Source organism: Lygodium microphyllum, chromosome 9, assembly GCF_053477565.2.
Source record: "Lygodium microphyllum isolate KBCC chromosome 9, Lygodium_microphyllum_v1.1.10, whole genome shotgun sequence".
NCBI classification, from domain to species: domain Eukaryota; kingdom Viridiplantae; phylum Streptophyta; class Polypodiopsida; order Schizaeales; family Lygodiaceae; genus Lygodium; species Lygodium microphyllum.
This window is the reverse complement of record NC_141143.1, coordinates 157,159,523-157,223,207: the sequence shown is the minus strand read 5'-3', so window position 1 is coordinate 157,223,207 and position 63,685 is coordinate 157,159,523. Positions and strand designations below refer to the sequence as shown.

Genomic DNA, 63,685 nt, shown 5'->3' with positions numbered 1-63,685 from the left:
AAGTTGAGAACTTAAGCAGTTGCCATGCATCCCTTTATCTTTGTTCTCAACATCTTCCCTTCTTAGTTGGCCTTTAAGCTAGCTATACAAGATGTGTCCTATTAATAGGAGCTATTGGAGATGCACTAGAGAGAAGCCGCAAGAGCTTCTCATTGGGTTGTTATCTATTATGTGGTCACACCTTTGAGGCAACCATGAGTTGCTATATAGAAAGGGTAGTGTGTGCTTATAAGCTACTATGTGAGTTTCTACCATGTGAGGGTGTTGTTCTACTCGGGTTTCAAGAAAATTTTAGCTAAGATAATCGTGTTTTTAAAGCCAACTTGTAGTTGTGTTCAGGATGCATATCTAGGCCACTACTAGTATATATTTTTCCAACCATCATTAGTAAAAACAAGCACCATTAATTAGTAGTTGCAGGAGATGAATTTTTGGTAGTAAGACAGGCTAGCAACAACTCATATTTTTTAGCCATTGTTAGCATCAATAGGTGCCACTAATCACGAGTTATAGTAGGTGTGTTTTGAAATGTAAATCACATAGTGGAGTGCTACCCAATTTCTTGTAGGTTGTTTGATGGAAACCTTTGATAAGTTGAGAGAATGTATCATATGCTAATCATATTGCATTTGGAGGTAGACTTATGCAAATTGTTACTCCACATATGGAGTGGTCCATGTCATATGATGCAAGTAGGAAAGGTGGTGTTTGGTTGGGTAATGACTGTGCATGTGATATTGTTAAAGAGTAGGAGATGTATTTATCTCTTGTAAACAGTTTCTTTCTTTGTTCTTAAGAATATAAGGCATCCACATCTTAATAAGAGCTTGATCAATGTTGAATAGTTGGATGACTACCAAGTTATTTTTTGCAATCATTTGTAGAGGGTTTACAAAGAGTCTCTTGTTTTTCTAAAGGGCTCGAGTCTAGTACTTTTTATTCTTTGCATGTTTCTAGTGTCAAAGATCATGCCATAGCTGTGATAAAGTAGTCATTTGTACCTCTTTGGCATCACCATTATGTTAGATGTGTATAACGAACACAAATCCTTTCTAGCTTGCAATATATTCCTTCCTTTAAATTTTCAAATCTTTCTATATGTGAGCATTGCATGTATGGCAATAAAAATATGTTGTTGATTCTGGACATGCTAACAAGTTTTCCTATCTTCTTCCAGTTAAGACAAACTACAAGGCTTCAAACATTACAAGATTGTTTATCAAAGAGGCCTTCAAGCTTCATGAAAAGTTTACCAAGAAGGATCAAGATTCCCTATTCAGTTCTGCATTTTGGAAGAGCTTATTTAAGGCTATTGAAACCCTAGTTGTAGTTTAGTATGGCTTACCACCCGTATACTGATGAGATACTGATGGTCAAACAAAATGAGTCAATCAAGTCATCGAAGACATACTAAGAGCATATTGTTGTTGGAAATCTAAGTGATGGATGAAATGCCTACCCTTAGTAGAATTTTGCTACAATCCATAGTATCAATAACTAAGAAGAGATGTTTAACTTAATGAATAAGATATTAAATTATGGCTTTAACACCAAGACTTCTCTATTGAGAGAAAGAGCTTGTGTACTTAAAACAAAGGCTATGTATCCTAGCTACTCAAGAGTTAAAGAAGAAGATACTGCGGGAGGCACATGATTCCATATTTTCAAGACAACCTTGCTATATCAAGTTACTCAACACACTTAGAAAGAGCAAACGTTAGGAGAAGCTAAGAGTTGATGTACTTAAATATGTCACTAAATGCCTAAATTGTCAAAGAGTGAAAGCAAGGCATGTCAAGATGCCAAGAAAGCTTCAATCACTTGATGTTCCTCAAATAAAGTGGAAATTCATTAGCATGGGTTTTGTGGTAGGATTTTCCTTGGTCTAAGAAGGATATAACTCTGTCATGGCAATTGTGAATGTGCTAACCAAGGATGCCCACCTTCTTCTTGTGAAGACAAACTATAAGAATTCAGACATTCCAAGGTTATTTTTTAAGGAGATCTTCAAGCTTTATGGTTCACAAGAAAAGACATTTAGTGATCAAGATTCCCTATTTAGTTCTCTATTTTAGAAGAGCTTATTTAAGACTATTGGAACCCCACCTATACTTCAATATAGATTACCATCCCAAATTGATGGTCAAATAGAACGAGTCAATCAAATCATATAAGAGCATATTGCTACAAGAAACCTAAGTGGTCGATGCAATATCTAGACTTAGTAGAATTTACCTACAATCCAAAATGTCAATAGCCAAAAAAAGATGTTCAACTTAAAGAACACAATCCTAAAGTATGGCTTAAATACCAAGACTTCTTTGTTGAGGGAGAGCTTGTGTACATAAAAAAAAGACCGTACATCCAGCCAATCAAGAGTTCAAGAAGAACACACTTTGGGAGGCACACAATATCCCATGTTTAAGACACCTTGGTTATGCCAAGACACTCAACATAGTTAGAAAAAAGATGGTGTTGACTAATTGTTGTCCATCACTCGAATAAATCAGAAGGTGTCTAAGCAAAATACACTTGACCATGGTTGTCAATGCTACCTTATACTGAACTTCACAACTAGAAGTAGCCACAAGGGTTACTTCTTACTCAATCACATGGGTTGCCAAACATAAACGAAAAATCATTTATGGAAACAAAGTATAATGACAATTAGCCAATCAAAATCCAAAAAAACAGCTAGATCTATCAAGAAAGATCCTTCTTGGGATAAAATAATGTAAGGTTCCTTGCTCCACTCAAATAGTAAAAGATGCATTTCATTGCTTGCCCATGCTTGGTGCCTAGACTATGCATAAACCTACTCATTTGTGAGATAGCAAACTCAATGTCAAACTCATAACCCATACATTAAGCACCCAAAGACTTGTTGATAGAGAAAGACATAAAAGCAATCTTTGGCTTAATGAAGGCTCATTCAAACTTATCTCCATTAGAAGTAGTAATAGGCTTGTAGCTTGCTTGTAGTCCTTAAGATCAAATCATTGGAACAATGTCTCAGCATCCTTTCTTGGTACAAAGCAATGCCTCCATCGTGCTTGAATAGAATGTCCAAAGAATAATGCAAAAAGCCCAAATTTGGCATATCAAAAGCCAAATTCAAATTTACATTAGAATTAGCAATACGTATCTCATTAAGATCAACGAGTAGCATGTTGTTAGTATAAACCACAATGATTAAAGGTGCATTATATCCACATGTTTGAGATATGAGGTGCTCTTAATTGAACTATTATGAAAATCACATGTAGTCAAGAATGGATAAATTATCTCATACCAAGCCCAAGGTACTTGCTTCAAATGATACAATATTGTTAATCTACGTATTTTTCTTTCTTAAACTTTTTAAATAAAACTATGAGATTGAAATGCATATACTCCCTCACAAAAATCACTATAAAAAATGTATTTTTAATACCAAATGAATATACTTCCAATGATTTTGACCTACTAGTGTACATGAATTGTCATCATATGGCAAGCATGAGCAAATGTCTCATCAAAGCTACCTAAACAAAACCATTTGTTATGTCTAGCCTTATAGCAATCAATACTACTATCTAACTTACGTATTAATTTGTAAACCTACTTAGTACCAATTTCTTTTTGCTAGGAGGCAAGTCATATAAGAACCAACTGTCATTCTTAATAATAGCATTGTACCTAGACTGCATAGTGGCCATCCAATTTTTGAATTTTGTGGCTCTTTAAAACAAAGAGGCTCACCTTCATCACATATTACTTTGTGCCTAATAATCTAATGTATAAACAAAGTATGAGAGCTAGAAGGACTATGACCTATTGCCCAAACACATTTATTTAGCCTAAGAGATATATGTTAGTGAGAGGCATTTATTTGGCCTAAGAGGCGTATGTTCATGAGAGGCATCTGTTGAGTCTAAGAGACATATATCCATGAGAGGCATTTGACCTGAGAGGTGTATATCTGTAAGAGGCATACTATTTACCCTAAAAGGCATATGCCTATGTGAGAGGTTTAGCTTGAGGGGTTCATGTCCATGAGAGGCATATTATGCTTGCCCCCATGAGAGGCAAATTTGGATGAGAGGTGTATTTAATATCCCATGAGAGGCGTATTCATTGGCTTGGGGATATTATTAGTTAAGTTTGACTATTTATTGTTGTGAAATTAACCAATGTTTGATCATTTATATTTTCATGTTATAGAAAATGATTTGTTTATAACGATTCTCACATTAACTTAATATATATTGTTAGACTCAATTGGTGTTTAAAGATAAGTGAATATATGTCTACGATAATGTTGGGCTTAGCATCAACCTATTCTAGATTATTCACATTTATTTATGGATGCCAACATATTTATTTACTTGATACAGTATGCCAATGGATGCGTTTATTTCTATGGTGTGGCCTACATTATTGGTAATTGTCAATTGCAAATCATGATACCATTATCATAGGACAATTATTTATTTGGTGATAGAGTTATATTATTATTCAAGTGAAAAAGTTCAAGAACCTTAGTGCAAGTAACCAAGCAAAACGCTTCAATTATTTTTGTAAAGAGGGATAACTTTGGGCACAATCATAACCAAATCACTAATTACATACATTGAGAGCCTTCTCACAGCATGTGGGGAGATTGTACATACCCAATGATGGTGTCGTACATGCTCTCTTACTTTTTACTATGTCTCTTGTGAATTTCTTGTATATAGAAGCTTAAGTTGTGGTGAGAGGATAACCTTGGGGATCAAGATTTTGCCTATTGGATAATACTACCACACAAAAGTTCATGGATCAAGACTACAATTTCTCTTCACCTCCCTTTTAACTTGGTGCTATCACGAAAGAATAGGCTTCTCTTTAGTTATTTTAGCTTGGTTCCTAACACAATAAGGAGGCTAATACATAAGGCATTGATACTTTATTCTATATATAAAGTTTTAAATATATTAAAAAATCTCATATAGAAGGGTTGTGAGCTATTTTCACCATCACCATCATCCATATATATAAGGGAGGAGAAGCCTTATAAACAAGCTACTAAGGCTTGCATGTTACTGTAGTCTCTTGCCAAAGAAGCATGAAAGGGAAGGGGAGGAGAGGGGTATGTCATTGTTCATCATTCTTTTCCACCATCATTATAGCCTATAGGCTACATTTCAAGCCCACAAATTCAGTGTGATGAGACTCTAGTAGCCTATCTGGATGATGTAGTTGTAGGAACCAATGAGGCTTTACTTTTTTAAAGTTCTACTAGTATACATATTTATTTGAAAAAAGAGAGAAATTTGTTGTTAATGGCTTCCCTTAATGTTAACTAAGGTCCATTTTAAAGCTTAAAATTTTGTTCATGTGTAGAGAGAACTCAAAGGAACTCAAAGGGATAGTGATTGAGGAATCACATTGAGATCAATATTTGGGCTATCAATACAAGCAATAACTTTCACAACAAACTATTCCCTTGGGAGATTAGACTCCATACTCACCTATACTACCCAAAGATTTTGATTCTTCACCACCATCATCTACCATGGAGCAAAGTGTTGATCTTTCACTGATGTCGATAGAAGATAAATACAAGGAGCACATACGACTATAGGAGTAACTCACTACACTCAAGAGATTGTGCAGTGAAGATTTCAATCAAATTACCTTGCTATGTGGTTGCTACATTTGATATCCAACCTCAACATAAGGAGGCGAGGATTAGTAAGACGATATAAACATAGGAAAAATAAGAGAGAGTTCATGGCACCAACATTGGGTACAATCTTCTCCATGCATTGATAGGGCTCTCCTTAATGCATGTATTTAATGTTTTGATTATGCTCATGCCCAAATTATCCCTCTTTACAAAAATAATGCAAGATTTTTTCTTGCTTATTTAAACTAAGGTTATTGATCCTTTTTGCATCAGTAATATAATTCTATATCTAAATAAATATCCATGCCAATACTAATGGCATTATGCCTAATGACATCTGTAAATAAATGTGAATAACCTTAAATTGGCTAATGCTTGGCCTAATACCATTGTAGACATATCCTCACATGTCTCTACACATCAACCGAGACTAATAATAAAAAAATTAGCATGACAATCATGATAAACAAAGCATTTTCTATTATACTAAAATATAAATGATCCAACATCGATTTTCACCAAAATAAATAGTCAAACTTGACTGATAATATCCCCCAACCAATGCATTTCCTCTCTTGGGCATTTGCTTCTCATGGGATATTAAATACACCTCTCATGGAAAAGAAAAATGTGCCTCTCATGGATATAATCCTCTGAAGCTAAACACTTCTCACAAGCACATGTCTCTCACATGGACACATGCCTCTCAAGCTATACGCCTCTCATGGGTGTATGCCTCTCAATTTAAATAGATCCCTCTTGCGGACATATGGCTCTCATGCCAAATAAAGGTTTCTCATGAGCATGTTTCTTTGAAGCTAAATAAATGCCTCCTAGAAATCTATGCAAATAAATATCTCTCATAGCTTCTCTCTTCATAGTCTCTTTCATAGCCAGTTTAGAACAATCCTTAATGGCATAATCTCTTATCCTATAGTAGCAACTTGACAAATATTTTAATCTCAATTTTATTCTTATCCCTATGAACCTTATTTGTCAATAATATGTGTATATTTTAGCTTGCGAGTAGAATATGAACCATTTTTTGTACCTTTGTGACTAGCCACAAAAGCTTGATATGTGACATATGTAAGGGACCTATTTTGCCAATATTAGTCTTCTTATAATAAAACAAAAGCAAACTCCTCAAATGACAAAGCATTAGGATTGTCTTTCGTCATCAAAAAATTGCTATATGCATTGGGATTATCTTTCATCATTGAACAAATGGTAGATGCAAAACTATGATATGCATTAAGAAGTCATTAAGAATAGTCTTCACATGTAAATTGTTTGGCAAAATCTCATTGTATTACAATGAAAAATGACAAAGCATCGGGGTTTCCCATCATCATCAAATGAATATTTGATGTGAAACCCACATTACAAGTTAACATAAATTCTCATCAGATCTATCCCAATTGGAAAACATGAAGTGATAGGTGTCAATAACTATGCTCGAGCCAAATGTGGATTTAGGGTTGCAAGAATGCACTTACACAAATTAGAGAAGAAAAAGCTTGAGAGCATACAATACAAGGTGTATCAAGAAGTATAAATATACAAGATTTACAAGAACTAAGTTTGTTCTAGAAAGCCGAGGGGGTGGAACTGAGGAAATAAAGGTGCATTGGTAGTCAAAATATGGGAACATTGATTGTTGATTATTCTATTTGTACTTTTCATGTATTATTGTTGTTTGAGTGCTTGTGAGAGAAAAGACAACAAATTTGGCAAAAGCATTATATCTATGAAGACTATGAAGAGGACGCTTTTATAAATATGGACTCGATATGATGTTTCAAGTTAAACCCATCAGAGAATCAATGAAGGTGTGATACTTTGTTCTGGAAAGCTCTTGGGAGCCATAAATACATGTGCTATATAAAGGGCTTATTTAAAAATTGAATGGAAAGGGGTGTGTTTTATTTAGGAAAAATTCATAGATAAGGGTATTTATGAATATGCCTTGAATGCACGTGATGTAGAGTGTATAGATATAGTCAACCCCCAAGTAAAGTTCTTATGGTTGTTTCTAGATATTTTTCCATGATTTTGCTTATGAAAGAGATGAATGTGGCGGTTGTAGGTGATACAATTTTGTGTGATATGTTTCCATTTTTATTGGTGTTCTCTAGAGAACTCCACCAAATGGCAAGTAAACCACTAGAGTAACAAGTGGCTATCCATGTCACCTATAATGATGCACATACCTCATGTATTTTTAATGTTTTCATCATTAATAATACCATTCCAACCTCATAGAGTTTAGCACTCACTAGTGGGTGGTTAGATACGATCCTCCATTGGCATAGTAGGAGATGCTTAAGCACAAATGGTCTATCATATATAATCCACTTTTTCCTCCAAGCATCAAGGTTCATGTTTTATTTTTATAAAAATAAGAGCTACTATGCAAGAATTTTCATAATATGCATGAATGCAACAATAGTGCAAGGATTCATAATTCTTACTAGTTTTCATGTGGTGTTAAGGTCCAAGGACTCATGTCTTAAGAACATTTCATTGCTCTCCTCCCACTCTATTATGTCATGGGGAGTTAGGAGCCATGGAGCCTTCATTGTTGATGCTTTAGCTTAGATTCATAGTACTACCAGAGAAACATATTAAATTTATACATGGGGCCTTGAGTCATCAACTTAACATCTAACACATCATTAAACTACCATGCCATCCTTGCATGCTTCAACATTGCCCCAATGTTTCACATTCATCACTTACAATCACAAGCTCTCATTGTTCAAGGGGATTCATGACTCCTTACCAGTCAATTATAAGTTATTAAATACGAGTCTTGTGTCCTTGGATGCTCACAATTTATCTCAATAGGGTAATTCATGCAACATGGTCCATGCTACATGGACCATGGTACATTTACTTTGGCATTTTGTTTCCATGTTGTGACTTGTTGTTTGGATTATTATGGTTGTTATTAGCAGTATGGAAATAAAAAATATGTTAACCACTCCAACTCTGACTTTCTTGTTCCTCTTACTTTCCATTCGATAAACTTTTGTAGGCCTTCAACACATATCAACTCTTTTTTCTTCATGTTCGGTTAGGTCTCACTAGCTTAGTTTAAAGGGAAATCTCTTAGATCTTAATTCTCATTTTTGCCTACTAATAGTCTTGTGCTTATCCTCTTTCAAAAAGGCTTGATAGTTCTAGTAGATCTTGGTCCTTATTACCTCTCACCACTTTAACAACATTATGCATAGCCACTTTTAGAAAGGCTTGAGACTTCTAGATAGCTTAGATCCCAGCTCTAGTTGAGGAAAAATGAATATTGAAAAATCTATCTAGATTTTGGAGATACATTATTAGATGTACTCAAACATGAACACATTAGAATCAATATGACACCAACACACCCTAACTCTTGATCATTAGGCATATGCTTAGACAACACTGTGTTATTGTTCACCTTAAAGCTATTATTTATGAAAAAGCAAAGGATTTGAGTAGAAGCATATATCCTATCCAATCTAGCATTTCTAATATGAAGGCCCTTTAGGTTATTGGACCAGATAAAGCCATTGTGAGAGTTAATAACAATAAAATTGAGACAAGCATTTCTTTATTTACCCAAGATGATGGAACTCATTCCCTTGAACCTCTATTCTACTTCTTAAACCATGTTAAAGTCACCCATGCAAATAATGGGGCATCTTAGAACTAGAAAGGACTCCCACATGTGAGTTCTAGTCCTAACAAGACTAGAATGTTAAGAGACTCCACTATTACCTCTTACATTGTAGGTTGATAGACTACCCACCTAGTCTCTAGGTCAATAGAGGTTTTGAGACCAAGATTAATGGATCTATTCTCAAATATTAGGGCTTTACATCCAGGGTTATGAGTAGTGAATATCCACTTCAAATAATAAGAGATACTCTTAATATATTTAAATAGTTAGATCCATTTTTGATTTCTTGTAACCTAATGACATCATGATTAAGATTGTCAAGAAACTTCTAATCCTTAATTATCTTAGTTCTCAAACAATTGGTTAGCCCTTTGATATACTTATAATAAATTAACTTAATAAACTACATCATTTGTGCTATCCCTCTCGCCACTCTAGTGTAGTGCCTTCAAGGCTTGCTTTGTTGAGTACCTTGCATCCATCGTAAAATGTTTAGCATGAGCATACAAAATTAAAAATTAAAACTATATTCATGCTACTTAATAACAACTCAGTACCTACACAAAATCCATAGCCAAGCAAGTTGTGTATAGTCTAGGCTAGAATTCCACAAACTTTAAATCCTCTTTCATCACCTTGTTTTGACATGTCAACCACGCCTATGTATCTCCACAACTCTTGGCAATCATCGATAAGAAGTGCCAAATATATGTTAACATCTCTAGCTTGGTGTTTTCTTGGAATTATGAGAAACAATTATAGGTCTTAAAGTAAATAAAAGGTGGCAAGTTGTAGTTACTGGCCAAGTAGACAATATACTTGAGCACATGGATAATTGATTTACGCTATCCAAGGCAACACCCATCTCAATTTGTTGTGGACCTTGTTCAAGCTCTAACAATTTTGAATTGATATGCTTCAAGGCAAGACAATCCATGGGAATGCGCATAATCCCATCTATACTTACATCCTTTGCTCCCCAATCCATAAATCTTGCTAAGTCTGGGTTTTGAAATATGTGTTGTATATAGGATGCCAATGGAAAATGCCAAAGTACTTTGCGAGGACTCTTTCCACTCATATCTTTATAATGAGGTGTTTCACATTTTGGGCACCTCTTTTCATTCTTATAATTGCCTCTGTACAAAATACAATCCTTGGGACATGGGTGTATTGTGTTATAGTCGAGAGTCCAAGCTTGGTTAGTATCTTTTTCATCTCTTGATGTAGGAAGGACATTGTTTGTGGTGGGGGTAAAATTTTTTTTGAGATAGTAACATGCAACATTTGAAACAAACACCACATTTAGATTTAAGTATTAAGAAATTTAAAAATATCTCAATTAATATTGACAATCAAGAAGTCACTTACTTTATTATTGCTAAAACAAATACATTACTCCAAGCATAATGATTTTGGAGGTTAGGAATAAGCAAACACATGTTTAGAAGTGTCAATTTTGAGCCTTTGTAGATTTGATTAAGCAATTCACCCTAAGAAAAAAGTATTTATCATGTGTGCCACTTTCTCTGTACCAATCATTAATAAAATCATCCATGCCATCATCATCATCATCATCATCATCATCATCATCATCATCATCATCATCATCATCATCATCATCATCATCATCATCATCATCATCATCATCATCGATGTCATCATCCTTGTTGTCAAGTTGCAAGTCAGATAGTTTCTTCAATTTGGCATAATTGCTTGAATCACTCCTCCAAAAGAGTTGCATGCATTCAATTGACATATGAGAGATGCCATGAGAGGGTAGATGTACATTGTTCTCTACATCATAATATCGAAGCTATCACATTGGCATGATTATGAGCATTCAAGATGTAAGAAACAAACATACCTAGCTATAAGAATCCAAAACAATAAACATAAGAGTAAAGTATACTAATCATAGACTAATCTTAGTATGTAAGAGCATAAACACCCCAAGAAGACTCATGTGAATGACATTCACGTCATGACCTTCGATGTAAGCCTCGACACCTATCACACCAACATGGAATATGTTCCTCTTCATAGTAAGATGAAGTTGCAAGTGGCTCTTCTCCATGTCTCATCATGGTAGTACGACCTCCATGGCTATGATACGGAGGTGATGGTGCACGAGAGGAGTCTAAATTTGTACAAATAAAGAAGTTAAACTTTGATACACTTTTCTTAAGATTGCTGTTAAAAAACCCTCAATACTCTCATCACATTGTGTCGAATCTTATTCTCACTACTAGTACTAGAACATACAAGTGTGATCAATAAAAAAATAACATACTACATTATTTCTTCTTATATGCATACAAATAGCAAGCGTGCCATGATTCTTGAAAATAAGAGATTTGAGGGATTCCATGAGGAGTCCTGGATCTTATTTTGATGAGAGATGTGACTATGAGTGACATTCTCACAGTAGAAAGTATGCCTTTTGTCATTGCAATAATTTACTATGCAATCTAAATCTAGTATCAAATTACTATTATATGCATTCATATTTAATGTAACTTTCATGTCATTTTAATTTCGCTTAAATTTATTAAGGAGGCAGGATAGTCTAGGGCGGTGAGTGGTCACATACTCTGCTTGGGTTGCATGGCGAGACGTGGCTTTATAGCCACTTTTGTAAGTCTATGCTTACAAATTCTCATAGTATAAAGATACTAGCTATAGAATTGATAGAATGGAAAAAGAGTATAACTTTGGATCTGTTCTTATATAGATCAAAGACTATAGACATGCCCCCATTCCAACTGAGATCTAGATGGCCACATACCTAGAATACAGAGCGACACAAATGACACTTTTACCAACATGCCCTTTTGTGAGTATTTTTTGTAATGTTTAGATATCTTTTCAAGCTAAATTGATTTGAAAATAACTTTTTAATCATCAACTAATCTAACTTTGCTCTTATTAATGCAAGAGATTCATGGGGAGAGAGATCTTGATGTGTTTGCTAGAGAGGAGGAGCAAGGTAGACAAATAGACAAGGAGCGAACTTGAGCCAATATATCCTCACAGCAACTACCTCTCTTGATGATTCACATGACATAGTGATGATGATGATGATGATGACAGTGGAAGCAGCTAGCCCTTAGTGGCTTTTGTTGATATTTCGTATATACAACCATACAACTTGCTTTTAGATTATATAAATCTTATTTTGTACATGTTGACATTGTATACATACGCATTTATATTCACATATTCACTCTATTTCACATGTTCTTGTCTCTTCGAGTTTATTTTGTGCAAGTTTGATATTCAAAATGATGACTATTAATTAAGTAGAAAGAAACACCAGAGCATGGAAGAGAGAGCTTTATTCTATGAATTTGTCATCTTTTTCTTTTTGAAAAATTGAGCGTTGCTTATGTGACATCTTAAACAGTATGCATAATTTAATTGACGTAAAGAGCATATCTAAAAATATCTCTTATGTGACATGGTCATAATGACATCGATAGCGACGTCCAATGAGTTGTTTAAGTAATGCAAATTGACATAACTATACTCATGGATTGTAGTAGTGATGGTATAAAAGCCCTTTAGTTAAGGATCAAATATTGTTCATTAATGGCATAGCTTAATTATTTTTAATTAATGACATAATTAAATAATAATCTCTCAAGGCCATGGAATTGGCCTCATGGTTTAATGCAATTCTTAAGGATGTTGGGCACATTGAGCAAATTTACGATGGTAGGATAGGATTTTATGAAATCGTTTTTAGTAATAGGGATGCTACATAGAAAGTTCTTAGCTAAGGGATCTACTGAGCATACTCAACCATAGTCTTGAAAGCTACCTTGTACCTGGCCAGCTTTACTACTAGAAGTGGCCACAATGGGCTACTGCTTGCTCAACCATGGCATGCATGAGCTACCAAACGTGAAGCAAGAACCACTTGTGGATACGTAAATGTTTTAGCAATAGGTAAGTCAAAATTTGAAAAAGCATGAGAATCTAGCAGTAATGATCCCTCGGGATAAGATAGCCCAAGGAAGCGAGTACCACTCAAACTGTAGCAAAAGATATGTTCTATTATTTACCAATGCTTAATGCTTAGGATATGCATAAACCCGCTTATCTATGAGACTGCAAATTGAATGTCAAGCCTCATAATGCACACATAAATCAAGCATCCAATAGCTTGCAAATAGAGAAAAACATTAAAGTAGCCTCCAATACCATGAAGGCTCAACTTCAAACCTATCTCTATAGGAGTAGCAATAGGCTTGCAGTCCTTAAGACCAAATCTTTGTAGTAAGGTTTCAACATACTTTGTTTGACACAAAGCAATATCTCCATCACTCTACTTGAATTGAATGCCCAAATAATGATACAATAGGCCCAATTTTGACATGTCAAAAGTTGACTTCAACTCAACCTTAAAATCACTAATGTATGTCTCATTAGGAATAGTGAGCAATATGTCATTGACATAAACCACAATGATTGGAGGCACATATGAGGTGCTTTTAGTTGGACTATTCAAAACACTATGTTTAGTTAAGTATACATGTATCTTCCATACCAAGCTTGGGGTGCTTGCTTTGGACTATATAAAGCTTTTTCAATCAGAACACTTTGTTTTCTTTCCCTTTCTACAAAAAGTCATGAGGCGAAAGAATATATACTTCCTCCATTAAATCACCATTTAGAAATTGAGTTTTGATGTCAAATGATGTACATTTTAACCATTATGAGCTATTTGTGTAGAAATACTACAAATAATTGTCAGACTACAATTGGGAGCAAAGGTCTTGTTAAAATTGATGCCCTTTTGTTGATCATAACCCCTTGTCACAAGTTTAGCTCTTTGTAGTGATTAACACTACTATTTTGGCTTGTGCTTAAATCGAATTGTAAACTCCACTTGGTATCAGTTAGCTTCTTGCCAAGAGGCAAATCACATAAGAACCAAGTATTATTTTTGATGATAGTATCATGCTCAGATTGCATAGCAATCATCCAATTCTTTGAATTTTGTATCTTTCCAAAAGACAAAGCATCATCTTCATCAGTAGAACCAATAATTGCATAACAATGTGATGCATAACATGCAACACTATATCCTAAACAAGGAGCATGAATGAGTATGACTAGCCAATGTTGCATCCAACTGTTTATCTCATAATGTTTGTGCCACCTATTTTTGCATAGCCCTAGACTAATCAATCTTTGCTCTCTCATCAAGAAGTACATAATTTATATTATCATGAGAAATAGGTTGATTTATGTTATCATAAGAAACCTACATAGACTAAAAAAGTTGTATGGGAAAGTAAAAGCTAAGCGACATCTTCCAAAAATAAAATATTATAGTTAATCAAGATACACTTACTTTATGGGTGGCATAACTTATAATTTTTGTCTTCATTACTTTACCCAACAAAAATCCATCTTACAACCTTGTTATCTAACTTTTTGCATTGTTGCAATGGTATCAAAGCATAAGCCAAGCAACCAAAAAATATGCAAATGGCTCACTTATAGCTTTTTACCATGTCAAATCATATATGGAATGATAGACTACAAAGCCTTAGTGCGACACCTTTGTTAACTACATAGGCCCCACATAAGAACCTCAAGCTAGAAACTATGTGGGAAAGCTTGACTCTTAACCATGCCTCCATTAGTGATCGATCTATTTTTTCTCTTAAATATATTTTATTGTGGTGTATATGGTATCATACATTGGTGTTTTATCTCATATTTAACTAGATATACATTAAATTCTTCGAACATATATTTCCCTTGTCGATCTAAATGGAGAGCGCCTGCTCTACATTTTGACAAATTTTCAACCATACTAACAAATTACTTGAATCACAAAAACACTTTGGACTTGGCTTTTAAAAAATATACCTATGCATACATGGACTAGACTTCAATGAAAGTCACGCTGTATATTTAGTTGCCAAGAGCTATTGTTTCCATTGGACCACACCACTATGTATAAGCTATAGTTTTTGCAAAAATCTCTCATTGAACCATCTTCTAAAAAAGAAGCACCCTAGAGTTTACCCAATATGTAGCCTTCACAAATATCTTTTTCATGCCCCTCAAGAGTAGGTAATGAAGACATCATATTAGATTTGAGTAGGTGGAACGAACAAGAAAAATATAGATGACCAAAATGTGCCACATACCAAAATCTTGCATCTAAAATTGCGTATGAACCATCAATGGCACATGCCATGTCTTCCACACATTATCCATAGTTATTGAGCTCTTACAACCCATGACATAGTGAATCAAATGCAACAATCATATCCTCCTAAGAGAGATCATGAATTGTGTATCTGTCATCCACAAACTTCATTATCAAGCCAATCTTGGTGAGTGCAAAAACTAACAACAAATCTTTTTTAATCTTAAGTACATACAGAGCATCCCCATAAGTATGAAATTACTATGATTAATAATAGTTAGTATAATTTTTCTAACTCCTTTTATAGGATAAGAGGGGTTATTGGTACATGTCACAGTACTGCCCTTAGGAATAGTCTCAAAAGAAGCAAAAAATTATATGTACTATAAAAAGTCATGAGGCTAAAAAATATATACTTCCTCATTTAAATCACCATTTAGAAATTGAGTTTTGATGTCAAATGATGTAGATTTTAACCATTATGAGCTACTTGTGTACATATACTACAAATAATTGTCATACTACAAGTGGGAGCAAAGGTCTTGTTAAAATCGATGCCCTTTTGTTGATCATAACCCCTTGTCACAAGTTTAGCTCTCTGTAGTGATTAACACTATTATTTTGGCTTGTGCTTAAATCGAATTGTAAACTCCACTTGGTATTAGTTAGCTTCTTGCCAAGAGACAAATCACATAAGAACCAAGTATTATTTTTGATGATAGTATCATGCTCAGATCGCATAGCAACCATCCAATTGTTTGAATTTTGTATCTTTCCAAAAGACAAAGCCTCATCTTCATCAGTAGAAGCAATAATTGCATAACATGCACTATGAGACCCTAAATAAGCAACGTAAATGAGTATGACTAGCCAATGTTGCATCCAACCTATTATCAGAAAATGTTTGCACCAGCTATTTTTGCATAGCCCCAGACTAATCAATCTTTGCTCTCTCATCAAGAAGTACATAATTTATATTATCATGAGAAATAGGTTGATTTATGTTATCATAAGAAACCTACATAGACTAAAAAAGTTGTATGGGAAAGTAAAAGCTGAGCGACATCTTCCAAAAATACAATATTACAGTTAATCAAGATACACTTACTTTATGGGTGGCATAACTTATAATCTTTGTCTTCATTACTTTACCCAACAAAAATCCATCTTACAACCTTGTTATCTAACTTTTTGCATTGTTGCAATGGTATCAAAGCATAAGCCAAGCAACCAAAAAATATGCAAATGGATCACATATAGCTTTTTACCATGTCAAATCATATATGGAATGATAGACTACAAAGCCCCAGTGGGACACTTTTGTTAACTACATAGGCCCCACATAAGAACCTCAAGCTAGAAACTATGTGGGAAAGCTTGACTCTTAATCATGCCTCCATGAGTGATCGATCTATTTTTTCTCTTAAATATATTTTATTGTGGTGTATACGGTATCATACATTGGTGTTTTATCTCATAGTTAACTAGATATACATTAAATTCTTCAAACATATATTTCCCTTGTCGATCTAAATGGAGAGGGCCCACTCTACATTTGACAAATTTTCAACCATACTAACAAATTACTTGAAGCACAAAAACACTTTGGACTTGGCTTTTGAAAAATATACCTATGCATACATGGACTAGTCTTCAATGAAAGTCACGATGTATATTTAATTGCCAAGAGCTATTGTTTCCATTGGACCACATCGCTATGTATAAGCTGTAGTTTTTGCAAAAATCTCTCATTGAACCATCTTCTAAAAAAAAAGCACCCTACGGTTTACCCAATATGTAGCCTTCACAAATATATTTTTCATGCCCCTCAAGAGTAGGTAATGAAGACATCATATTAGATTTTAGTGGGTGGAAGGAAAAAGAAAAATATAGATGACCAAAACATGCCACATACCAAAATTTTGCATCTAAAATTGTGTATGAACCATGTGCCATGTCTTCCACACATTATCCATAGTTATTGAGCTCTTACAACCCATGACATAGTGAATCAAATGCAACAATCATATCCTCCTAAGAGAGATCATGAATTGTGTATCTTTCATCCACAAACTTCATTATCAAGCCAATCTAATTGGTGAGTGCAAAAACTAACAACAAATCCTTTTTAATCTTAAGTACATACAAAGCATCCATAAGTATGAAAATACTATGATTAATAATAGTTAGTATAATTTTCCTAACTCCTTTTATAGGATAAGAGGGGTTATTGGTACATGTCACAGTACTGCCCTTAGGAATGGGCTCAAAAGAAGCTAATAGATTATGTACATAAATAATATGCTTTGTGCTACCATTGTCAAATTACCATATATCTAATTCCATAATAGACGTGCAAGAATCATGTAAAGAAGGGTCATAACTTCATTGTACACTAAATATCCTTTTTATATTCTACACAAAATTTGCAAATTTTAACTTAGAAGGAGAGGCATCTTCAAACATCCATAGTAGCTATTTCTTCTTAGTCTATTTTGTAGCCAATTCAAGACAATCCTTAATGATATGATATTTTTCCCTTACAATACCTGCAAAACATTCAACACTCTCTTTTCTTCTTATCATTATCAATCTTCTTTGTCCAAGCACCTTATCAATCTTCTTCGTTTAAGTAGACAATATTTGCATATCTCTACTTGCTAATAGAAAATCAAGGTTTTCTTTATCTTTCTAACTAGCCACAAAAGCTTGGTTTGCAACACACATGATGAACCTATTTTGCCTAGAATTTTCTTCTTGTCGTAAAATAAAAATGAATTCACCAAATGACAAAGCATTCAGATTGCTTTTCATCATCACACAAATAGTAGATGCAAAACTTGGACAAGAATTAGGAATACTATTGCGAATAGTTTGCACAAGTGAATTGTCTCGCAAAATCTTATATGTAGCAATCAACTGCTCTTTAAGGTCTTTGATCTTACAGATCCATGGAGTCACCTTCATCCATACGTTCACTCTCTAACTACTTATGTAGATAAGTAACACATGTCTTATTTCTTCCTCGATACAAACATCCAAGACTATCTTATGTATCCTTAGTTGTCTTACATGAATGAATATGTGGGATCATGGTATATTTAGCAACCAATGCAATCAAAGTATGAGCCACTGCATCTCTATCATCTCGATGAATTTACTTAAGAGTAGGTGATGGTGGTACTCTAGCATCAATTAGAACAAACTAGAACCTATAACATCCTCAACAACACCTCCTTTTGTTACTTATGTTGTTCTTGTAGCTTTTAGAATACCACCAAGATGTCTTTCGATTCGATACACAATGTTCCAAAGCCCCTTTCAATACATGATACATGATATAAACCCACAATGGATAGTTGGTTTCATCCAACTTATCCTCAACAGCCAGCATATGGAATGTATGATTGTTGCCAACCATGGGCTATTAACTATACTTGATGCAAAACTTTCATGTATAGGAAAAAATATGCACAAAATCAATATGTGCTATATAGCACAATATAAAGGAGATTGTAAGGGCTCTTACCGTATAGAATTAACAAATATCTAACATTCTACACAAAATGACAAAATAGCATATGCAATATTACTAATAAAGTGCAAATAGAGGTTGAAATGAATCCGAATCACACCGTACCCATAGAGCTCTCTTGTAGTATTTATCAACTTCTAAATGGCAGTCAAATCTTGTTTCGATTTTAGGAAATCGGGTGAAGGGTGTTGACAACTCTGCCCAAGAGGTTGAAGTTCATTCTTATGCCAATTTTTGGATTTAGGGTTGCAGGAAAGCAAGTGTGCAGCTTGGAGAGGGAGAAACTTATGAGAGCACAAAAAGTATACTAAGAAGTATCAATAGAGAGTATTTACAAGACTAAGTATACCCTAAAAGTGAACATGCATATAGACAAGATCGGGGGGAAAAAACCTCTGCAAGAGGGGAAAAAGTTTGTCAATAGTCCTAAGTGTATCCACACACATTACTATCGAAACAAGTTAGCAAAGCAAATTTGTGGGAGTCAAAACCCATTGCAATGTATGGGGCAAGTATTTAAGAGAATGTCCTAAGCTTAAAAAATATGAGTCGGAGATCGATGAGGAGTAAAAGAAATCTTAGGAGTGGTGGCTTGAGCTAACAACTCTCTATAAGAACTAAAGAAGAAGATGATGAAGGTTGGTGTGCAATTGAGAATAGAGCAGATAAGCAATGATCAATGGCTAAGCAAGAGCTATATGTGCCAAAAAGCCAGTCATTAACCTACCTCAAATCACAAATTTTAAGAATACGGTATTAATTTCTAAGAAATATTAAGGCACTACAAGGCTTAAAGTTAAAATGACAAACAAATTATTGCTTGTGATTAAATACTCAACACACACCATTAGTTTGAATGTTAGCTAGGCTTGTTGTGTTTGATGAACTACTCAGTTGCTTTGGCAACGATATGTAAAATCATGTAGATATGGTGGTTTTGTTTTGGTGATTATAATAGTTTACATTTCTTTTATGATGCATATATCGATGACCCTTGTTAATCCAAGAGGTCAACAATGTGAGATCGTAAAAACCAACTTTTGAATGCATGATTTTAGCTTAAAGTCTCACATTACATGTTTCTAACAGGCAATACTATGAGGAAATAAAAAAATTTATTACAATATTGCGGGGAAGTTAAAAACATATTACAAGAAGGTCAAAGGGCTGATACAAGGAAGCTATATAATCACATGTATCGTAGTCCTTGTGACGAAATCAAATCTACAAATTAGTCATAAACATTAGCATCCCTTTGTTTGTTAATGTGCAATTCGAATTAATAATTTATGTGGCACTCTTCTTTCCCTCGTAACACATAAACTTGGAAGGTTTTCAAAGACGATGAAAACTTGGTGTGTTATGCTAATCAACGTTAAGTTCCTTCGAAATGGCTCGCCAGCATTGTAAGTAGTAGACCTAGTGAGCTACCAAACTATGGAAAATAACATGCATGCACAATGGTGTTGAACAACCGAAAGGTAAAAGTTTGCTTGAGCCTGCAACTAGAATATACAACATTAAGACCCTTACCAGCTTGTTGTAAGATCATTAGTGACATCCTTGTAATTGGCAGTCGTCGACAATCTCGAGTTCTCTAAATTCCATAGCGCCAATCGACTGTTTTTTCGCCGGATGGGCTAGCTGCAATAGAGAAAACAATGCAGTTGGTGCTGGGAAATCGATTGTTTCAGCTTCTGTAAAATGGACTGCGCACCTCGTGTCAAAAATCTTAGCGTTGTAATACACCAAGTAAACTCGGCAAACGACATGTATGAAAAGAGAAAAGAGTATTCCTAAGTGACGTCAAAAATCAAGAAGACTGTCATGCGAGGGCGTACATCTTCGAGAAGAAGAGAAAATATCAGACATTTGCAGCAAGCTAGGCTACTAGTTACCTGCGTTCCAAAATGCTGGCTGGATGAATGTACGTTTTATTAGGTATCAGGTGTGATTCCTGCGGTGCCAGCTGCACTACCGCGCCCATTGCTGAGTACGTGCAGGAGCTGGTTGCTCATGCATACCCTGTAGCTCATCATCGTTTTGATCATATGTAGCTTCTTGCTGTTGCATGTAATTTGCCTGCTGAAAACGTCGACCAGCGACTTGTAACTCGTTTGATTCTTGGCGACCAGTGACGTATGTCATCTGCCACGTCTGTTGTATTTTTGCCAAGGTCAGTGCAACAATAATTTACTCCCCACCTAAGTGAATTATGTAAATACGTTATTAACTCTACTCTAATCGCAATTACACTCCGTAAGAATATTATGCGGCGGCAAACGAAATAGAATTCTACCTGGTTCGACGTAGTAGCTGCATAAGTACTATTGCCAGGGTCAGATACTATATTGGGGCTAGTCGACGGATTCATGCTAGTATTATAGTATCGATCATCCTCATCCCCAGCTGCAGCTACTGCATATTCGTTATGACCAGGGAGTGCCGGAAGCTGTATTCGATTTTGCATAATAGCTCCATAAGCTTTGGTATCAGCCCTGGTCAAATTAGGAGGCTTTTTCCCACCACCCGAAGACGACGATGGCTTGGATTGATGAGGCAGCGAGCTGGGCGCCGAGAGATCCCTAATAGCTGTACCGAGGGCCTTTGACGTATCGGCCCGGATCAGATTCGGAGGAGAGGCTTTCATAGTGTTGCCCTTATATTTTATACTATCAATTATAACATTGGCTGGGGACTGCGTATAATTAGTGGAAGGCTGGCTGGAACTGGACATGAGATTGAGCTGCTGGCCAGTGTTATCTGTTGGCACGATCTGCATAACTACTGCTGCGCCAGGAGGCCGTGAAGCTGGAGCGGCGCCGCTGGCGGCGATCCCGATATTCCCAATCGAGAACGTCATCTCTTCCAGCGCACTGTCCAAGCATTGGAGAGGGACCGATCTTCTTCTTGTTTGCACGTTCTTACAATTCGTCTTTTGCGTCGCCCATTGATCAGCACCTGCTTCAATATTGTCACCAGCAGTCTCGTTCTTATCAACGCCACCTGCAGAGCAAACGTGCGTTCTTGGTCAGTTGTCAAGTGGTACAGGATATTACTAGGTATTCGCAATGCTGCTTCATCCATTTTTCACACAAGAGTCTGGGAGAGAATACACAACGTACTAACATGATACATAAAAGAATTGGACCTTGTGTGTTGGTATCATCGATACAGCTGTCGGGTTCGGACACGATATAAGGAGGACGATGTTGCTGGTCGTCGTAAAACTGCATATTAGGATAATTGTTGTACATGGCATTAACATTGGCCGGAGGGGATTTCGATGGACCTGATGTTGCTGCTGCAGGAGGCAATACTGGGCCTGCAGCTAGCTGCATCATCGGTGGCCCTGCAGCTCGTTGCATGGACGTTGGCGGCCAATCATCGTCGTGTGCGTATCTCATGTAATTATTGTCGTTATGAGGATTAGGCCGAGTCCTGAACTTCTGCTGCTGCTGCTGTATCATGTAATTAGGGTCTGGCTCAATGTAATTACTGACTCCTTCGCCCGATACCTGTCGACGACGATGATGACGATGGCCTCGCCGTCGACCTCTCGGCGACGAGTAATTAGCCGCATCGTTGCTGCTTCTGCTGCCGCCGGAATCCGAGCTGTCGCCAGAGCTGTGATACGACTTCGTCTCTCCATTGGCCGATGCTTCAATCGTTTTGACCCACGATGACAATCCTTCCTGATTCAGGTCATATCGTATCATGCAGCCATATTGCAAAATCCTCCAAGAGTTATATTCTCGCGGCCATGTTACTGCATTATACAGAGTCGATTGTGGCGTGTGGCCAGCTAAATTAACTAGAGGCGTACGTTAATAAGGGATATGCTTATTCCTGATTACCATGGAGGCAGCGCTGAAGGCCAGATCCTTGGTATTTGGAACCATAATTTCGAGCACCAGCTGGCTCCTGCTTAGCTGTTTATCATAGATTCATAATCGTTCCAATGAAGCCAAACCTTCTACTATTCACTGCTTGAAATATTCACAAACGTCTGTTACTAACTGACTCAGGAAATACCTGGACACGGGCATTGACTAGAGTGGTCACGTATCGAACGTGCTTCCCGACTATATTTGGAGTCTAGAACCCATCCATGCGTTCAGATCCAAAGTGCAATAATGAGCATTTGGATACTCGTGATAATACGACAGGACCAAACTTGTCATCATGTATACATATGTCTGTGTGTGAGGATTGAACTTATGATATTTACCATGAACAGCAGAAGCTTCCCTGGAACCACAACGATATACCGTTCGTCCTTCTTGTAGGCTGTCTTAGCTTTACGAAGGAGGACTCCGTGCTTCATGATGCGTTTATCCTGCTCATGCACATCCTCCGAATTGTATATTGTAAGTTGGTAGACAGGCTACTAATTATTTGTTTCGTCTGCGTCAATGGTCGTTTCTTTTCCGCATGAGAGCAACAAATTCTTTCTTCCAAAACAATCAAATAATACTTACAACACCAATGAGCCCTTTTTGCTTGCCTAGTTCGGCGGTCTTGTCCGCGGACAAGTTGTTCCCGATACACTGATGAAAGAAGAGACGGGTGCTTAATTGTAGGCTAGGCATATATATAATGATGCTGCAACAGCTGCTTGAAAGGCATTATACCTCTAGAAGATGCAAGATGGTGTTCTTCTCCTCCGCGTTTTGTGCCAAAATCTCCCACTGCTCCGCCCTTGTCATTCATTGAACATGCATGAAAAGAATATCTGATAAGTCTCTCTGAGCTTGGATGATCCTAGTGTATTCAGCCTAGTACGCCGACGTTGTAAATCCAGCTGCTGCCGCCCGCTTTTTTACTTACTCGAATCTAACAGAAAGTAGCGTGTCGTCCTCATTCTCACCTCCACTCACAGTCCTTCTGTAGGTTGGGAAGGTTGCTGACTGGAAGGAATCAGCGTATGATTACATTTGCAGCAAGCGCCGCGGCGCCGGTACATGAAATCAGTCGAGAATGTCAGTTGGCATATTGATTCATGATGTATCTGAACCGATGATCGAGCTAGTATAAGGGCAACACATTGCACATGCAGGTTTTATTGAGGCGCATGATCTCACAGTAACAATCCGGTCCTTATCTTGAAGAAACATCGTTTCCATCACAAAGTCAAACTCTAGGATCGCTCGTTTCCATTCGCCCTTCTGTCCAATCATGATAATAATAGGATGCAGTCATGTATATGCTTTTAGAATTAGTGTCTTCTACGAACTAAGCGAAGCCCATAAAACATCATATGTCACAAGAAGTTCTGGAGAAATTCCCACATTGTGAATTATGATAACATTGCGAGCTTCTAGCTAAGTGCAGTTGGGGGCATGGCCAATGTATTTTTTAAGTACATGAAATAACGGGCTTACTCGCCTTTCTGCCTGCCAGGCTGGTGGCCAGTCCGATCAAGCCAAATCCACCCTGATTGGCGTAGCCTCTGCTGTCTGCATGATTGCTGTAGGCTACTTGAAACGAGAAAAGATGGGCATATGAAAGCCTAACTGAAGATCGATGACTACTACTACTACTGGCCATATTAACGAACTCTTACGTCGAATTACGGCGCGGGCGTGTGGCGCAAATAATGGGTGCAGCAAAGGATCGATCGGCACAGAAACTGTGCAGAAATAATAAGCGGTCCAACTCATGGATTGATCGTTAATCTAGCAGTATGATCGTGGGTGGCACGTGCACTGGTGATCGTCACCCACATTTTCGAATATCGACCTGGGCACTGCTCTGAAATACCGAACCATCACGACCTTTTGAAGAACTCACGTCATTCATTCATGACGTACTAAGAAGGCTTATATAATACGGTGAGACCAACTAGGTCTTCAAGACAAATCTCACGTTCGTCGCCATGACTTCAAACTGAAGTACTCTTCTCATCAACGATCATATTAAAACGATCAATGGCAGGAGGTATGAGAAACTTCTCATGCATGCATGCTCTTCTATTTATCCAATATGTTGTGGTGGGAAACGTACTCACACAAGTCGCACATGCATGCCATAACTCTCTTCACCTCACCATTCATAAGCACGGTAGTAGTGGTCATCTCCATTGAGTTTGTCGTCGTTGTGGAAGGTCCATAGCAATATATTGACGCTCAAAACGACGAAAATGTTCATTAAAAAAATTACCCCGTCGTCACTAAACACGTCGATATTAACGTCTTCATGAAACCGTTGCTATTAGCAATCGTATTTGCATTAGTATGTGCATCGCAAAACCGACATAAATACCGAACCTAATAGCGGATGGTTTGTGACGCTAATAGCGATGGATGCAGTAAAATTGCAATGCTAATAGCGATGGTTATAGAGAAAAAAATAATTGTGATAGGGTAGCTAGCACTATATGTTGTATTTATATTCTACAAATGGATTACATGTTAAGTGTGCAATGGTCATCAAAATGAGTGCAAAATATACTTGAACCCACAAGACTAATCATACATAGAATAAATACAAGATCGTTGACGAAAACTCATAGAATCATGAAAAGATACAAAAAGGATGATAATAACATAGTATATAGAAGATGCATGTATAAATCATAGTACCAAAAAGGAAGAGAATGTGCGCTTCAAACGAATCCAAGCGCAAGCTATAGATCCTCGCCATCTGAAAGCTCGTCTCGACACAAAGGAGCATCGAACAAAGTTTGCAAAAAAAAAAAAAAAACTACACATCAATCCACCATATAAAATACATTTTAATAAAAATAGTAACTACGGACAAGAAAGATGAGTGACTTATTGGGCCGTTGTATGCATACAGTCTATCGATCAATGCAGTGAGACCGTGTCTCTCTGCATATCAAGTCTCTAAGCCGGTGTGATCACGATTTGTAATGGAGTGGTGCAAAGACACTACAACAAAAATGCTCCATAGATGCGCTTGTAGGTGCAATATTTGAATTGTGTTTAAAAATGTCGGGCGCGTTTATTACCGCGTCTACTAGCGCGTCTAAAATTTTGCGTCTACAAGCGCGCTTATAGTGAAAACTACATGCACATATAGACGCGCATATACACCCAAAGATAGATGCTCCTATAGACGCACTTATAGATGCGCATATACACGCACATATATACGCGCAAATACATGCTCATATACATGCACATATACACGCGTATATACACGTGCATATACATGCGCACATAGATGCGATTGTAGACGCGGAAAACAGTGTATGAAAAAAAAACCTCAAAGGAGATGTGGTTGTTTAATACGAGCGCATCTACAGGCGCGTCTACTCTGTGGATCAGACGCGCTCTTACACGCGCCAGGTCCACAAAACTCAAAAAAACCTAGGAGGTGTTATGGATCTTCAACGCTTGCGCGTCTACGAGAGCGTCTACTCTGTATATCAGACGCGCTTGTAGACGCGAATTAGCAGTGAAGCATAAAATAAAACTAGGAAAAGCAAGCAACAACTAATATACCCAAAGCTAAGAAGGAACCAAAATACAAATCAGAGTAACCAGAGAGAGAGAGAGAGAGAGAGAGAGAGAGAGAGAGAGAGAGAGAGAGAGAGAGAGAGAGAGAGAAGAGAAGAATGACTCACCAGCTTGAATATTTATTGTGATGGGCAGCGGCACAACTACAAACTCCTTCTTCTCCTCCATCTCCTTGCTCTTTGGCTATTCTCCTTGTCGCAACAAACATACCAAAAGCTAAGAAGGTAGCAAAATACAACTCAAAGAAAAGATAGAGAGAGAAAGAGAGAGAGAGGGAGGGAGGGAGAGGGAGAGAGAGAGAGTGTGTGTGAGTGAGTGAGAGAGACAAGAAGGACTCACCTTGAATCGGTGTTGTGATGGGCGACGACATGGCTACAAACTCCTTCTCCTCCCTCTCCTTTCTCTTTGCCTCTTGCTTCCTCCTCTCTTTACAATTTCTTCTTTGCCTCTTCCTTTCTCCTCTCTTTGTGTCGTGTGCCTGTCAAAAAAACCCAAAAGAAACGCACGACGGGACTACTTTGAAAAGAATGACACACAAGCAATATTTTTTCAAAATTTTTAAAATTTAAGTGCACGTCTGTGTGCGCGTCTATAAGCGCGTCTATAAGCGTGTGTATATAGAGCAGGAATTGCTTATAGACGTGCTTATATATGCACAGTTAAACGCAGTTATAGATACACATATACACGTGCTTATACATGCGCACATAGATGTGATTTCACCTACAAATTAGACGCAAATATAGACGCGCAATCGCGTCTATATTTTTTAAATTTTTTTAAAAATTTTAGTGTGCGTCTGTGCGCGCGTCTATAACTGCTACTTGTTGTAGTGACACGTCGATATTCGTGTCTATTTGCGCGGATATATAGACGTAAAATTCGCGTCTATTTACACGCTCTTTTACACGCACATACAGACACGATGATAGATGCACTCGACTTTGCGCGTCTAAGATGCGCGTCTATGCCTCGTTTCTGTTGTAGTGAGAAAATAAAATACAACTATTAGAAACACGATTGTCAATACAAGCAATATTGCAAAAAAGAAAGCGAGAAGAACAAAAGAAAAACTTACAAAGTCCTCTAGATAAGTCTATGGCCGCCACTCCCATGATGATGGACCACCCTACCTCCAGTTGTACCCTCGCTGCCTCGCACTGCTATCTCCAACGTCCTGGAGAATCTGTAGCTTCCTCTAGTCCTTACTCCCCTCGGGTATGTTTTTCCAATGGTCCAGGATGTTATGTCGAAAAACTTGTTGGCACAACTCTCTCTCGTATGAGACATCACCCTCCTTCCCTCATCATTCATGATCATGGCTCCTGTCTTGTCATCTACAAGGTATCCAAACCCCTCTGGGGTATGTCTAAGATGTGTTTTCTCCCACCTATGACTGCACTCTTGGATATAACCACCAGGAGATCCTTGTACATCTGGTATACTCATGGGGATGGTATCTCTCGGAGTAGCACCCATAGGGGTGCCACATGTGCAGACAACTGAGCAAAAGCTGGATTCACTGGAGTAGACATCCCCATAGGTATGACAAATCCTACAGGTGATGCAACTCCACTAGAACGACGAGATGGAGACATTGTATCGGTGCCTTCACAACACTTGAGCCACCCTCTCTCGAACCTACACGAGAGCGAGGAGTAGCACCTGTATCTTAAGTCGACCATAGGCTCACCGCATCCACATCTCTGCAGCATCCCCTAGAACCAATTCCTCCATCCGCTGAAGTCTGGAGCGTCGACCTTGTCTAGTGTAAACTGAAGCAACAGAGTGTGTTAAAGTAGATCTAACGGAACGACCTGATGGTGTCTAAGACAGCTCCTAGTTTGCCACATCTTTGAATGGAGCCATCTGATCTGTAGACAGGCACGTGAATATCTTCTGTAACTCCTTATCACTAATCCCTCGACTCATCGTGCTCTCTAAATATCGTTAAAGGTCACCTGCATAGACAAAAGAAAAGTAATGTTAGCATAATCAATATAAAGATTCAAGCAAAGCATGGTAATATAACTCTGAAAAAAATGATATTACTTAAAATGCATATTCTACAGTACCCTTATAAGTGATCCATCAAAGAATTGAGTAGACAGATGCTGTAAGTATGATATAGCCTATGGTCCCATAACAATGTCCTGACATAACTCCGCATACACTGGAAGGTCGATAGATAGGTCACCACAAAAGGATGAGTCCAACTCGTTCTCAAAGAAATCTCGGCCTCCTATCTTTCCATCATCATTACCCGATTCTATCTCCTCTACATGCTCCAAGCCATCTTCGACCTCCACCCCCTAGCAATATCGATCCCTCTATCTGCATACTATCCTCATCCACAATGGAAACATTGCTTTCATCATACACTCTCACACTTTGGGGAGCTGAAAGCACAATATACCACTATCGAGGTTATCGGGGGTTTGGATAGAAATTTACATGTTTAAAATCACATACAAGAGAGATTCAATATTTGTGATATATTTGTGTTATAATAATTTTTTTTAAAAAAGTTCTTCATGCATATGTTCACAATGGGCCAACAAGACAAACGTGTCTTGTAGATCGGTCTATCTTTTTTTGAAATCTATTTTTAGAAATCTAGACGAATCTTGTCGAATGGCTACCCCAGCTCCTTCTAGTATCACTTTGAACCACTGCACATCGAATATGATCATGGAGAAGCTACGGTAATCCACTGAGATAACACTTTGCAAGTTTTCAAAGTACTCTATCTCATCTCTAACGATGTTTGGATCTGTGGTTTATCGTCAGCTCTCTTGCTCGAACTTTGCCATGACACCACAATCTGTTGTAGAGCACATTTTGTCAATGCGCTCCGATGTGAAAATGTCACCCGGGCGACTACGTTGCACTGTATATTTTGTATGAACATTGAAACAGTTAGATTAGCTATCACAAATAAAATCTAGATACGAAAGCTTATAAAACATGTGGTCACCTTTGGACTATATCCCTTTGATAATTTTCACTCCTCTTAGTAAAGACTTCCACCCCTTTGCAAGAGGCTGCGATCAAAGCTCCATGTAACCATCGCATAGACATAAACCGCGGCATCTTCTCCATGCCCTCAAGATATCAAATCGGTTGGTGGCACGTACTGCGTCAAAATTCTGATCGTGCTTCTTTTCGATCTTTCTTGGCTTGCTCGTACCTAGCGAGCCATGTCGCTATGGATGCATGGTATACCATACAAAAACGATTCACTTTCTTCTCCATTGCAGCATCCATACTTTTTTCTACCCCATTTTCAACCACCACATCTTCGGCCAGTCTATCATCATCCTTCAATGACCATAGCATATTGTTGTCTGAATCCATTGTTGGTAGCCCACTGTGAAATATGCACTAATGCCTCTGACCCTAACCAACCTTTAGACATGCTACCTTCTGGTCGAGCTTGTTGTCACACAAAGCCTTTTCCGGTTTTCATGAAGCGCTCCAAGAAAAACATCCATCACGTATGGACATGACCCACAATCTCCACTTCATCTACAAGATGCACCAGGAGGTGGATTTTTAGTGTGAGCATCCTGGTGGGCAGGTACTTCTCAAAGAGACAAACTGTGTCCACTACTCCCCGCCTTGTGGATTCAATAGATGATGTCTTGATCTCCTTCTGTGAGATCCATTGCACTAAATTTGATAACCTATAAATCGCCCCACATATTTTTGGAGTGAGGCATCCTCTGATCGCAATTGATAGTACAAAGTGCCACACATAAAGAAGCATTACAAGCACCGACTAGACTTCAAATAGTAAAATAAACAAGCCACTTACAATCCATTCGTAGTACAAATTTGACATATCTTATGCTAATCATGGGATTTTAGCCCTGATAGTTGGTCTTTAGAAAAAGTGAATTTGAGAGAATGCATTATACTCATTGGAGTGCGGATAGATATGATAATTTGCTTTACAATGTACTCTTCTTTAGTGGACAAAACCCAAGGAGCACGAGGTAGTTGTAGGTGACCATTGATAGTCAACTGTGGCCGAATGTGGCCAAAGCGCCTCCATCTTGCTTATATCCTTCAAATCTTGGGGAAGTTACTATATGTATATTCTTTACATCATGGGCATTCAAGGTCTATTTATAAATATACTTATCTATGAATTTTTTTTGAATAAAACATATCATTTTTCTATTCAATTTATAAATAACCCCTTTATATTACACCCTTCTGTATGTAAAAAGTATATAAAAATGGTATTTTAAAAATAGATTATTTTGAAACCACATGATACACACATATATTCATGAGTAACTTACCCGAGCTTCAAATCCATTGGTGCCCCTATAGTATCTCTCTTTCTTGTGATGTGGTCCCATAGTATGTTGTCCACATTCTTGAAAATATGCATGGGATCCAACAAGTGGTTGATTTGTAAGTAGGTCCAATACGACAACTTGTAGAAAACTGAGAACTGTCACATTCCATTTGGATGTGACTCCGTGTGGACCATTTTCAACTGGTACCAGCTTTGGGCGTTCATTCGTACGAAAGGTCGTCCAAGAAAACATTTCCTCAATTCATGACCCTCCGAAAAAAAAGAGGCATGTCCTTGATATACCATATTCTTCATGGTTTATGACCTTCGGGAGTCTAACCACACAATGGACAGGCATGATAACTTGAGATAATCGAGCTGTCTTAATACCCCTATTTAGTGAATAGAGACTTGAATGAGCTATGATAGATATGACCAACGAGAATAGAAGTCTACTTACCTGAGCACTCCTCGAATCCTGAAAAGTCATGCATGGTCCACATGAGAATGGCTCATATATTGGCGGACCGTTGACCATCACGCTTGCTCATATCTTTCACGGCTATTCCCTCCGCTTATAAAATGTTAAGCTCATCGACTAATGGACGAAGATAGATATCCATATTCTTGACTTTGTAGCAACCAGGAATGAGCAAGCTAAGGATCAGGTGTTCTTTCTTCGTAGGAAACCATGACGGGATGTTGTAGTTAACAAGGACTATAGGCCACACACTGTAAAAAGTTGAGCGGAGACAGAATGGGTTCATGCCATCCATAGAAAGACCGAGCTGAAGATTCCTTGGCTCTCGTGCAAAGCCTAGAAAGGTAGAGTCAATGTGGCTTCATGTGTGTGAATCTGCTGATATTCGTTGGACTCTATCTATGGGTCTATTCTGCCCATGCCATGTTGTCAAGCTTGCCATGCTTGATATATGAAATATGTGACGTATACGGGGGATAAGTGAAAAGTGTCTAAAAAATTTCTAAGGGATAGTTTGCCCTTGCAAGTCTTGTCGATACCTGTGAGCACCACACTTTGGACATGTCTCCATAGTTGCATACTCTACTCGAAATAGCACGCAATCGTTGACACATGTATGGATGCTATTGTAGTCCATGCCAAGCTTTTGTAAAACATGTCACACATCATCACGAGACTCACGCATGGTATTTTTAAGTGATAATATGTGATACTTCAGCAACTTGAAAAGACATCATAAAGCACCTTGAAAAAGTGCAATTATTTTTTATAATGGTACCGAAAAGAAATCAATGAAGCGCACATAGAATTTACTTGAACAACTTGGTCACACTTGCATCGCTCCACCCGTATTTTATCCATCATATAAAACTTACTAGTCACTAAGATTCCATATACACATGTTCGAGAGATTTTAAAATAGTTACTAAATTTATACCAATTAAAAAATAATAGATTTTTCAACAAGAAGAGGTTAAAAAAAATGGATAATTTTCATTATTATAAGGGATTCAATCTTTTTCATCTGCCTCTTGTGTTGCACCATTAGTATCACTAGCTTTTGTCCATGCACCTTTTCAACTAGATTATCCTCTTCTCTACTATCAACAAGAGCATTACTTTCATCTAAATTTAGACTTTGATTTTCCAAATTTTTAGCTCTACGTCTTGTACATCTTATTTTCCTAGACTTGTCATGATCATGATCATGATCTTTCTACAAACCACAAACTTTGTCTTCGAAAATTGCAATAGTTAACTTCTTGATATATCCAATTGTTGTAAGGAAAAAATCATATACTAATATATCCACCTCATCAAGTTTCAATATGCTTGTGCATCGGCTTCACTTTACTCATTTTCTTTTTGTTGTAGGATTTCTTGTAGAGTCTATGGCTAGTGTGTATTTACCTATAAGTGTATCCTTATGCTTTCTAATTTGGAACCTATGTACTTGTATGGAGAATACCTTCTTAACTTCCAAAACTTTTACTATCCAAAATGGATGACCCATCTCATTATCCTTTCAATAACAAGTATTGCTATAAGTGAGCCTGCCTTAATATCATTAATATCATCCTGCCATATTTCTTGCAGCTTCTTAATTGTTTTTCTTGATCTTCTACTACCAATATATATTTCTCACTCCTTAAGATGTAAGATCTTTTGGATCTCCTCTGATATTTGTACATTTGCTCATTGCAAGAGGATTTGCAATACTCAAAATTTTAGGCCATGCAAAAGGTTTTGTTAGATGCCAATGATCATTTTGTATTTTTGTAAGTATTTTCTCTTGGTCCTAGAAAAAGTCTTCCCAATCGAGTCACATCCTATGTGTTTGCATACTTTCTTGCTTTTCTAATTAACTACCTTCGTTCTTGTATACATTTGGTATGATCGATCTCTCGTCTCTTCTTGCATATTTCTTTTCCTTCTTTGATGGAATCGAAGGGTTTTTGTTTTGTTTCAAGCATTATAGTATCTATAGGATACATCTCAAGAACTTAAGTCCCCTTGAAGGCAACCACTTCTTATTGAAAGAGATTTTCTTTCTATATAGATGTACTCTACCACCTTCATTTTCCCTCTTTATTAGAAATGAATGTTGGCAGCTTGGGTCATTTAACTTGTGCAAAGATTTTACATTTTTTTCCTTGGAGCCATATGCAAAAAGCTTGAAGTCATATGTTTCTCTTAGGTGCATGACAATTGCTTTTGGTGTATAAGCATCATGTATGATACACATCATTTCAAGTAAGCTAAAGGCATTATGTCAAGATAGTCCCTTGGTAAATATACTGAACATTTGATGAATATGATCATGTGTATGACCCATCATCAAAAAATTCACTTTTACTTTTTGAAATATCACCATATGTACAAGCATATCGAGGTAGCCCAAAACTGTATGATTTTTGTTCTAGGCTTGCTATCACTACAACAAAAAGGCTCCATAGACGCACTTGTAGACGTAATATTTGAATTGTGTTTAAAAATATCGGGTGCGTTTATTACCGTGTCTACTATGCGTCTAAAATTTCGCGTCTACAAGCGCGCTTATAGTGAAAACTACACGCGCATATAGACGCGCATATACACCCGAAGATAGATGCTCCTATAGACGCACTTATAGATGTGCATACACACACGGATATACACGTGCATATACACGCGCACATACACGCACATATACACGCGCATATACATGCGCACATAGATGCGATTATAGACGCGGAAAATAGTGTATTAAAAAAAATCTCAAAGGAGATGTGGTTGTTTAATGTGAGCGCGTCTACAGGCGCATCTACTCTGTGGATCAGACACGCTCTTACACGCGCCAGGTCCACAAAACTCAAAAAAACCTAGGAGGTTTTATGGATCTTCAACGCTTGTGCGTCTACGAGAGCGTCTACTCTGTATATCAGACGCGCTTGTAGACGCGAATTAGCAGTGAAGCACAAAATAAAACTAGGAAAAGCAAGCAACAACTAACATACCCAAAGCTAAGAAGGAACCAAAATACAACTCAGAGTAACCACACAGAGAGAGAGAGAGAGAGAGAGAGAGAGAGAGAGAGAGAGAGAGAGAGAGAGAGAGAGAGAGAGAGAGAGAGAGAGAGAGAGAGAGAGAGAGAGAGAGAGAGAGAGAGAGAGAGAGAGAGAGAGAGAGAGAGAAGAGAAGGACTCACCTTGAATATTTGTTGTAATGGGCAGCGGCACAACTACAAACTCCTTCTTCTCCTCCATCTCCTTGCTCTTTGGCTGTTCTCCTTATCGCAACAAACATACCAAAAGCTAAGAAGGTAGCAAAATACAACTCAAAGCAAAGATAGAGAGAGAAAGAGAGAGAGAGGGAGGGAGAGGGAGAGGGAGAGGGAGAGGGAGAGGGAGAGGAGAGAGAGAGAGAGAGAGAGAGAGAGAGAGAGAGAGAGAGAGAGAGAGAGAGAGAGAGAGTGTGTGTGTGTGTGTAAGTGAGAGAGACAAGAAGAAGGACTCACCTTGAATCGGTGTTGTGATGGACGGCGACAGGGCTACAAACTCCTTCTCCTCCCTCTCCTTTCTCTTTGCCTCTTGCTTCCTCCTCTCTTTACCCTTTCTTCTTTGCCTCTTCCTTTCTCCTCTCTTTGTGTCGTGGGCCTGCCAAAAAAACCCAAAAGAAATGCATGACGGGACTACTTTGAAAATAATGACACACAAGCAATATTTTTCAAAATTTTTTAAAATTTTATTGCGCGTCTATAAGCGCATCTATAAGCGTGTATATAGAGCAGGAATTGCTTATAGACACGCTTATATATGCATAGTTAAACACACTTATAGATGCGCATATACACATGCTTATACACACGCTTATACATGCGCATATACATGTACAAATACATGCGCATATACATGCGCATATACATGTGCAAATACATGCGTACATAGATGCGATTTCACCTGCAAATTAGACGCAAATATAGACGCGCAATTGTGTCTATATTTTTCAAAATTTTTTAAAATTTTAGTGCGCGTCTGTGCGTGCGTCTACAACTGCTGCTTGTTGTAGTGATGCGTCTGAAAACACGTCTATATTCGCGTCTATTTGCGCGGAGATATAGACATAAAATTCGCGTCTATTTACACGCTCATTTACACGCACATACAGACGCGATGATAGACTTTGCCCGTCTAACATGCGCGTCTATGCCTCGTTTCTGTTGTAGTGTGTGTTATCCAACTGCAAATAAAGAACAAGTGATAAAGCACCCTACCAACTAGAGAGTACAATGTTTAAAATTGTGATAAAAAGGTCAGGATCATTATGAACATTTGGATAAGTAAAGAATACTCTAGGATAAACTCTTCCATGGTACAAAGGCATCCCATTAAATGCATTTATACAAGAGTTTCTTCATTGACATCCTTTGGAAGACAAGAAAAATGAGGTAAGCATGAGTTCTTTTGGTTCTTACCATCAATGACAAGTCTAATATATCTTTCTGGTACGTCAAAACACTTAGACTTATGATGCATGGCCTTCTTTCTCTCTATTGGTCTTCCTGATGAATTTGTAGTGCTTCCTTTGCCATCACAAGCTCCTCATCATCTCTTGCATTCTTTCGTTAAGCTTTTAAATTTTCACAAATGCTATATACTCCCATTCCAACTTTCCTTTGGATTGATAAATTGTTGAAGAACAACTTTCACAATATGGTGAAATGTGGATAGCTAACAAACTTATCTACATTTTGAAGCATAGCTTGCTCGTAGATGGAATATACTTCAGTCCTAATAAAGTTATCTGCAAGATGTAACCTCCCAATTGTTGGCATAACTTCACGCTGTGCCACCTTAAAGTACATTTCCATCTAAGAAACTGCAACCTTACCTAGAGGACCAATAGTAACATTTGGCTCAAGTATGTATCCATTATAGTTAGACATTTTGGATTTGACTCTTTCGAGATGAGTAATGCCTAGGCTCAAGCCTATTTCAAATGCAATCCTGCAAACCACTATGCTATAAAAATAATACTCAAACTTTCCACATACCCATGGTGTCAACATTGATGAAAGAAAAGCATCCTACTGACTATACATCAAAGAAAAATAAGGTTATTAGAGTGCCTTCAATGTTTGATAACCATATGTAACAAGACAATTCTTCTAGCAACAATCGCATTGTAATGCATACTTGATTTGTGCATCATTTATCTACAAGTAAGCTAACATGCTCCATACCATAATTTCTTCTATTTTTTTGGAATTGCATAATTGTCTTACCTCCACATCTTTCTTACATGCAGCATGAGATATCTTTAGATGATTTGTGATGTTGATAGTATGAGTGATTTACATTATTTGATGATTTCACATCTACATCATTTAGGAAACCTTTGATAACCTTGAAAGTACTAAGATCAAATGAACCTGTTAACCCTTAGATGAATAAGGTGGAAAATCTGAAAAATCTAAAGCAGAAGACGAAGGCATGCCAGGAAAAATATAGGAATACAAGAAGCACAGAAGAGTCCTAAATCAACGAGAAAGGCGCACAAGAAAAAGTGTAAGATACTACAACAAAAAGGCTCCATAGACGCAATATTTGAACTGTGATAAAAAAAGTCGAGCGCGTTTATTACCATGTCTACTGTTGCGTCTACAATTTTGCATCTAAAAGCGCGCTTATAGCCAGAGTTATACGCCCATATAGACGCGCATATAGACGCGCGTATTGACACGCTATGTAAATATATAATCATATTTATAAAAAAGTGGATATATTCATATTGTACGTCTATACACGCGTGTATCTACGCATCTAAAAAAGTGTTTACTCTGCAAGTTTTTGACGAGAATAGATGCACATTTATCCTGCAAATTAGACGTGCTGATAGACGCGCAAAACAGAGATATGAAAAAAAAACCAGAGAGCATGTGGCTTTGTAACATGCTCTCTGGTTTTTTTTCCCCATCAATATCAAATTGTATGCTTAGGGAAAACAGAGAAAGATTATTTTGAAAATTTTTGTACTGAAAACAAAACAATGTATGTAGAACACGAAATTTCATATATATAGATGAAACGTTTTTACATGATGAGTTCTAGTGCTTGTGACCTCAAGCATGGTCATGGTTGCAAGCACTAGCTGAAAGTAATACATACCAAAAATGAAAATTACAAGCCAAGGGGAGGCATGCATGTATGGGGCTCCTTTACATCTCCTCAGAAGAGGCATCATCATCACTACCACCACTGCTGCCTGTGCTGCTGCCGTTGTCGCCACCACTACTGCTAGTCCCCCCTTCGCTATCCCCAACAGCATCAGGGTTCGCCTACACAAAGGATTAAGGTATATAAATACCATTACAAACAATAAATTAGAGTTACCTATACTTTTCATGTAAAAAATAAAACATACCTCTTCTGGTTGTGGAATCCTCATGGCATGACTATATTGCTCCTCCGTGATGAGTCCCTCCTCGTAGAAATGTTGCCAAGTGGATGCCCGGTTATGACCTCGATGGTAGCCTACCTCTCTAGGAGTAGGCATCCTACCAACGATATGATACTACAAAACAATTTGAACATACAACGTATTAGAACACACTACATAATGAAGTGAAACAAATTATAAAATTTAATTAAAAAAGAAATCAAATAATACTTACAAACTCAGCCTCCCATGACTCCCTGCCACCCGATCCATAATGTGACGATCCCATGGTTGCCATCTGGATACGTTGCGCCTCTACATGCTGGCAACTTGTGATTTTCTCTGCTGCTCTCTTCTTGGCCTCTTTCCACTCCCTGCGGTGGCAATTGGGTGGTTGGCCATATCCAGGGCGCCCCTGCTCTTGTCTCCGCAGTGACTTCTTGGCGCGCGTCATAAGGTGAGACCTCTTGTTATGAAGCACGTCTCTCACCTTTGACCATCCCCAATCATATGAGAATCGTGAATTCTCGGGATTGAACTTATGGACCATGATGTTCATGCAATAGGAATTATCAAGTTGGGAGCTGAATTGCACTAAGGGAAAGATTGTAATTACCTCTTCCTAAGTGATGTGGTTGACCATCAAAATGCCTTGTACTCCATCTATGAAGCCCTTTATGTATTCTATCCATTCAGCCTCCAGCTCTTGGTTAAGGTGCTGTTCTTCTCTTGATTATGGTGGATGCAATATCACTGTAATTGCATAATTGGGTGTACGGAAAAATCCCAACAATCAATGATTTTCTCAACATGTATTCACCTCTACACAGAACTGTACATGGTTTCAGTCCCTTCACTAGCACAATCATGTTAGTCCATAAACTATTCCCTAAAACCATGTGTGTAAGGAGAGTGACTTTTTCCCTTCTTTACCTTCCCAATCAACCCTTCACTCTTGGGAAGTGTGTGCAGAACTCCTTGTTCATCTTTTGATCAACCTCTCCACAACCATGAACATGTCCACTGATGAGATTTTGGATGGCTTTAGAAGCTCTGATTGCCATTAGCCCAAACTTCGAGAAGCATGAGAGGATAGGATATGTTTGGCATGCTAGAGGAAGGTGGTGATACAGGAGCATACCCATTTGAATGATTTGCTTGCTATGAGATTAATGGTGAGGAGGCTGTCCTTTTTAGCAAGGGATTGGCTCTATTATACCACCATTGGCTTTTCTGTAAGAATTCAGCCTCATGTGTCAGATTATGATATCTTTTGGCCAAAGTGTTAGGGGGCCCAGTAGTTCTAAGGTGAAACATAAAGGTGAATTGAAATTTGTGGTAAGAGTGTGACTTGGTTTTTCCCAGTCTCAAAAAGTAATTTATTGCAATATTTTCCTAATGTTGTGAGAAATGATGCATTCAGTTTGGTGGTTGCAGGAAAAGTCGACAAGTGTCCATGTTTTGTTATCATGCTTGAGGTAAGTTAATTCACTGGAGTGAGCTTTTATTTAATGCAGTCTCTTAACAAACTAATGTTCACCCAGCAGGTGCTTTAATAACTGGTATTGTCTCGATAGCTAGAACATTATTCCCGTTTCACTGACCAACTACCCTCAAATGTAAAACCAATCATGCAATGTTAGTTCTGTTACCTTGCGACGAAGTAGTTTGGATTGAACTGCTCCCCCCAATTTGCTGCCTGTGCATTGCCAACCCTCCCCCTCCTCATGGCTGCTTGCTGTTCACCAACGCCTCTTCCTTGCATGTGGCATCCCCTCTGCTAGCTGCTGCCTCTGCCTGTTCCATGTCCATGCAGTTCTTGCTGCTGCTTTGCTCACATCACTGCCATCACCCATGTCTCAACTGTTGCCAGCTTGCATCTCACTCCTTGCTGCTGTGTTGTCCATCTCATGTCTTCTCCCTTCACATCATAGTGACGTGGGATTCCATTCCATGGCTTAAGGAACTTGGGAACATGTTCTACAAGCATCACTGTTCCCATTCCCCTTCGACAAACATGCGAGTGTGATGAAGATCTCTTAGGGTGTATATCAGTAAAATCCTAAACTTAAATCACTTCTTAGTCATATGAGCATGTTGTGCAATGATACATTTAAATGTTGTTATGTTTGGGCCATCGTCTAATCTTATGCTGCAAAGTTTGTCAATATGTCACAGTGACATGGTGCTCCCAAATATATAGTGCCCTTGTTCCTGTTCTGAAAAGGAATTTTGTTCCATCTATGTGTTTCCTCTCCATCTGACCATGTTTAGCGCAATGTTTGCCCTCCCTCTGTGGCCGTTTTTTTGTGTTGCTCCCTGTGTTTGCAACAGCCTTCTGTCTTTGAAACGTAGATTGTGAACAGGCTTCTCATTCATGCAATGGAAACCATCAGTCCAGCATTGGATTAGCCTACTGTTGGCCCCCAACCTTCTATCTTGTGTATCAGTCTCTCAAATGAACAGCTCCAATCTGTATGAGCATTGGAGTAGTACTCCAAAACTGTGGCCTTCAGTTAACCTCTATATTGAGCAGCTACAATTCGCACAAAGATCAGAATACTCCAAATAAGTTTCCTTTGGACAGGTGGTGGGGCCATTGCCCCTCATGTGGACAGGTTCTTGACTAGCTTCACTCCAGCCCTCCCCATTGGCACCATGCAAATAGTTGAGCCTATTCTTATGAGATAGGGCAACCTGATGGTTGGGCTTTGAACACCAGAAACTGCTTGGGAGTTGTGGGGTAACTCCACAGTAGTCTTTGGGGACGGGGGTTATCTACATGCTCCCTTGATACAGTGGCTTCACTGCAATGGGATTTCTTTGTAGCTATGCCTTTCCACAGTACTCATTGACCCTCTTTTTTCTTGGACCGACAATGGAGCTTCACCACCTGGCAGAGGACTTCACTGGTAAACACCTCATACACACTCTCTCTATGAAAGTGTGTGCGCATGTGCTTTTCAATTGTGTCCTGAGTGGAAATCGGAATTAGAGCAGGAGATCTTGCCTGGGTGTCTCATGGTTTAATTTCTTTGCACTTCTCAAGCTCTCTTTAGCAATTCTCTTTTTGCTCCATCTCTGCAATTTCCAGAAGTTCTATTTTGAGAAGAGCTATAGGAAGAAGCAAAAGGGAGAGAGAGAACATCAGTAGAATTAAATTAACATGTCATGCTTGGTTTGAGTAGCCTTGCAACCTCACGAAGACATCTTGAGACGCAAGCAGCAGTTCGAGCAATGAGACAAGCCATGAAGGCATTGTATGCACAGTTCACTTCTACCTACATGTAGGTTATGCTGTCTGCAGCCCCCTGAAGGTCATGCCTAGTCATGTGATTTGTCATGTTTCTCACTTTAGCCTCATCTGATTCCATGAATGAATATGTTTCATTTAAATCACCCGTATTGATTCCAAAAGACATCATTGGGACTTCAGGTTGTTTTTCTGGAGGCATAACAGTAGATTTATGTGATGCAGACGGGTGAACAAAAGTTTTGTTGAAAGGTGATAATGTCAATATATTGAGATCTGAAAATACTTATGTTTCAGACTCTGTAATCCTTTAAGGTACCAACAACGGCTCATACTTCCCAATGTTACATTTCTTAACATGAGTAATTGTATTGTTGTTTCCTTTGAGAACATGATTTTAATATCAGAATTGTGTCAAGTATAGCCTTTGGCGAGGGTTTTGTGCCTGCGTTTTTTGCTGGATTGAAATTGGTGCTGCCCATTAATTTGGGCTTTGCCTAACTGCCTGTAAACCAGTTTTCTGGGGCATTGCCCTCAATTTTCTGCAGATCTGACCCTTGGGTTCTTCAAAGTCCTCTTCACATTCATGCAGTTAGTTGGTTGATTCGATGCCGCATTTAGCAGCTATTACATTTTTTCCACCTTGATTTGTTTGGCATGCTTTGCATCTGATGACAAGTTGGATGATATCCACTGTGGGCATAGATATGTGGATCAGCCACGGAATGGACACATCTTTCGTGTCAAAGATTGGAGGGAATATCTTACATATATTAATGTGAGTATTCTTTATGCAACACTTGTGTCTAGTGTGCTTTGTTGACTCATTTTGGACCTTTGCACTTGCCATTTGCAAAACATGGTGCCAACTTTTCTATTTTGATGAGTTGTTGTTTGTGTTGCTCTATGAGGAGTAGACATACATTAACCATGCTTGTATGAGCTTTAGGTGAGAAAGCCTTTGCTTCCAGGCCAAGATCTTTATTTACTGGTAAGCCTAAGGGCAAAGCTCAAATTTCTGATCCTTAGAGCTGAAATGTTGATCACTTTCAAAAGAAAGATAAATGTGGTTATTTTAGGGAGCCTAGCCATGTTATTCAGGAATGCAGCACATGCATAGCCAGTGAGATCAAGCGGCAGTCATGCATGTCAACTTTGCAATTGCTGTTCATGAGTATTAGGTGCAGTTCTTGTTGGGAATAAAGGGCCACCATGCCTCCACCTTACACGGCTGAACATACCCTTTACGGATATTATACTATGTTTCATATATCTATCTGAAAAACCTAAAGAGGTACAAGTCATTGTACCCACACATGCTGTGTCTGCTCTCTTCTCTCTCAACCTACTGCATCTCCATTGAAGCATGGAGGAAGCTCCGTCTCGAATCCTTCACTTCAAACTGGTATGAGAGTTGGACATTTGGAGGAGCTCCCCGGCATTACTTCAGTAGACAGTTCAATACTTGCAAGGTTTTCATTCTTGGCAGCCATATCCACACCATTTGAGGTTTGTATTGGTCATCAATTGCTTGAGCACTCATTGAGGCTTCTTGGAGCTTGCTCAGGGCATTATTGAGCCTGCGATAAGCTCATTTCAGAGGGCATTCACCTCAGTTTCAGGGTCAGTGATTGACAGCTCGTAGAAAGCAAACTCCATTGGCCTACTCACCGCAGCTTGCATTGAAACTTGGTTTAAGGCTTCTAGAGCCTTGGTTGAGCCTTACCAGAGGCTTCTTGATGTCATTAGTTGCTGCCTAAGCCAACAGCCTGTTAGGCTCAAATCATGTTGATCTGCAGCACCCTGTCTTCAGCCCACATAGTTGATTCTCACTCATTGGTTCTCATTGGTAGCTCATCTACAGCTTGGATACATGCATGGTCACACCCATTGACATTGGCATTGGCCCTTTAGCTTGACATTGGATTGGAGCTGATTATATTTAGTCCTTTGACTGTGAATCACACAGTATGCAGTCTGAAATAACAGGGCAGCTCTTGTCTTTGATGCCTCATGATCAGTGGCATGCTCCTTTTGGTGCCCGAATGGTTATGTTTTGATGCTATAATATTCAGGGATCCTATGTCATTGCTTTGAGATGTCTTTGGACATGTTTTGAGGCTTCATTTACTCAGTTTTGATAGTGATATAGCTGTTGGAATACACAAGGCTGAATGTACTTTATAGGCATTATCCTTATGTCTATTGCTTATGGCTATGATTTGGGTGCTCTACATGATGTATTGATGTATGCCATTGATGCTATGCACTCCGATATGGTTATGGGGATATGTTGAGCTGGATTTGGGCTTGCCAACATTGTCATTGGCTGTAGTAAAATTGCAGGTTGTAGGTACAATATTTGGGAGTTCCTATTGATGTCTTCGGGTATTGATTTGGTATTGAATCATTGGCATATGCTTAGACAGTGATTGCACATGCTTTGTGCCTCAGTTTTAGGCTGAAATATATCAGTTTTTGCAAAGATTCTCATGCTGTGTACTATGGACAGGTCTTAGATGCAGACAGGTTATCCATAATGCTATCAAATGCTATTTGGTAATGTACTGATGTATGTTTTTGAGCCCATATGCTTGGCTATGCTTGGATATGATCAATAGGTGGTACTAAGCTGAAGATTTTAGAAATATTGTTGGTTGGTATTTGTCTTTCATCTTGGTCATTTGCGTGATAGATTGGGCTTGTATTTGGTGACATTTGAGTCATCTTTGGGCTGCAATGCTGGCAGCAGTGATGGAAGCAACCTTTTGCACATCTAGAAGCTTGAGGGTGTACATAACTTTGCCACATGGCAAAAGCAATGGTACAATGTCTTGGTGCGTAAGAAACAGGTGAAGCGCATTAAGACAAAGGGAGTACGACTAGTAGACACAGAGAAAGAGAATTGGGAAGATCTAGATGAGCTTGCATGCTCTACAATAGAGCTTTCAGTTTTAGACTCTTTGTTGTTCAATATAGAGAAGTTGGATTCTGCATATGCTATGTAGACTAGACTTGAGGAGTTGTGTGCTCAGAAGTTGGATTCTGCATATGCTATGTAGACTAGACTTGAGGAGTTGTGTGCTAGCAAGGTTTATTGATTGAAGAAATTGATGGACCTTTGCATGAAGGAAGGTATAGCCATGCCTGTACATCTCAATGAGTTTAACTCAATTTTCAGCTAGCTGGTTGCTTTGAAGTTTAACCTTGATGATGAGTTCAAAGCCACTTTCTTGGTATGCACTTTGCTTGAAAACTGGGATACATTCAGGACAGCCATGAGTAACTCCAATGCCATGCTGATGTTCTCTGATGTGGAGATCTCTTTGCTTATGGAAGAGTTAAATAGACAAAATAATGCTGCCATCAAGTCTTCCAGTGCATTGCATACTAGAGGCAAATCCTAGCAGAAGGGAAAATTTGAAAATAAAGGATGCAACAAGTCTCGTGGGAAAGATGTTGAGTGCTATCATTGTGGCAAGAAAGGACACTTTAAGTGTGATTGCTATAAGTGAAAGAAAGAGAAGGGCAAGGGTAAAAAGACTGATGATAGCAAGGATGAGAAAAAGGATAGCCAATTTTCAAAGAAGAGCAATGTCAAGATAGAGCAAGCCAATGTAGTCAGTCATTAGAGTGATAGTGGTAGTGATGTCCTCTTTACTTTTTCTTTTAGTGCACTATATTTGATTGTAGATTGCACACTTGCATTCTTAATTCAAGTGCTTCATTCCACGTAATACCACACCATGAGTGGTTCTATGACTATAGTGGTGGCAGACATGGTATTGTCCACTTGGGGGACAACTATGCATGTGATATTGCAGGGATTGGCAGTATATGCAGCTGGAATTTCAGCACTGTTCAATATTCACCTTGCATCATGTGACGTTTGTATCCCAGCTCTCGAAGAGTTTGATTAAGCACAGGGTAGCTAGATGACGAAGGCTATCACACTACTTTTGGGGATGGCAAATGGAAGATACGTAAGGGATCTAGAATCATTGCTAGAGGCTCTAAGAGTGATACTCTGTATCTATTGTATGTGTCTAGTGGGTGTGACCATATAGTCGCCATGACCGAGCAACCAAGTGTTTCTTTGTGGCATGGCCGGTTGGGACACATGAGTCAAATTGGAATGAAAGTGTTTTCTCATTTGGGTTATTTGTTGTGTTTGAGGTATGTTGATTTTGACCATTGTGATCATTGTGTCTATGGTAAACATGCTCAAGCATTACATAAGAAGTCTCTTTATTGAAGTCTTCTCCCTTAGAGTTGGTACATTCAGATGTGTCAAATGCCAAAGTTGTCTCTAGGAAAAAGAAGTACTTTATCACTCTTGTTGATGATGCTACATGCAAAATATGGGCGTATCCTATCTGTTGTAAGGACAAGGCCTTGGATAAATTCAAGAAATTCTTGTCATTTGCTAAAAATATAACTGGTAAGACATTAAAATGCCTTTGTACTGAAAATAGTGGGGAATGTGTTTGAAGCTTTTCAGGACTTTTGTGACAGTAAGGGATAAAGAGAGAGCCCAGTGCCCCTCATAATCCGCTTCAAGACGGTGTTGTAGAGTATATGAACATGACCATTTAGGGCAAGGTCCATACTATGGTGTCTCATGTTGCATCACCTCATGGATTTCGGGCAGAGACTGTTATGATAGCCATACATTTGGTATATCGGTTACCGAACATGTCTTTGGAGGCAAGAGCCCCGCAGGAAGTGTGGTCGGGGAAGCCACCTTCATATGCTCATTTGAGAGTGGTTGGCTGCGAGGCCTTTGTGGACATTCACAAGGAATAATGTAGCAAACTTGAACCAAAGTCTTGTAAATGCATTTTCCTAGGATATGGTGACGAGGGTGAAATGGGATATAGATTATGGGATCCTGAGAAAAGGAAAGTTGTACGTAGCAATGATGTTATCTTTTGGGAAGACCGCATGCATAAACAGCTTGAAAAGACAGAGGAGGTCAGAAGGGTTGATACTGAAAATGATTAGCAAGAAGTTGCCCATGATATACCACAGTCTTACTAGGAAAACATGCAATTAGGATAGCCGGAACTGGCAGGACAGCATGCTGAAATTTTTGGACAGCAAGTTGTAAATGCAGATTTGTACACCCAATAGCTTGGAAAACCTGAACCTTCGGTCCATAGGTCGACTCGAATACCAAGACAACTGGATAGGTTTGTTCCTGGTGCTCAGTATGCTGCTGATTATGTCATGGTGATAGACTGTGGTGAAGCGTCATGTTTCGAGGAAGTAATGGACATATAGAACAATAAGAAATGGCATAAGGGTATGTTGTCAAAGATGGAATCTCTAGAGAATAATGGCACTTGAGATTCGGTGCATTTGCATAAAGGGCAGAAAGTACTTCCATTCAAATTGGTTTATCAGATGAAAGTCACTTTTGGTTCCTCATCAAAGTGCAAAGCACAGCTTGTTGCAAAGGGGTACAAGCAAAAACATGGGATTGATTTTAATGAAATCTTCTCTCTTGTAGTCAAAATGACTACTTTACGGACCATCTTGGGTTTGGTTGCATTTGAGGATATGGAACATATATAGATGGATGTAAAGATTGCTTTCTTATATGGTGATTTGCATCAGGGCATCTATATGTAGCAGCTTGAGGGTTTTGTTACAAAGGGAAAATAAAAGATAGTATGTAAACTCAACAAGAGTTTGTATGGACTTAAATAGGCACCACGAGAATGGTATCATAAGTTTGATACATTCATGCAGTCTCAAGGGTACAACAGGAGTCAAGTGGATCATTGCTTACACATCTAGAAGGCAGTAGATGACAGCTTTATTCTCTTGGTTTTGTATGTGAATGACATGTTGATTGCAGGCAAGGATGTTCATGCTTTGGACACCTTGAAACAAAGCCTATACAATAGTTTTGACATGAAGTATCTCGGTGAGGCAAATCATATTCTTGGGATGCATATACTTAGGGATAGATCGAAGGGTCTTCTCTATCTGTCACAATAGGAGTATGTCTCCAAGATTTTGCAGCGTTTCAATATGGAGGTAGGGAAAGCGATTGGTGTACCATTGCCTCCATATGTGAAACTTAGTGTAGAGGACAGCCCTACATCTGATGATGAAAAGGCTGAAATGACCAAGATTTTGTATGCCTGAGCTGTTGGTAGCTTGATGTATGTTATGGTTGCTACACGTTCTGACATAGTATTTGCGGTGGGAGTGGTTAGTAGGTACATGGCACATCCTGGCAAAAAGCATTGGGAAGCAGTGAAGGGTATCATGAGATATCTTAAGGGCACAAAGGATTTGTGCGTCTGCTTTGGAAAGCATAAGGCATCTGTCGTTGGCTTTATGGATGCAGACTATGTTGGTCATTTTGACTGCAGGATCTGTCATTGGATTTATGGATGCAGACTACGCTGGTCATTCTGACTGCAGGAAGTATACTTCAAGCACCTTCACAAGGGGATTAGTCTCTTGGATATCCAGGATGTAGAAGCGTGTCACATTGTCTACTACAGAGGCAAAGTATGTGGTTGCCACTGAGGTATGCAAGGAGGCTTTATGGGTTTCACATCTGGTGGGAGAGCTTGGCATTACAGAGGTTCCTATCCTCCATTGTGATAGTTAGAGTGCTATCATGCTAGCACGGAATCCTATCTTTCATGCAAAGACAAAGCACATACAATGAAGTATCATTTTATGAGGGATGTACTCGACAACAAGAGCATTGAGCTTGTCAAGGTACATACAGATGATAACCCTGTGGACTTTCTCACGAAGGGTCTTCCAACAGAGCGGTTGGCTCATTGCTGCGAGATGATGGGAGTTGGATAGGTATAGGTGTTTTTAGCTTTGTACATACTTAGACTTTGCTGATGCTTTCTTCTACCTTCAGGCATGTTGCATTTAGGTGGGAGGTTGTTGGGAATAAAGGGCCATTGTGCCTGCACCCTACACGGGTGAACATACCCTTTATGGGTATTGTACTATGTTTCATATATCTATTTGAAAAACCTAAAGAGGTACAAGTCATTGTACCCACAAATGCTGTGTCTTCTCTCTTCTCTCTCAACCTACTGCATCTCCATTGAAGTGTAGAGGAAGCTCTGTCTCAAATCCTTCACTTCAGTTCTTGGATGACATGTGCAAAATGCATGATTGTTTTCATACACAGCTCAAGCATAATGTTGTGGCCAAATGCAAAAGAGATCGGGCTTTCATGGATATGGCATTATGCATGGTGAGGTCTATCCAGTTTATTATGCTATGCAAGTCATTGTACCGCATATAAATATAATTTGCATCGATTCTATGATCTTGTGCAAGTTGATGTACCAAGATGTAAATACAGTTTGCATGGGATTAGCCACTTTCTTCCAGCCTAAGCAGTTACTATAATTAATTAATTAAATTCTCGAGTGCAGTCTGTATTTTTATGTGGATTGTTAAAACCTCCTAAAGATAGTCATCTCATAATCTTCGGATTTCTTCCTCTTTGGGCCAGCAAGCCACCAGGTTTAGGAGCAGGAATGGGGCTTCTTGACATCAAGCCAATAGAGTGAGCCATACTTGGTGTGTGTGGTAAAGCTTTTGGATGAGCAAGATATGGCTTGTTTTCATCTATCGCATTCTACTCACAAGAAGAACGTTCTAAAAGTTTCACAATCACAAATGTGCCAGAATCCACCAGATAATCTGAGAAGATAAAAGGCAAATGTATTGATCATTTTGTGCAAGAATTTGGGAGTTCTTGAGCAGATGCAACCGGGAGGATATTGTTTCTGATAAAACAGATTATATCAATAGTGAATCAGATCTCCCCAAACACATGGTGTCAAAGGTTCAACTTGCCCTTTCAAGTTTCGACTTTTGTGTGAATAGTTAAAGCCAAAATTGTACATCCATATAAACAATCTAAAAGATCCTTTTTACATGCTTACTTTTAAAAGTAAAAGAGGTTGATGTGCTCTTGTCTACAGGTACTAGATAAGTAAAAGAGGTTGATGTGCTTGTGTCTACAGGTGCTAGATAACCAACCGCATGACCTTATTTATAAGGAAACCTTCAGTAGTCCTTGGCTCGAGACTCGCATAAAAGAAGAAAAAAGGTTGTCCTTCCTCTTGAACCCCAAGGACTGTTTAGATCAACAAAAAAATGGAAAGTTTCTTTGGGTTTTTAGAACACTAGGTACTCTAGGGCATGTCATAGTCTCTTCCACTGCCTTAAAAAATTTCCTTAGAATCCTTCTCTCTTTTCTTACCCTTTTCTGACTCTTCTCAACAATTGGTACATACAATAAAGGGCAGAGTTTGTTTCTTCTGCACTTCATTCCTCAGCATCTTCTCACTTTGTTCTTACATTAATGAATGTCCATCTTGTTTGGCAAGTAGGTCCAGCTGTGTAACTTATGCTGAAACTTACCAGCCGTTGCAAGATCCTCTGATACAACGTTGCATCGATATCATGGAGAAGAAGTCCAAGGTTGCTTTGCCGTGGACCAGGGTCTTTAAACACTTATTTTCTAGGCTTTTCTTCAGCTCACAGAAGACTTGGATTCCTACGGGCAGCTTGGTAAGTGCCAAATATCGCAAAGACCCATGCTTCTCAAGAGAATCCATTTAAAAATCTTCTGCTTCTTTGCTTTTGTCTTTTTACATTGCCTGTCATAAAATGGCAGAAACTCTTGGAGGCATTGTATGCGGTACGACCCAACATGGCTCTGATTGCCAGTGACTTCAGCATACTTCCAGATGTGAAGGTTGAAGGGGATGGCGCTCCCTTGGTGGCTAGAAAGGCATGCACGTTCTGTATGTTTTTCTATTGGCTTCGCTCTTGTTTGGCACGTTTCTTGTGGTTGAAGATCAAACCTGGTTTGCCTGTCGCAGAAAGATGGTGTCACCAGGGATCTCTCAACGTATCTTGATGTACAGGTGATTGTTTTGCCACCTAATCTGGCTTTAAAAACTTCTGAAGTTAAGGTTTGGATTTACAAAGACGATTCTGTCGGCTGTCATGTTAAAACCCCAGGGAGATGCAGACATATTTTTCCCAACAGATTTTCGGCTGTTAAGAGACCTGGATCAGTATTGTCATCATACGTTTACCTCTGGACCAGTTTGCAAAGGACCACGCAAATCCTCTATAGTAAGCTTGATCCCAAGGCGGGGTTGTTTTGGAGAGGGAGAGTGTGTGTGTGTGTTTAAAAGGACTTTCAGATATTTTCCTGCAAATTCTCTTCCCCTGAGGTGGGAATGTTTTGGACCAAACAGGTTTTTGAAGGTTTGAAGAGTTTCCTTTTCCTTTTTCAGATGTCTTCTGCTCAGTTCATGGTCCAGCATGCTGAAGTTTCGAGGACCAGGACAAAAGATGGCTTCAATCCTTTGTTGGATGACTACAGCAACATGAAGTTTTACTTGAGTATGCTGACCTGAAATATTTCCTCGTGTATGAAGATGGGCATGCACGCATGTGCCACCCTTTATATGCAGAAAGGAGCCAATACTCTGGTGAGTAAACTTTTATGCAAAATTCACGAGGGGAAAGGATGTCAATCGTGTTTTGTATAGTAAGTGTTCCTTTTCTCTTGGTTTCAGCTTCTCCTGTGCATAGGATTTGGAAGAAAGCACTGGTAAAGTTATGCTACAAGCTGGGGAGCTAGAGGGAGTGTTCTAATGGTTCTACTATATCTGATCAAGGCAGACTATTTTTAGCAAGTCTTCGCAATTCTCTGAAGGTAATTTCAATGGTCACTCTTCGAAATCTAACACCAGTAACATTTTTGGTGATTTCAATCTTCTGTATGGGCCAAGTCTTGTAGCTCAATTCGTGTATCTTTAAGCCCTGCAATACTTGGGCATTGGATATAACGTTCTCTAAAACTTGTATTTTGGGCCAAATATCTTTATCCGAAGCACTAGAAGCTATAGATTCAAACTAGTTCCGTTTCGACTAATTCTCGACAACAGATCCACATGTCCAATACTTCCGACTTGTTATGCCTCTGTCTACAACTTATCTATGTTGATTCATCACCTAACTTCTATGTTCTCTGTATCCAAACTAAAAGAACCTAAGAAAGAACTGCCGAGCCCTGAGATGGATACAGTGGAAACTTTATCCCAATGTAAACCAGTGTGGCTCAATTGGTAGGGTGAGCACATGTCCTATGAACGTGGTGATCCAGTGATGGGAATAAAAAGCAGTAATTGAACCCAAGAATGTGGGTGGATATGCGGTGTGTGTGAGATATCAAATGGAGATTATTTCATTTGTCGGTCAAAATACTGAAGCTTTTGTAGGCTGTACAATGTTTGGACGGGAAGATCTCAAATATCCACAATTTTGGCCATTTGGGCCATTTCCTGATATTGTGCTTGCTGTGCATAGACTTGAAGGATTGGATGCATGTTTGTGGTTGTAGAAGGATCATTCTGCAAGATTTTTATTCATTTTGGAGTGTAACAGAGCATGTGGTCATTTTCTGCGTCGGATTGCAGAATCAGAGTCTGTGCATGTAGACAATGTCTAATAACACACCGCCTTTGAATTTCGATAAGAACAACTGTCAAGCTTGGATGTCCAAGACAGTAGACTACTAATTTCTTTTGCTGTCAAAGATCTTGAGAGGCCACGGCTTGCACCCTTGCCTTGGAATTGCTGCTTGTTTTAGGCTGTTGCAGAGTCCAGACGACTCATATTATGGATTTGTCAGTGATTACATATCATTTAAATGTTGAATGGATGTTGGCAAGAAGGGTCTACAATTCGCCATCTATAGGACGGAGCTTGCATTGGGTGTAAGTTGTATAGCGTAATCACCTATGTGACTACTTGAACTCTTTAGTGTGCGCCTCTTAATACACTTAGCGTCACGTTCATAAACCACCCCTATTACTACACTCAAGTGGATGGTCTATGACTTGTATACTTGAATATTACTCTTATGATTGACAAACTTTACAAGTTACTCCTTAATATTCGTCTTCTAGAATCGAGGTTAGAGTTGAATGTCTCTTAATTCAAGTTCACTTTGGGTCACATGAATTTTATTTGTAAGTTCAAGTTTGGACTCCCTTGATTAGCATGTTTCGAGCTAATGTAATACTAACATTGCATGTAGTAAAGTTTTCGCATGAAACTTACTTCTTGTCATTTCTAAAGTTTTATAAAATAGGTTTTGGTGTATGAATCTCATATGAAGCATTCCTTTCTTGAAACCTTGGCAACACTTACGTTGATTGGGTTTAAATCTACTTGTACTTCTATCTTACACTTAGGAGTATGCTATGATATGGAGCAACAACAAATATCATCTAGTTTCTTTAAATTGTTATAATTCAAGACAACATGGGATGACATAATGTTGGGGTAAAGGCCAATGGCCTAACGTCACGGCCTAAGGTCTAGCCAGTACCTTGTGTAGAACTATATAATGTACCATTTATAAATTAAGTGGAGATAATAGAAAATAAGGGTGTCAAATATCCACAAAAGGTCCTCTTTCTTTGTCTGTCTGTCTGTTTGTGTCTCTCTTTTTTTTTCCGTAAATCTCTCTCTCTCTCTCTCTCTCTCTCTCTCTCTCTCTCGCACGTGTGTGTGCGTGTGTGAAGATATTTGAATTAATGAGACGATATTTACAATGGGCCTTCAAGCTAGCCAAGCAAAATTAGAAACAAGTAACAAATATGGATGAAGCCAAGAAGCGACAAAGGAAAAGTGACAAGAACAAGAAGAGGCTCACAAAGTGGGCACAATAGGGGTGGTGGGAATAATATCTAGACATGGAGCAACCACCTCTCTAAGTATTAGACTAGCCAAAACCATGGAAGTAATCTACCATAACGACAATTTAGTGCACACAACCTACATGACCATGGATACCCGAGGTTGAGTAAAAAATAGGAGCATTATGAGCACCATAGGTGTGCGAAAGACCAATCCATTGTATAAAATGAAAGACAGATGATGTGGTTGTGGATGTCAACTTGCCAAAAATCCAAGAATGGGTAATCATTTGCTGTGCTAACAAGTGATAGAGGTTCTATATAGGAGAATGATATCCCAAATCTCGCTTGTTCTTGGGCAAGATATAAAAGGGTGAGGAAGGGTTTCATCACATGATGTACAAGACACATCTATAGTGGGAGATCTTACGACCACAAACACATACTTGTGGGAAGACACATAAGAAGCTTCCATATGAACACTTTTCCCTAATAAGGAAGCTTAAATTTTCATAGTTGATAGTCGAAGTAGCCAATCATGCCACTTAGCTCTATCGCCATAAATAGACCAAACTTTGCTTTTCCAATAACCCATCTCTTATCCTCAACTATTTTATGGTAAATTATATTAGCCAATCATTTTAGAAAATCCTTTGGCTTTACAAAAACCCAATCCAATCACGAGGATGAAGATTAAAAAGCAAGCAAAGGGGAAAGTTGCTTAAGTAGGTCCTTTGAATTTGACCAAATCAGATTGTAAGCTCGAGACACTTTGAAGTATTGACAAATGCAATTGAAAGAGAAAACCGAAGTATGACATGGAATGATAGTATCCTACACAATCTTTAAACTTAATCTTGCCATGGAATTTGACTTATCTCTTACCATGTGCTTCTCAAGTCAATCAAGCAACTCAATTGTGGCCAAAACCTTGGCTTGCAAGGAATTAGCTTCCTTACTAGAATCAGGGGGTGCCAAACAGTGAAGTGGAGAATTTCTTACCATGAGATAATAAAGTGGAAAATAAGAAAAGATTGTGGAGTTTTGAGAGGCTATGTTGAATTCAAAACATTCCAACATGAGGCATGTATAGTAGTGTGGCTATGAGAGATGCCAATCTCCTTAATAAAATACCTAGCAATGTCTATCCAAGGATGACATAATATACATAAAAGGGATTGCAAGAGAGCCAATTACAAAGCTATCATACAAATCTTGACATCCAACAAGGCAACATCATCCAAACATTTTGGCATAGTAAAATGTTGTTAAGACACCCTCGCTTACCTAGACCATTGCCCAACTTCTTCCATAGCATAAAGTGGTTGGGTTGTACCAATTCTAACAATGATTTGTGTGGCCAAGGAAGCAAAGGCAAGAAATAAGAGATCATACTTACCATGATCATTTAACTTTTAATCACACATATAGAGGCTAATTGTAGGATTTTCGATACATAAACTTATCATGAATATGTGAAGGTATCCAATGAAGCAATGCACAAGGATCCACATCCACCATGATGGGATAATCCAAGTGTCTAATTATCTCTTCTTGAGAAACAAGCCCTCCTTGCCAACCCAAAGTATGCAAATCACTCTTTCTTCAAACAAGCCCTCCTTGAGCTTAAAAATCAAAGAGAAATTAATGGTTGAAGAAAGAACTAGCTAACATGATCAAAAGCCTTTTCAATATCAAGATGGATCATAACAACTTGCTAGCTTAAGGCTTCAACATAATCTATCCCCTCTATAGCATGTTAACAATGATCTTACAAAAGATTCTATACAAGGATCATATAACAAAAATGGGCCTCCACCATTTCAAAGTTCAAAGGAAGAAGAAACCTTTGGTAACAAACAAAGCACTAGAATTGCATGCAACATGATCTCCAAACATGCTCTCAAAGATGAGTCAATGGTTCCTTAAGTTGATCAGCATAAGCTAAAAATAGTTCATCAGGCAAGCCATCCCAATCAAGGCTTTTCCTGCATGGAAAATGGGACAATACTTCATTGACCTTGACCTTAGCATTATTAATATCTACTTCCATAAAATTCACACACTCAAGATTCAAATGCACCATATCTAAGATATACTAACAGGCAACATAAACTACATTACAAAGGCTTTCTTGTGGACTCAACAAATATTTATAGTAGTTCAAACACAAAGGCAACATGAACTACATTATTAAGACTTTCTTGTGGACCCAACAAAGATTTATAGTAGTTCAAATACAATTGAATGATAGATTGAGGCTTAGTGACCATAAAGATAGGCGAATCCAATAAGGACTTAATATTCTCATGTGTACTTTTTGGCGAAGTCAAGCAAAAAAATGACGAGATTATTATCATGCAAAGCATCCAAGTTAGCCAACAATTTATATTTTGCATATCACTCATCTTAAAGAGTCTGGAATCTACATTTCAACCACTTTGAATAAGTAGTCGATTAATTGGATGTGTCCCCAACTTGTTGCAAGGTCATGGAATGCTTTGGCAAAGAGTGCAAATGTTGCAATTCAACTCTAAAGGCAAATGCATGATGAATCTCATATTCACAAGAATAAGTATATGCATTTTCTTGGAAAACGGACCATGCCTCTATACCCCCAAATAGGACCTATCTACCAAAATGAAGCAATGAATTGATCCATATACCATGAGAATTTATCATGTGATAGAAAAGATTGATCGAATCTTAGGGTCGAACAAGCAAACTAGGCCTTGAAGCACTCACACACGCGCACGCGCGCACGCACGCACACACACACAAAGATGCACATATGCATGCATGCACACACTTGTGGATACATATGTCTCTATGTACCTTGGAAAGCTTAGGAAGTAAAGAAGAAGCATCAATGTGACAAAGTTGAGAACTTAAGCAGTTGCCATGCATCCCTTTATCTTTGTTCTCAACATCTTCCCTTCTTAGTTGGCCTTTAAGCTAGCTATACAAGATGTGTCCTATTAATAGGAGCTATTGGAGATGCACTAGAGAGAAGCCGCAAGAGCTTCTCATTGGGTTGTTATCTATTATGTGGTCACACCTTTGAGGCAACCATGAGTTGCTATATAGAAAGGGTAGTGTGTGCTTATAAGCTACTATGTGAGTTTCTACCATGTGAGGGTGTTGTTCTACTCGGGTTTCAAGAAAATTTTAGCTAAGATAATCGTGTTTTTAAAGCCAACTTGTAGTTGTGTTCAGGATGCATATCTAGGCCACTACTAGTATATATTTTTCCAACCATCATTAGTAAAAACAAGCACCATTAATTAGTAGTTGCAGGAGATGAATTTTTGGTAGTAAGACAGGCTAGCAACAACTCATATTTTTTAGCCATTGTTAGCATCAATAGGTGCCACTAATCACGAGTTATAGTAGGTGTGTTTTGAAATGTAAATCACATAGTGGAGTGCTACCCAATTTCTTGTAGGTTGTTTGATGGAAACCTTTGATAAGTTGAGAGAATGTATCATATGCTAATCATATTGCATTTGGAGGTAGACTTATGCAAATTGTTACTCCACATATGGAGTGGTCCATGTCATATGATGCAAGTAGGAAAGGTGGTGTTTGGTTGGGTAATGACTGTGCATGTGATATTGTTAAAGAGTAGGAGATGTATTTATCTCTTGTAAACAGTTTCTTTCTTTGTTCTTAAGAATATAAGGCATCCACATCTTAATAAGAGCTTGATCAATGTTGAATAGTTGGATGACTACCAAGTTATTTTTTGCAATCATTTGTAGAGGGTTTACAAAGAGTCTCTTGTTTTTCTAAAGGGCTCGAGTCTAGTACTTTTTATTCTTTGCATGTTTCTAGTGTCAAAGATCATGCCATAGCTGTGATAAAGTAGTCATTTGTACCTCTTTGGCATCACCATTATGTTAGATGTGTATAACGAACACAAATCCTTTCTAGCTTGCAATATATTCCTTCCTTTAAATTTTCAAATCTTTCTATATGTGAGCATTGCATGTATGGCAATAAAAATATGTTGTTGATTCTGGACATGCTAACAAGTTTTCCTATCTTCTTCCAGTTAAGACAAACTACAAGGCTTCAAACATTACAAGATTGTTTATCAAAGAGGCCTTCAAGCTTCATGAAAAGTTTACCAAGAAGGATCAAGATTCCCTATTCAGTTCTGCATTTTGGAAGAGCTTATTTAAGGCTATTGAAACCCTAGTTGTAGTTTAGTATGGCTTACCACCCGTATACTGATGAGATACTGATGGTCAAACAAAATGAGTCAATCAAGTCATCGAAGACATACTAAGAGCATATTGTTGTTGGAAATCTAAGTGATGGATGAAATGCCTACCCTTAGTAGAATTTTGCTACAATCCATAGTATCAATAACTAAGAAGAGATGTTTAACTTAATGAATAAGATATTAAATTATGGCTTTAACACCAAGACTTCTCTATTGAGAGAAAGAGCTTGTGTACTTAAAACAAAGGCTATGTATCCTAGCTACTCAAGAGTTAAAGAAGAAGATACTGCGGGAGGCACATGATTCCATATTTTCAAGACAACCTTGCTATATCAAGTTACTCAACACACTTAGAAAGAGCAAACGTTAGGAGAAGCTAAGAGTTGATGTACTTAAATATGTCACTAAATGCCTAAATTGTCAAAGAGTGAAAGCAAGGCATGTCAAGATGCCAAGAAAGCTTCAATCACTTGATGTTCCTCAAATAAAGTGGAAATTCATTAGCATGGGTTTTGTGGTAGGATTTTCCTTGGTCTAAGAAGGATATAACTCTGTCATGGCAATTGTGAATGTGCTAACCAAGGATGCCCACCTTCTTCTTGTGAAGACAAACTATAAGAATTCAGACATTCCAAGGTTATTTTTTAAGGAGATCTTCAAGCTTTATGGTTCACAAGAAAAGACATTTAGTGATCAAGATTCCCTATTTAGTTCTCTATTTTAGAAGAGCTTATTTAAGACTATTGGAACCCCACCTATACTTCAATATAGATTACCATCCCAAATTGATGGTCAAATAGAACGAGTCAATCAAATCATATAAGAGCATATTGCTACAAGAAACCTAAGTGGTCGATGCAATATCTAGACTTAGTAGAATTTACCTACAATCCAAAATGTCAATAGCCAAAAAAAGATGTTCAACTTAAAGAACACAATCCTAAAGTATGGCTTAAATACCAAGACTTCTTTGTTGAGGGAGAGCTTGTGTACATAAAAAAAAGACCGTACATCCAGCCAATCAAGAGTTCAAGAAGAACACACTTTGGGAGGCACACAATATCCCATGTTTAAGACACCTTGGTTATGCCAAGACACTCAACATAGTTAGAAAAAAGATGGTGTTGACTAATTGTTGTCCATCACTCGAATAAATCAGAAGGTGTCTAAGCAAAATACACTTGACCATGGTTGTCAATGCTACCTTATACTGAACTTCACAACTAGAAGTAGCCACAAGGGTTACTTCTTACTCAATCACATGGGTTGCCAAACATAAACGAAAAATCATTTATGGAAACAAAGTATAATGACAATTAGCCAATCAAAATCCAAAAAAACAGCTAGATCTATCAAGAAAGATCCTTCTTGGGATAAAATAATGTAAGGTTCCTTGCTCCACTCAAATAGTAAAAGATGCATTTCATTGCTTGCCCATGCTTGGTGCCTAGACTATGCATAAACCTACTCATTTGTGAGATAGCAAACTCAATGTCAAACTCATAACCCATACATTAAGCACCCAAAGACTTGTTGATAGAGAAAGACATAAAAGCAATCTTTGGCTTAATGAAGGCTCATTCAAACTTATCTCCATTAGAAGTAGTAATAGGCTTGTAGCTTGCTTGTAGTCCTTAAGATCAAATCATTGGAACAATGTCTCAGCATCCTTTCTTGGTACAAAGCAATGCCTCCATCGTGCTTGAATAGAATGTCCAAAGAATAATGCAAAAAGCCCAAATTTGGCATATCAAAAGCCAAATTCAAATTTACATTAGAATTAGCAATACGTATCTCATTAAGATCAACGAGTAGCATGTTGTTAGTATAAACCACAATGATTAAAGGTGCATTATATCCACATGTTTGAGATATGAGGTGCTCTTAATTGAACTATTATGAAAATCACATGTAGTCAAGAATGGATAAATTATCTCATACCAAGCCCAAGGTACTTGCTTCAAATGATACAATATTGTTAATCTACGTATTTTTCTTTCTTAAACTTTTTAAATAAAACTATGAGATTGAAATGCATATACTCCCTCACAAAAATCACTATAAAAAATGTATTTTTAATACCAAATGAATATACTTCCAATGATTTTGACCTACTAGTGTACATGAATTGTCATCATATGGCAAGCATGAGCAAATGTCTCATCAAAGCTACCTAAACAAAACCATTTGTTATGTCTAGCCTTATAGCAATCAATACTACTATCTAACTTACGTATTAATTTGTAAACCTACTTAGTACCAATTTCTTTTTGCTAGGAGGCAAGTCATATAAGAACCAACTGTCATTCTTAATAATAGCATTGTACCTAGACTGCATAGTGGCCATCCAATTTTTGAATTTTGTGGCTCTTTAAAACAAAGAGGCTCACCTTCATCACATATTACTTTGTGCCTAATAATCTAATGTATAAACAAAGTATGAGAGCTAGAAGGACTATGACCTATTGCCCAAACACATTTATTTAGCCTAAGAGATATATGTTAGTGAGAGGCATTTATTTGGCCTAAGAGGCGTATGTTCATGAGAGGCATCTGTTGAGTCTAAGAGACATATATCCATGAGAGGCATTTGACCTGAGAGGTGTATATCTGTAAGAGGCATACTATTTACCCTAAAAGGCATATGCCTATGTGAGAGGTTTAGCTTGAGGGGTTCATGTCCATGAGAGGCATATTATGCTTGCCCCCATGAGAGGCAAATTTGGATGAGAGGTGTATTTAATATCCCATGAGAGGCGTATTCATTGGCTTGGGGATATTATTAGTTAAGTTTGACTATTTATTGTTGTGAAATTAACCAATGTTTGATCATTTATATTTTCATGTTATAGAAAATGATTTGTTTATAACGATTCTCACATTAACTTAATATATATTGTTAGACTCAATTGGTGTTTAAAGATAAGTGAATATATGTCTACGATAATGTTGGGCTTAGCATCAACCTATTCTAGATTATTCACATTTATTTATGGATGCCAACATATTTATTTACTTGATACAGTATGCCAATGGATGCGTTTATTTCTATGGTGTGGCCTACATTATTGGTAATTGTCAATTGCAAATCATGATACCATTATCATAGGACAATTATTTATTTGGTGATAGAGTTATATTATTATTCAAGTGAAAAAGTTCAAGAACCTTAGTGCAAGTAACCAAGCAAAACGCTTCAATTATTTTTGTAAAGAGGGATAACTTTGGGCACAATCATAACCAAATCACTAATTACATACATTGAGAGCCTTCTCACAGCATGTGGGGAGATTGTACATACCCAATGATGGTGTCGTACATGCTCTCTTACTTTTTACTATGTCTCTTGTGAATTTCTTGTATATAGAAGCTTAAGTTGTGGTGAGAGGATAACCTTGGGGATCAAGATTTTGCCTATTGGATAATACTACCACACAAAAGTTCATGGATCAAGACTACAATTTCTCTTCACCTCCCTTTTAACTTGGTGCTATCACGAAAGAATAGGCTTCTCTTTAGTTATTTTAGCTTGGTTCCTAACACAATAAGGAGGCTAATACATAAGGCATTGATACTTTATTCTATATATAAAGTTTTAAATATATTAAAAAATCTCATATAGAAGGGTTGTGAGCTATTTTCACCATCACCATCATCCATATATATAAGGGAGGAGAAGCCTTATAAACAAGCTACTAAGGCTTGCATGTTACTGTAGTCTCTTGCCAAAGAAGCATGAAAGGGAAGGGGAGGAGAGGGGTATGTCATTGTTCATCATTCTTTTCCACCATCATTATAGCCTATAGGCTACATTTCAAGCCCACAAATTCAGTGTGATGAGACTCTAGTAGCCTATCTGGATGATGTAGTTGTAGGAACCAATGAGGCTTTACTTTTTTAAAGTTCTACTAGTATACATATTTATTTGAAAAAAGAGAGAAATTTGTTGTTAATGGCTTCCCTTAATGTTAACTAAGGTCCATTTTAAAGCTTAAAATTTTGTTCATGTGTAGAGAGAACTCAAAGGAACTCAAAGGGATAGTGATTGAGGAATCACATTGAGATCAATATTTGGGCTATCAATACAAGCAATAACTTTCACAACAAACTATTCCCTTGGGAGATTAGACTCCATACTCACCTATACTACCCAAAGATTTTGATTCTTCACCACCATCATCTACCATGGAGCAAAGTGTTGATCTTTCACTGATGTCGATAGAAGATAAATACAAGGAGCACATACGACTATAGGAGTAACTCACTACACTCAAGAGATTGTGCAGTGAAGATTTCAATCAAATTACCTTGCTATGTGGTTGCTACATTTGATATCCAACCTCAACATAAGGAGGCGAGGATTAGTAAGACGATATAAACATAGGAAAAATAAGAGAGAGTTCATGGCACCAACATTGGGTACAATCTTCTCCATGCATTGATAGGGCTCTCCTTAATACATGTATTTAATGTTTTGATTATGCTCATGCCCAAATTATCCCTCTTTACAAAAATAATGCAAGATTTTTTCTTGCTTATTTAAACTAAGGTTATTGATCCTTTTTGCATCAGTAATATAATTCTATATCTAAATAAATATCCATGCCAATACTAATGGCATTATGCCTAATGACATCTGTAAATAAATGTGAATAACCTTAAATTGGCTAATGCTTGGCCTAATACCATTGTAGACATATCCTCACATGTCTCTACACATCAACCGAGACTAATAATAAAAAAATTAGCATGACAATCATGATAAACAAAGCATTTTCTATTATACTAAAATATAAATGATCCAACATCGATTTTCACCAAAATAAATAGTCAAACTTGACTGATAATATCCCCCAACCAATGCATTTCCTCTCTTGGGCATTTGCTTCTCATGGGATATTAAATACACCTCTCATGGAAAAGAAAAATGTGCCTCTCATGGATATAATCCTCTGAAGCTAAACACTTCTCACAAGCACATGTCTCTCACATGGACACATGCCTCTCAAGCTATACGCCTCTCATGGGTGTATGCCTCTCAATTTAAATAGATCCCTCTTGCGGACATATGGCTCTCATGCCAAATAAAGGTTTCTCATGAGCATGTTTCTTTGAAGCTAAATAAATGCCTCCTAGAAATCTATGCAAATAAATATCTCTCATAGCTTCTCTCTTCATAGTCTCTTTCATAGCCAGTTTAGAACAATCCTTAATGGCATAATCTCTTATCCTATAGTAGCAACTTGACAAATATTTTAATCTCAATTTTATTCTTATCCCTATGAACCTTATTTGTCAATAATATGTGTATATTTTAGCTTGCGAGTAGAATATGAACCATTTTTTGTACCTTTGTGACTAGCCACAAAAGCTTGATATGTGACATATGTAAGGGACCTATTTTGCCAATATTAGTCTTCTTATAATAAAACAAAAGCAAACTCCTCAAATGACAAAGCATTAGGATTGTCTTTCGTCATCAAAAAATTGCTATATGCATTGGGATTATCTTTCATCATTGAACAAATGGTAGATGCAAAACTATGATATGCATTAAGAAGTCATTAAGAATAGTCTTCACATGTAAATTGTTTGGCAAAATCTCATTGTATTACAATGAAAAATGACAAAGCATCGGGGTTTCCCATCATCATCAAATGAATATTTGATGTGAAACCCACATTACAAGTTAACATAAATTCTCATCAGATCTATCCCAATTGGAAAACATGAAGTGATAGGTGTCAATAACTATGCTCGAGCCAAATGTGGATTTAGGGTTGCAAGAATGCACTTACACAAATTAGAGAAGAAAAAGCTTGAGAGCATACAATACAAGGTGTATCAAGAAGTATAAATATACAAGATTTACAAGAACTAAGTTTGTTCTAGAAAGCCGAGGGGGTGGAACTGAGGAAATAAAGGTGCATTGGTAGTCAAAATATGGGAACATTGATTGTTGATTATTCTATTTGTACTTTTCATGTATTATTGTTGTTTGAGTGCTTGTGAGAGAAAAGACAACAAATTTGGCAAAAGCATTATATCTATGAAGACTATGAAGAGGACGCTTTTATAAATATGGACTCGATATGATGTTTCAAGTTAAACCCATCAGAGAATCAATGAAGGTGTGATACTTTGTTCTGGAAAGCTCTTGGGAGCCATAAATACATGTGCTATATAAAGGGCTTATTTAAAAATTGAATGGAAAGGGGTGTGTTTTATTTAGGAAAAATTCATAGATAAGGGTATTTATGAATATGCCTTGAATGCACGTGATGTAGAGTGTATAGATATAGTCAACCCCCAAGTAAAGTTCTTATGGTTGTTTCTAGATATTTTTCCATGATTTTGCTTATGAAAGAGATGAATGTGGCGGTTGTAGGTGATACAATTTTGTGTGATATGTTTCCATTTTTATTGGTGTTCTCTAGAGAACTCCACCAAATGGCAAGTAAACCACTAGAGTAACAAGTGGCTATCCATGTCACCTATAATGATGCACATACCTCATGTATTTTTAATGTTTTCATCATTAATAATACCATTCCAACCTCATAGAGTTTAGCACTCACTAGTGGGTGGTTAGATACGATCCTCCATTGGCATAGTAGGAGATGCTTAAGCACAAATGGTCTATCATATATAATCCACTTTTTCCTCCAAGCATCAAGGTTCATGTTTTATTTTTATAAAAATAAGAGCTACTATGCAAGAATTTTCATAATATGCATGAATGCAACAATAGTGCAAGGATTCA

At 37.9% G+C, this 63,685-nt stretch overlaps 2 protein-coding genes across 13 annotated transcripts; one reads left to right on the top strand and one right to left on the bottom strand.

The window, feature by feature from the left end:
* Positions 1-17,863: 17,863 nt before the first annotated feature.
* On the bottom strand, positions 17,864-24,807 carry LOC148031774 (uncharacterized). 9 transcript variants are annotated; one of them, XM_087685813.1, is made up of 14 exons: positions 24,591-24,807; positions 24,413-24,501; positions 24,109-24,192; positions 23,855-23,934; positions 23,659-23,725; positions 23,506-23,574; positions 23,256-23,363; positions 23,060-23,122; positions 22,882-22,956; positions 22,176-22,719; positions 21,324-22,030; positions 20,923-21,181; positions 20,558-20,668; positions 17,864-18,038 (listed from the first exon to the last, which is right to left on the bottom strand). In XM_087685813.1, the coding sequence occupies exons 1-12, from the start codon at positions 24,685-24,687 to the stop codon at positions 20,999-21,001; spliced, it is 2,166 nt and encodes a 721-aa protein (XP_087541939.1). In that variant the 5' UTR covers positions 24,688-24,807; the 3' UTR covers positions 17,864-18,038; positions 20,558-20,668; positions 20,923-20,998. The 9 variants fall into 9 exon arrangements, with proteins under 9 accessions (XP_087541939.1, XP_087541938.1, XP_087541940.1 ...); XM_087685812.1 differs by lacking the exon at positions 17,864-18,038 and having other exon boundaries at positions 18,341-20,668; XM_087685814.1 differs by lacking the exon at positions 17,864-18,038 and having other exon boundaries at positions 18,341-20,668; positions 24,413-24,483.
* Positions 24,808-38,344: 13,537 nt separating this feature from the next.
* On the top strand, positions 38,345-51,916 carry LOC148031773 (uncharacterized). 4 transcript variants are annotated; one of them, XM_087685434.1, is made up of 8 exons: positions 38,345-39,193; positions 48,993-49,078; positions 49,362-49,542; positions 49,649-49,765; positions 49,857-49,901; positions 49,999-50,115; positions 50,280-50,477; positions 50,565-51,916. In XM_087685434.1, exons 1-7 carry the CDS (start codon positions 39,185-39,187, stop codon positions 50,400-50,402), a joined length of 678 nt encoding a protein of 225 aa, XP_087541560.1. In that variant the 5' UTR covers positions 38,345-39,184; the 3' UTR covers positions 50,403-50,477; positions 50,565-51,916. The 4 variants fall into 4 exon arrangements, with proteins under 4 accessions (XP_087541560.1, XP_087541558.1, XP_087541559.1 ...); XM_087685432.1 differs by lacking the exon at positions 38,345-39,193 and adding an exon at positions 45,310-48,543 and having other exon boundaries at positions 48,652-49,078; XM_087685433.1 differs by lacking the exon at positions 38,345-39,193 and adding an exon at positions 45,310-48,811.
* The last annotated feature ends 11,769 nt before the right edge of the window (positions 51,917-63,685 follow it).

Bases quoted from the DNA above. Each gene is read 5' to 3' on its own strand.
- LOC148031774 (XM_087685813.1), bottom strand. From the start codon at position 24,687: ATGAGTTGGACCGCTTATTATTTCTGCACAGTTTCTGTGCCGATCGAT. The intron at 23,575-23,658 runs GTATAATGCCTT...TTCTTTCATCAG, and splicing joins CCATCTTGCATCTTCTAGAG to TGTATCGGGAACAACTTGTC. The intron at 23,123-23,255 runs GTAAATATCATA...GATGGGTTCTAG, and splicing joins GGAAGCTTCTGCTGTTCATG to ACTCCAAATATAGTCGGGAA.
- LOC148031773 (XM_087685432.1), top strand. From the start codon at position 48,975: ATGTGCTTGTGTCTACAGGTGCTAGATAACCAACCGCATGACCTTATT. The intron at 49,543-49,648 runs GTAAGTGCCAAA...ATAAAATGGCAG, and splicing joins GGATTCCTACGGGCAGCTTG to AAACTCTTGGAGGCATTGTA. The intron at 50,116-50,279 runs GTAAGCTTGATC...TTCCTTTTTCAG, and splicing joins GACCACGCAAATCCTCTATA to ATGTCTTCTGCTCAGTTCAT.